Raw genomic sequence first — 72,089 nt, 5'->3', positions numbered from 1 at the left:
AATCAGTCTTATCCCTTATCCCACCCCGTTAACTCCCCTCTCCTCCCTACAGATTCCTTTTCATGTTTGGTTTGGTTTGTGACCCACTGAGTTTAACCAGGGCCATCTGGGTGACTATGGGTACGGAGCTAGGCAATGGACTAGAATTAACCAGTGGGTGCACATCTAAGGACACTGATGCCACCTCCCTTAGAATCTTTCAGCGGGGAGTACTATGATCCCATGAGCCCACCCCTACCCATGACTGGCTGTTGACAGGTCCAGTCTTGCACAGGTCCAGCACAAATACCCACAGCCACTGTGTTTTCATGATTGTAATTGCTACATAACACCCATAATATAGCCTTTTGACCCTTCTCTACATCTTCCAGATTTTACAATATTCCTGTCTCTTTTCCATTAGTATTCCCTGAGCCTTAAAGAGAGTGATATAAACATCCCACATAGGGCTGGCCACTCAGCTATCATTTTTTTCTCAGTATCTTGAATATTCTGTATTCATGACAGAAGTTTCTTTGATTAAAGCTGAAGGTGGCATTTGTCTATGAACATAAACAGAGATTTTAAAAAGCAGTTTGGCACTGTGTCACTTTAGCTCAAAGATAGTGGTAAGCTCTCTCCTAGGGCTATGACCTCCCCACTCATGGTTTTTTATTGGGTTTACAGTACCAGGCTTGAAATTCCACTGTAGCTAGAGTTTTCTTGCCTGGCCCACAGTCAGGACAAATCTCTGTCACTCGCCAGTCCCACAGCCGCTCAGACCCGACCAAGTAAACACAGAGACTTATATTGCTTACAAACTGTATGGCCATGGCAGGCTTCTTGCTAACTGTTCTTACAGCTTAAATTAATCCATTTCTATAAATCTATACCTTGCCACGTGGCTCGTGGCTTACTGGCATCTTCACATGCTGTTTGTCATCGTGGCAGCTGGCAGTGTCTCCGACTCAGCCTTCCACTTCCCAGCTTTATTCTCCTCCTTGTCCCGCCTACACTTCCTGCCTGGCCACTGGCCAATCAGTGATTTATTTATTGACCAATCAGCAGCACACTTGACATACAGACCATCCCACGGCAATTCCACCTATGGAATAGGCCTTGAATTCAATCCGAGAGTCGTTGGTTGCTCCCATAACAGTCACCATTTCACCCGTGGGCACATCTGGTGTGTCTGGCAGGTTGGTATTGTAGTTTGTAGAGTTCACAACTGAATTGCACCGCGGATGCTCTTTCACCCTCAGCAGCCTGCAGAGCCCCTTTTAGAATTATGAAAGCTCCCAGTTCAGTTACAGGTTGGCTTCTACATCTCGCAATGAAGGTTTGTGGTATCTTCAGCATAGTCTTTTGAATTTTTTCTTAGATTTATTTATTTTATGTGCATGAGTGTTTTGTCTACATGTATGTATGTGCACTGTGAATGTGCCTGGTGCCCATGGTCAGAAAAAGGTATGAGATTCCTGGAACTGGAGTCACATGATTGTAATCATCATATGGGTATGAAGAACTGAACCCAGATCCTCTGCAATAGCAACAAATGCTCTTAACCACTGAGCTGTCACCAGCCCAGCAACAGAGTCTTATTGTTTATTTCTAGTGGACAACCAAGAAGGATGGCAACAACTTGTGGTTTGTTCGGAAAGGTCTGGACCCCCCTGACCAACAAGGCGGTAGCCCACCCCTGACACTGACATTTTTGTTTAATAACCAGTGGCCTCTAGGAACTGCACTATCCAGCCAGGATAGCATCATTTGCTTTTTTTCCCTGTAGTTGAACAAAACTATGAATACAATTGTGAATATGTATAAATATGCAATATGAATACAAGAAAGACATAACTCCAATTTTTGGGGCCTTATTTGCTTAAGATCCTTTTGATTCCTGATCCTTCAAAGATTATAGCACTTTTAGAAAACCAGACCAAATGAAAAAGTGCATGGCGTCTTCAAATGACTACAACAAACCCCCCTATACTAACTTTTTCATCAGTACTCTAAAATATTCATGTAGAAGTATCCATCAATCCTCTGGTTTCAAGCTTTGTTTCTTGTGCTGGAATTGTGAAGAGAACCTGCAGTATGGGGAAGAGTAAGTTTAAGAAAACAAATCAATAATTTTTCTCTTCTTTGATAAAAATTTAGCAAATATTTCTTTGCTATGATTACATTCTGGTGATGACATTTAGTTTGGAGATCTCAAGGATACAAGGATGCTAGAGGTATCCAGACAGAGGGGAGAGCTCATGGACTAGGGACTCTAAGATTCAGACACTGCTTTACTCCATGGCCGGATAGGCGCTCTAATGGGTGGTCCAAATCCACTCCTCATTTCTATAGCAATTTCTGTGTCATCCTTCCACCTTAAATAAGCCTCTCACTTAACTTATATTGTTTTCATTCATTTACCTCTTGATTTTCCCAATAGACAGCAGGGCTCTTGTGAGCATGTGCTATATTTCCCTATGTCTTTATCAAATGAAGCTTAGTAAGATGAAAAGATATTGATTTAAAGTTGTCTGATGCTATAATCTGAATGTGCTTTGTTCCCTCCAAAACTTATGTTGAAATACAACTTATGATATAATGGTATTGAGAGGTAGTGGGGGCATCTACAAAGTGTCTATGTCGTAAGGGTTCTACCATGATGGAGGGACTAACATCACTCTCATGGAACTAGGTTGCTTCTCACAGGAGTAAGTTCTTACTCTCTCAGGACTGGATTAGGTACCAAAGAGGACTGGGTGTTATAAAAAAAAAGATGTTGCACTTGTAGAGGGTAAAAGGGCCAGCCAAAGAAACACACCCTGACCCTGAGACCAGAGTCAATTCATTGAACCTGAAACCAGAGCCAAAAGGTTAAAGGGGCCAGTGAAAAAACCATGCCCTGGTTCTGAAACCAGAGCCAAAGAAACACAATCCACCCCTGACCAACTCAGCACAAAAACCAAGCAATGCCTGAGCATGAAACAAACCAATCCCTGAGTGTGAAATCTAGCCAATCTCTGAGCTTATCCAAGCTCAGGGATTGAAATCCAATTCCCAAACTCCGCCCCTAAGAAGCCCTATATAAGCTGTGTACTTGTTCAGTTTGGAGCTGCCTTGTTCCACCCTGGCAGGGGCAGCCACCCTCCTGAATTCCTCCCTCCCAATAAATCTCTTGAATGAGGTTTGGGTGGTGATCATCTTTCCCTAGAGTGGAGCTGGGCATAAAAGTAACAATTTTTGCGAGAACAGGAGCAGAACTGCTACATTCCTTCAGGGGAAACTTGAGCAGAACAGGGCAGCGCTGTAAGGGCTCTCAGAGAGGAGCAGAGCTGCTACATTCCTTCAGGGGAAACTTGAGCAGAACAGGGCAGCGCTGTAAGGGCTCTCAGAGAGGAGCAGAGCTGCTACATTCCTTCAGGGGAAACTTGAGCAGAACAGGGCAGCGCTGTAAGGGCTCTCAGAGAGGAGCAGAGCTGCTACATTCCTTCAGGGGAAACTTGAGCAGAACAGGGCAGCGCTGTAAGGGCTCTCAGAGAGGAGCAGAACTGCTACATTCCTTCAGGGGAAACTTGAGCAGAACAGGGCAGCGCTGTAAGGGCTCTCAGAGAGGAGCAGAGCTGCTACATTCCTTCAGGGGAAACTTGAGCAGAACAGGGCAGCGCTGTAAGGGCTCTCAGAGAGGAGCAGAGCTGCTACATTCCTTCAGGGGAAACTTGAGCAGAACAGGGCAGCGCTGTAAGGGCTCTCAGAGAGGAGCAGAGCTGCTACATTCCTTCAGGGGAAACTTGAGCAGAACAGGGCAGCGCTGTAAGGGCTCTCAGAGAGGAGCAGAGCCGCTACATTCCTTCAGGGGAAACTTGAGCAGAACAGGGCAGCGCTGTAAGGGCTCTCAGAGAGGAGCAGAGCTGCTACATTCCTTCAGGGGAAACTTGAGCAGAACAGGGCAGCGCTGTAAGGGCTCTCAGAGAGGAGCAGAGCTGCTACATTCCTTCAGGGGAAACTTGAGCAGAACAGGGCAGCGCTGTAAGGGCTCTCAGAGAGGAGCAGAGCTGCTACATTCCTTCAGGGGAAACTTGAGCAGAACAGGGCAGCGCTGTAGGTATCATCTGGCTTCCCACAGCCAGGATACCTTTCCTCTCTCTCTCTCTCTCTCTCTCTCTCTCTCTCTCTCTCTCTCTCTCTCTCTCTCTCTCTCTTATTTTTCTTCCACATTGCAACATAGCATGAGGCCTTGATGAATTTAGCCACTGGATCTTGGACTTCCAGCTTTCAAAACTATGACTTTTATTCTTCATAAATTACCAAGTCCCAGGCATTTTGTTGTAACAACAGAAAAGAGAAAAAGATACACTTTGTCCTCCCTTTAGGAATATAACTACAATTAGATCTCTGTACATACAGAATGGGGGAAATGATAAGTTGTAAAAATTCAATGTCATATAAAATGCCTTTGTACCATGAATCTTAAAAAGTCTTATTAATAAAAATAAATCCGGAGCCAGGTATTGGGGTGAATGCCAGAAGATCAGAGAAGCAGAACAAGCCACAGCCACCTCACCTCGCCAATTCCTCAGCTGATCCTGTTTCCTCAGACTGGAAGCCTCTGAGTCCTCATCCGAATGGATCTCAGCTGAACTGCTGCTCAAAAGCCTAAAAGCTTAACCAGCTTCTAGTTCCTCATCCTCACACCTTAAATAACTTTCTGCTTTCTGCCATCACTTCCTGGGATTAAAGGCTCACTTCCTGGGATTAAAGGCATGAGTCACCATGCCGAGCAGTTTCCAGTGTGACTTTAAACTCACAGAGATCCTGATGGATCTCTGCCTCCCAAGTGATAGGATTAAAGGTGTGTGTGACACCATTTTCTGGCCTCTATATCTAGTGGCTGTTCTGTTCTCTGACCCCAGATAAGTTTATGAGGGTGCACAATATTTTGGGGAACACAATATTACCACATGCCTTTTATAAATTGAAAATCTCAAATCAAGATTCCAGGAAGCTTACTAACATTTTCTATAAATAATGAGAAATAACAGTTAAATTTGGTGTATGGTACAAGGAATTGTGCTAAATGCTTTATGTAACAATCCTGGAAGGTCAGTTCAGCAAACTAAGATATGGAGGTTGAATAAATTATCTAAGAAAGGCCATTCAATGGATAAGAGTTCCTTTTCTTTCATTTTTCCATGGTCCCTAGCAGAGTGTATTACACAACTCATATGATAAACACAGACTGTGTGGATAAGCCTATTTATAACACTTAGCATCAGGACTTAGGACTATCTTTCCCTTTATGGGCTCCCCAGTTGTGACAGGTGACTACTCCATGCTCAAGCTGACAGAGCAACACCTATGCAGGATTGTCACAGATCCCATGCAGTCTGCTCTGTGACAGGATGCTGCTGTATCTACAGTCTGCTCTGTGACAGGTGCTGCTGTATCTACAGTCTGCTCTGTGACAGGTGCTGCTGTATCTACAGTCTGCTCTGTGACAGGTGCTGCTGTATCTACAGTCTGCTCTGTGACAGGTGCTGCTGTATCTACAGTCTGCCCTGTGACAGGTGCTGCTGTATCTACAGTCTGCCCTGTGACAGGTGCTGCTGTATCTACAGTCTGTTCCCTGTGACAGGTGCTGCTGTATCTACAGTCTGCTCTGTGACAGGTGCTGCTGTATCTACAGTCTGTTCCCTGTGACAGGTGCTGCTGTATCTACAGTCTGTTCCCTGTGACAGGTGCTGCTGTATCTAGTCTTCCCTGTGACAGGTGCTGCTGTATCTACAGTCTGCCCTGTGACAGGTGCTGCTGTATCTACAGTCTGCCCTGTGACAGGTGCTGCTGTATCTACAGTCTGCCCTGTGGCAGGTGCTGCTGTATCTACAGTATGCCCTGTGACAGGTACTGCTGTATCTACAGTCTGCCCTGTGGCAGGTGCTGCTGTATCTACAGTCTGCTCTGTGACAGGTGCTGCTGTATCTACAGTCTGCTCTGTGACAGGTGCTGCTGTATCTACAGTCTGCCCTGTGACAGGTGCTGCTGTATCTACAGTCTGCCCTGTGACAGGTGCTGCTGTATCTACAGTCTGCCCTGTGACAGGTGCTGCTGTATCTACAGTCTGCCCTGTGACAGGTGCTGCTGTATCTACAGTCTGCTCTGTGACAGGTGCTGCTGTATCTACAATCTGCTCTGTGACAGGATGCTGCTGTATCTACAGTCTGCCCTGTGACAGGTGCTGCTGTATGTATAGTCTGCCCTGTGACAGGATGCTGCTGTATCTACAGTCTGTTCCCTGTGACAGGTGCTGCTGTATGTATAGTCTGCCCTGTGACAGGTGCTGCTGTATCTACAGTCTGCTCTGTGACAGGTGCTGCTGTATCTACAGTCTGCCCTGTGACAGGTGCTGCTGTATCTACAGTCTGCTCTGTGGCAGGATGCTGCTGTATCTACAGTCTGCCCTGTGACAGGTGCTGCTGTATCTACAGTCTGCTCTGTGACAGGTGCTGCTGTATCTACAGTCTGCCCTGTGACAGGTGCTGCTGTATCTACAGTCTGCCCTGTGACAGGTGCTGCTGTATCTACAGTCTGCCCTGTGACAGGTGCTGCTGTATCTACAGTCTGTTCCCTGTGACAGGTGCTGCTGTATGTATAGTCTGCCCTGTGACAGGTGCTGCTGTATCTACAGTCTGCTCTGTGACAGGTGCTGCTGTATCTAGTCTGCTCTGTGACAGGTGCTGCTGTATCTACAGTCTGCCATGTGACAGGTGCTGCTGTATCTACAGTCTGCTCTGTGACAGGTGCTGCTGTATCTACAGTCTGTTCCCTGTGACAGGTGCTGCTGTATCTACAGTCTGCCATGTGACAGGTGCTGCTGTATCTACAGTCTGCCATGTGACAGGTGCTGCTGTATCTACAGTCTGCCCTGTGATAGGTGCTGCTGTATCTACAGTCTGTTCCCTGTGACAGGTGCTGCTGTATCTACAATCTGCTCTGTGACAGGATGCTGCTGTATCTAGTCTGCCCTGTGACAGGTGCTGCTGTAATTTACAGGTGACATTAACTTCCTCTCTCCAGCTCTTCACTCTTTTCCACGGGCAGTGAATCATTCTCCAGCCTTATGACCAGCACTTGAAACCACTCATGTGCTTTTTCATCTCCCTGAATATAAGCTTGAGATCCTCGTGGCTGAACAGGCTTGCTCTGGATTTGCAGAGTGGTGTTGCTCGGATGCCCTGTGCCTCGTGGTGGGGGCCAGCTCCTGCAAGCTTGAGGAGCAGACACAGTGTTCATTAGGAGCATGGTTGCTTATGGGTGTTATCCCCCAGCCTCACTCTGGTTCAGACTCATGACTTCCATGTTTCCTGTTTACCACAGTCCTGAAAGATCATTTGTCTTGTGGAGCTGCAGGTGAAGTCTCTAGCTCAAAGCAGCCAAGGACAAACTGTGTTTCTTTGCAAGCTGGCGTGCAAAGTGAGTGCCGCCCCAGCCCGCGTTTGTCTCTGGTCCCCCACCCCTCCTCACACGGGTTGAAAACAATCTTAATAGCTGCGCTAAAATGATCCCTTCAAAAGCAGAATTTAAAAATTGACATGTTTTGGGGTGGATCCTCCAAAGAGGAGGATATTGATTTCTTTCCTCACTGCTTTGACCAAATTCCTCATAAGGAGCAGCTTAAGCTGGGGTGGGGTGGGGTGGGAGGGGAGTGGGTGGGTTGGCTTGTGGTTCGAAAAGCTACAGTCTGTTGTGGTGGGGAGGTCACTGCAGAGCTGTTGATGTTGAAGAAGAGAGTGGACAGGAAGTGGAGCCTGCCTCTAAGTCTTCAAGTCCCACCCCTGGTGAGCTACTTCCTTTTCCAAGGCTCCACCTCCTAAACAATCTACAACCTCCCAAAAAGCATTGTGAGCTGGGGTCCAAGTGCTGGAACTCATTAGCCTGCCAGGGACAGTTCACATTCAGACCACAGCAGGGACGCCTGCCTGTGATGGGGTTGTTGATCGCCTGAGCTCCCTTCACATCGTTCCTTCCTGCCCCTCCACTGAGTGCTTCTGCCTGGTGTTCCTAGTAGGTGTGCCCATCTCAAGCAGCTAGTGGAAGGGCCGGCCATAAGACTCAGCAGGAAAAGAGGCCTGCTGCCAAACTTGATGACTTGAGTTCGATCCCCACGTCCTACGTGGTGGAAGGAGAGAACCAATTCCAGCAGCTGTCCTCTGATCTCCAAACACATGCTGCAGCATAAATGTGTAAATAAGTGACTAAATGTAAAAAAAAAATAAAAGAATAAAATTCTTAAGGAAAAACAATTTAAAAGAGGGCTAGTTGAAGTAGAATTACTGCTCAATCCCATCCTAAACCCCACGACTGCATGCTCCCAAGAAGGAAATAAAGGGAGCTCCTGGAGCTTCTGGAGCTTCTCTACCTAATGAAAATGTAGTATCTCACCAAGTTCAAAGGTTAGAGTTCTCTGGGGGCTAATCAGACTCTGTGAGCAGTGAGGGGACTGGAAACAAGGACACAGAATAACCCCGTTTGTAACAAGCTGCCATGTTTTCTCTCTCACTGTGGACTACAGAGGCTTTCTTTTGTTTTTTGTTTGTTTTTCCTCTTCCCTTTCCAGTTCCCATCCTGGAAACATCACGGAGATGAAATGAAAGATGTTGCCAGCCTCATGCTGTGCTTGGTGATTCAAGGAGTCTGCAAGGACCTTTGGGTGTCTTTTTGGTTGACTACCCTATGAAGATAATTCCCTCACCCTCCACCCTTGAGGGAAGGCATTTGTTTACATCAAGTCCTTCTGCATCTACCCCTGGAGTGCAGTAAGAAGCAGGCTAAGCAACACAGCTAAGCCTGTATCACCCTGTTTCTCATTCATGTCGATAAGTCCTCAATTATTCCTGAAATGCCTCAGAACTTCCAATGTTGGAGCCCATGAGGCATCAAGGGAAACACGATTAGAAGCATCCACAACCAGGGACCCAGTGAAGAGTGTGTGGTTGGTGCCGATGTGTCTGACAGACTCTGATGTAGTCCACTAGACCTCACCTACTCAAAGCCCTGAATCCCATGGGTGTGTTGGAGTGAATCTGTGGAGCTTGCAGACTGTACTGACTCTGTTGTAAACGAGTTACAATATTTTCATGACAGGTGGCATGGTAAGAGATGATGTGTTTGGTCCATTCCTTGATAATATTCATCAAATGCTAAGAATCTGGGCACTGAACAAAACGGAAAGATGGCAATTGATGGAGGGATGGTAAGCAGGCATGTTATCTCTTTTTCCAGACTTGTGCCTCTGGCTCCCTAGCCATCCTCTCTGCTCTGCTCTATGGGTTTCTGTTTTAAATTAGCACTAAATGAAATGGAATTAAAATATGATGAAGTAGCCTTGGAGTTACCCTGCTTTGCATTTAAATCCTTGAAAAATACTGCATTTACACGTTATGAACACTTTTTGGTTCAAAGCATAATTTGAGTCCGAGGATAAGAGTGATTTTTATAGTTCCTTTTCAGTAGGGAAGAAAGGATTGCTAAATTTAGCCAGGAGGGATGTGAGGGGTGAAGAGAAAAGTTGACTGCCTGAGAAGAGCTGCTGGCCCTGGCCTCTGGAGCCACACATGGAAGGCAGGGGAGGAGGACAGTGGAGATGCCCTTTCTTGGAGGTTAAAGGTGGTAAATGATAAATTGGAGTCTTCAGTTAGAGTCTTTCTAGTACTTTCCAAGCCTGTGATATATGCCAAAATACTAATGCAAATGAGTTGCAAGTCCGGGAGTTCTTAGGTTTTGAGGAACATCTTGTCCATCCTCTTTATCCACCCTACCAACCAGCCTCAGTGATGCTCAGAAATGCCAAGACACTGTCCAAAACTGCACTGATGAACAATTGCTAACAGACGGCCACCACCCACTAAGCCCTGTTGTTCTCTCCATTGTCTCACATGGATGAATAAAATGCTCAAGGCCATAAGACCATGAGAACCCCAGGAACTACAGACTGCACCATACCACTGAGGAAAGATCATTGACTCCGCTCAAGACTGACCCTCTTGAGAGATTCACCATAAAGCCTCGAATTTAGAGAGCTTCTTAAGGGGATTGACCCTTCTGAAGATGCTGACTCCTTTGTACAGGTGGACAGGGAATAGTATCCTTCATACAGATTTACAGGGGCTACACACCTAAAGCCTGCACTCTACCTGTACCACTCTGAGACTGTGGTCTAGAGCAATGGTTGCAATACTCTTCCGATAGGACCGGCAGCCTGAAGAGAAATCGACAACTACTATAATCCCCTTGAAGTTACATCTGTGGAGGAAGTCAATCCCATTTGTCAACAGAGACCTGATCTGGGCCCTGAGAAAACAGCCCCTTTGGCATTGTCGCATTCACAAAAGCAGATAGCCTATGACATCTAGGCAGACATTATCACCCTGTGTAGGATGACTCCATTTTATAGACATGTATAGATGTATATATCAGGAAGCTTCTACAGTAGTAGATTTCCATATGGTTCTTTCCAAGGCTTTTAGGACTAGTTCTCCCTCCCCGTTCCCCCTCCTCTACCCTGCCCTCCAGTCTCCCACTCTACCCAAATATTAACCCTCTCTACCCAAATATTCCCTTTTCCCTTCATACAACCTATGCTATACTACCCCCTACCTTTAAGTCCCCCCCACTCCATGGCCTCTATTTACTTTCCTGGCTTTTATAGGTACTCTAGTTTAAACACAAATATCAAAGATTCAAAACTAGGGTCCATATATGACAGATGTGTTCTGTTTGTCTTTCTGGGTATGGATTATCACAGTCTGGTTATTTCCAGCTCCATCCATTTGTCTGCAAGTTTCATAGTTTCCTTTTTCTTTACAGCTGAGCAAGTTCCGTTGTGTGTCTGTACCACAGTTTCATTATCTATTCTCTAGTTTGCAGACATTTAGACTATCTCTATTTCTGGTTATTGTGAATAGAGCATCAATGAATATTGATGAGAAAGTGTCCCTATATAGAAAGACATAGGATCCTTTGGGCATGTGCCCAGGAGTTGTATAGCAGCATCCTATGATACATGTGGTTTGGGCTTTTGGGGATTTCTCAAAATTAATTGAGAAATCAATGGAAACTTTGATCTCCGTAGTGGCTGCCTGTTTGCGCTCTCATCAACAGTGAGTAAGTGTTCCCTTTCCCCACAGTCACACCAGCATTTGTTGGCACTTGTGGTTTTGATCTTAGCTATTCTGACGTGAGTAGTGTTCATTTGAATTTCCTGAAGGCACAAAAGGCCCAGCTCCGGGTGTAGGTTACTTCTCTTCAAGTTGTTGGTCAGTGTGGTTCCATAGACCCCAAAACCAATGCAGGCTACTGCCATTATGCATTGGTTTAAACACTTGAATGACGACCTCAGAGTACCCTAAATGCATCAGTGTCACATTAAGAAAAAGAAATTAGGACTGGAGAGATGGCTCAGAAGTTAAGAGCACTGACTGCTCTTCCAGAGGTCCTGAGTTCAATTCCCAGCAACCACATGGTGGCTCACAGCCATCTATAATGAGATCTGGTGCCCTCTTCTGTATATATAATAAATAAATAAATCTTTAAAGAAAAGAAAAAGAAATCCTCTCCTTCTCTTTCACTGTCTTCCATCACCTCCCACTGTCTGTTTAATGAATCTGAATCTGTGTCGCCTCAGTGTTGTTGTGTGAATATGCCTGTCCCTGTATGTGTCCCTAACAAAGGGCTTTTGCTCTGTATTGATTGAACAGAGCAGAACATGGGGAAGGGAGGGGGATACTTTACAGAAGCCATTAACAGAGCTTTACAAAGGATGAAACTTTATTAGCTCCAACTGACCCAGATAGCAAACAAATGCTATCAAGCAATATCAAGGTACTGTTTCCAGGGTTTATGGCAGGTATTTACTTTATAATGTTTCTTTCCAACATATTTGTTGCTTTCAACAAATGACTATTACACATACAAATGATCCATACAAAGACACGTGCATTGCTCTCTGAGTCAGGGTCATGAAGGAATATATTAACAAGATTGAAGCTATACATTAGTTTAGGTTATAAAAAATGTATTACATGGGAAATCCAGTGAAAGTAATATTAGTTGTGACACTGTTTTCTTTTTTTGTTTTTGTTTTTGTTTTTTTGAGACAGGGTTTCTCTGTGTAGTTTTGGTGCCTGTCCTGGAACTTGCTCTGTAGACCAGGCTGTCCTCTAACTCACAGAGATCTGCCTGCCTCTGCCTCCTGAGTGCTGGAGTGACATTGTTCTCTTAAAGGCATGTTAGACAAGCAGGCTGAGTACACAGCAGGATAGCAATCTTAGGGCTTATGTGATCTCAAGGAGTGTTATTAAACTCAGCTGTGGGATCAGCAGAATTTCCAGTCTCTTAGAATGTAAGAGATATTTTTATAGTAATGCATCATCACACTGTTGTTCTTGGTTGTCTTCTAGAAACTGATGGTAAGACTCTATTGCTGAGGACACTATGTGCTAGAATCATAAGCCATGCTGACAGAAAGCTGTTACTGACGTGGAAGTTTTATCCCTACTGTCTAGCTCTCATGATACCAGAAGGTGACAGGCACTTTACTGGGGAAGAGAAGTCACCAGCAGTCTCAGTCAGCTGTGAACTCTGAGTTACAATAACAGTTTGCCTGACAAGACGTGCCTACCTGTACAGTAGCAGCATGTATGCTATAGGAGAACCAATCTCCTTCTGGTTCACTTAAAACCCACTCCACAAGACAGAACTCGTGCCTGACACTGCCAACCGGGCAAAGGACCTGGGGCTGGGAAGGCTCTATGGCTTAGGGGGAAACCACTGCTGTCACTCAACAAAAGGGACATAATACTAAATGGTACCCTGAATATTGATATTTATACCCAAAGATTAGTGCAGCTCTCAACCTTCATTAGAGAAGCTTTTATTTTTCAGTAGATGGTGATAAATACAGAGACTCAAAGCTGGACAAAGCGCAGAGAATATGAGACTTGGGTGTGTTCAGCCCTAAATGGGTCATCTATAGTACACATCACCCTCCATGGCATAGGAATCATAGCAGAAGAGGATGCAGGAAGACTATAAGAGCCAGAGGCTCCAACAGTTTATCCTGTCATTACAGGGATATCACAGTCATGGATTCAGCAACTGCAACAACATGCACAAGACGCACACGTGATCAAGTCAGTCAACCTGCCAGTATGGATGGGGGAGGAACTCATGAAGTCCAAGCCCTAGCTGAGAAGCTGTTGGCCACTGATGGCTCCTGGGGGATGAAGAGTCTGTTTACTTCTGTAGTGGTCCCTGATGTCCCCGTGGATGGCGCTGCACCCATGCATACACCGGCAGCACTAGATGGACTGGGTGGGTTTGAGAAGGAAACATGGAGTTGAGAAGGAAAAGTGTTGAGGGGCATGCAAGGGGGTGGAGGAGAGACTGGGGACCACACTGGACCTTTTAAATGAACATTGTATTCTTGTATGAAATTATTAAACCATAATTTTTTAAAACAAGACATCTTGGACAATTCTGTAAAGAAGGAATGTTCAGAGTGACTAATGACAGTAGTGAAGCCAGGGACTTGCTACAAATGAAGTGTGACATTTTGAGTTCAGCTGGATAGTCAGACAACTGGGCATAGACAAAGAAACATGAGTAATGGACATTAGAGATGAACAGGAATAAAGAAACACAAATGGTGTGGTCTGAATGTCACATTGTCTGGTAATGGTAATGCCGTACAGAAAAAGATTTCAATTTTAAATCATCATTTTAGCTCACTCCTCTCTCTGGAATCTGGGTCTTCCTAAAACCAGTCTGTACAATAATTCAACTAAAACCTGAGGGAAAGATGGCTTGCAATGAGAACCCCAAAATACCACATGCCATGGGTGAACAGGACCATCGCCTTCATCAAGTCACCTAGGAACAATGAGCCAAAGACATTGGTCACAGCAGCTGCCGTGACAGGGACAACTTTGTCCTGACCTTCAAGAAGCAGTGCCCTACAACCCCACCAACACCTCCTCAGGCTCTCCTCGTACACCACGAGGCTCACCACAGCCCTCTTCAGGTCCGTATGTCATGAGGCTCACCATGACCTTAGCTCCAGAAGGAGGAGGATGTCGTTCTCAGGATGCTGTTCCCAACTACTTTGGGGAGAGGAGGCTATTTTTTTACATTCAAAGCTGCCAAGGTCATCCAAAATAAGGGAAGTCTAAGAAACCGTCGCAGCCAATAAGAGCCTAAGGAGACTTGCTTCTAAACATAACGGGGTGTCCTAGATGCGATTCTGGGGTGGGAAATGCACACCAGTGGGGAAATGACAATGAGCAGAACTAAGCACGAGTGTTAGGAAATAGCAGTGCATCAACACTGCCTCATTACTTCCAACAAGTGAGCCACGGAAATGTCCACGTGTCAGCAGTGATGGAAACTAGATGCAGGGGACGTGGATCTCTGTGCTGCCTTCCAGTAGTTCTAGAAATTGAAAACTGTTCTAAGACAAAATATGCTTTAGCAACAACGGCAAAGCACAGCTCTCAGGGAAAAGCAATGTCCACAAAGGGGGTTAACTCACATGTGATCCGCTGTCCAGGGAGAGCTCACATGTGATCCGCTGTCCAGGGCGGAACGAGCACAGCTCATAAAGGCAGCAAAATACTTTCCATGGCTGAATAAGGCTTTTTCTCTAGGGTTCTCACAGTGTGGATGGGGGCCGGTCATTAGGAACCCTACCCTTCCTTCCATCTACAAACATCTCAAGTAGCTTGAAAGTCAATTGTCCTCTTCAATGGCAATGCTCTGCTCCCCTCCCCCACACCCCTGGTGTTTATTAGTAATGTACCTGAACCTCTTCATTTTCCCTAATTATTTCAGCTCATCCAACAGTGAACCACTTCAGTCCCAATGGAGTATCTCTTAGATAGAAAATGGGACACGCTGATGTTTGTCTACACTCTGGTAAAGGGTTCTAGCCACTACCTACTAATAATATCCTCTGGTGTCTCCCTCCATTTCCTTCCAGAACCTCACTTATGTCCGCTTCCCAACTCTATGTCCTCTTTTTCTTTATAAGCCTACTAATTCATATATGCCTGGGTGCAGGGCTATCCCCCCGGGCATGGCTGGTCAACCTACCAAGGACCACACCCCTAAAAGAAACTGATTCTCCAGCTCTTAGAAGCTATCACTTGTAGACAAATTTCTAAAGTCTATTAAATAAGAAACACAGAGCCAAGAGAGCTGTAGATATCAGAGAAATAGTGAGAGTCACCAGCTAACCTTAGCTCACCACGCCACTGTAGCTTCCCAAGAGAACCAGCTTCTTCCTGTCTAACCTGTGCCTTTATTGCCTTGCTGTTCTGCCTTCTCATTGGCTCTTAGCCCAGCCACATCACTTCCTCATCACTGTCTGTCTATACAGACCTCCAGGTCTCTATGGTTGGTACTGGTATTAAAGGTGTATGTCACTATGCTTGGCTGTGTCCTTGAACACACAGAGACTCTGCCTGCCATGTGATCAGATTAAGGGCGTGTAAGACTACCACTTTTGTTTATGGCTGGTTATCTATGACCTCTGATCTTCAGGCAAACTTTATTTATTAACATACAAATAAAATATCACCACATTTCAGCACAAATAAAATATCACCACAATCACCTGTCGTTAGCTTCTCAGCTAGGGTAAGGGGCCACGTGCCCCTCCTCCACTCATACTGGAACGACTGCTTTGACTACTGTGACTACAGCTGCTATGAGTTCACGAGTGCCACGGTCCCTTCACATCCAGAAGATATTGTTCTCTTCATCTTCTGCCAATATCACTTCATGCTGGTGTCCAGAGGTGGTGTGTGCCCAGATGCTGACTCTGTACTTTTGAAATGTTTGGGTAGGTCTCCTCAGTAGAAACTGTCTACTGACTACTACCTGCCTCCATTCCTGTGACACAAGCCCCGTGATATCCAATTATCCTTAGCTCCCAGTTATGAGGATCCTTCATGATTCTCTCTTATTAGAACTACCTGGCCCTGTTGAGCAGATCTCTAGAGGTGGGCCCCTTCAAGATTGTTGCATGTAACTACTCTCCAGGGGGTTACTCTAGAGACAGAGTCTGGGAAGCTCCACTGTGCACATGTCCACCTCTACTTCATCCTTCTATCCTTATTTGGCCATCCAGATAGCTTTGATCACAGGAGATTCTGCCCTTTGCACCAATTCTCCCTCCTCTGGGCCTAAAGACGTCAGCAAGAAGGTGCAGAGGAAGTAGAGATAATGAGGTACTTTAGTCTTTTCAGAAGCCTGTGCCGGAGAACCCTGCACTGAAGGCTGCAGTTCACCCTGTCTGGATAGCTCTCTAAGTTTGATGCAAAACGGAGGACTCTCTTTCTCAGCAGGACTCCCCTTCTCTGCCCGACCTTATTTGGAGGACAGCTCTGCAGAGAGCTCCCTGCATGACTCAGCACATGTATCCTGCTCTTTCCTCCTGCCCAGATGATAATTCGGTGCTGTGGCATGACCAATCAGTCATTCTTGTCCGTAACCCTAAGAATCCTTATATACCTTTGTAGCACAAATTGTTAGAAGGTCTTATTAATAAAAACAAACCTGAAGCCGGGTATTGGGGTGAATGCTGGAAGATCAGAGAAGCAGAACAAGCCACAGCCACCTCACCTTGCCAATTCCTCAGCTGATCCTGCTTCCTCAGACTGGAGGCCTCTGAGTCCTCATCCAGAATGAATCTCAGCTGAACTGCTGCTCAAAAGTCTAAAAGCTTAACCAGGCTCTAGTTCCTCGTCCTCACACCTTATATACCCTTCTGCTTCCTGCCATCACTTCCTGGGATTAAAGGCGTGAGTCACCATGCCTGGCTGTTTCCAGTGTGGCCTTGAACTCACAGAGATCCAGACGGATCTCTGCCTCTGGAATGCTAGAATTAAAGGCGTGTGTACCACCACTGTCTGGCCTCTATAGTTAGTGGCTGTTCTGTTCTCTGACCCCAGATAAGTTTATTAGGGTGCACAATATTTTGGGGAACACAATATCACCACATACCTTACCGCTGGAACAAGAGAATGAGCTGTCTCTCTGAAGCTGACTCCTGGAAGTTCTTTCCTTCATGCTCACGTCGGAATCCTACCGGCCACTTTTGTTCCCTTTGCCCTCGTGGACCAGTGGCCAATGGCTCCTGAGTAGAGGAAACCCACAATGCTGTAACAGACTACTATAAGTTGGGAGGTTTATATGCAGTACAAATGTATTGCTCACAGTTCTGGAGGCTAGAAAGTTCAAAGTCAAGGCACAGTTGGGGTCAGGGTCTGGTGAAGTCTTACTTGACACATGGACGGCACTTTATCCAAGCATCTTCATATGAAGAAAGAGACAAGGGCTCTCTCTCAGGTAGTCTCAACAGGAGAGCCACCCAGACACTTTAGAAGTACAGAAATCAGCCTCTGAGTACACAAAACTCCCAGACATCAGCACAAGGCAACATTGACACAAGATGCGTAAGAGCTTATCTGCTGTTGCCTGCCTTCTCTTCCAACACTGTGAGAAGTGAGCAGCAAATGTGGAAAACTATGATGGGGAAATACCAAAGGCCAAACCTTTACCTCTTACAGTGGTGCAGGCCTCTTTTCTGCGAGTCCTAATTATGTTCATGAGGACAAAGGCCTTGTAACAAACCTCCCAAAGGCCTGACTCATAATACCATCACCTTGCCAGTCAAGATTTCAACACACACATTTGAGGGAGACTCAGAATACAAACCACAGCAAGAAATAAATGACCCAAATATGCCCTTACTTCTGTTTTCCTAATAATAGGTTTCCAGTGTGTGTCAAAATCAAGTTGAGTTTGAATATGTAAACTGATTAAACTCAACATTTCTTTTGAGACGGGGGTCTCACTATATAACCCTGGCTGTCCTGGAACTCACAGAGATCCTTTTGCCTCTGTCTCCTGAGTGTTGGAATTAAAGGCATGCACCACCACATTCAGCCAAGATTAACAATTTTAATAAGTAAAACAGAACTAGAGTCTTTAATATGTGCAAACATAGCCTAAAAATGACCAGAAAAACACTGAGACTAGCTTAAAGTATGGCTGAGAGATGGGAGAGGGAGGCTGAACACATCAGTGTTGAAATACAGAAGCAGGAAGGAAAAAATAAAGTCTTTTCACAAATAACTCCCACTATGGACAAAGTGTTCAGGAACAAACCTTATATACCAATTTATCCTTATAACTGTTTTATGAAGTGATATACTAAAATAAATTCTCTGAAGAAATGAACTATTCTTAAGTGAGACATTTTGATCATTCATCAAAACAAGCCAATTCCCACTTATCTTCTGCGTGGAACTTTTGAGAAGACAACTCCAGGCTGTTTGCTGAGGGAAAATTCAAAATGGAAGAATTCTAATAATGAAGGTAATTGAAGAGAATGTGGGAGGCAGAGACAAGTAGATCCTTGAGGCTTGCTGGCCATCCTGTCTACCCTGATTAGAAAGCCCCACGTCTAAGAGAGAGAACACCTCACAAAAGAAGTGAACAAAAGGTAGAATACCCAAGGGCACCTCTGGCTTCTGCATGTACACCTACAGACACACATACACACCTACAGATGCACATACACATCTACAGATACACATACACACCTACAGATGCACATACACACCTACAGACGCACATACACACCTACAGATGCACATACACATCTACAGACGCACATACACATCTACAGATGCACATACACATCTACAGATGCACATACACACCTACAGATGCACATACACACCTACAGATGCACATACACATCTACAGATGCACATACACACCTACAGACACACAGACACACCTACAGACACACATACACACCTACAGATACACATACACACCTACAGACACACATACACACACACACGTACTCACACACACCTACAGTCACACACATACACCTACAGACACATACACATACCTATAGATGCACACACATGAAAACACACACACACACATACCTACAGATAAGCACACCTACAAATACACTCGCACACACACAGATGCACATGCACACAAACCTACATACAAACACCTACAAATGCACACACAACGCACACCAGGTGCACTTTCCAGTCTTCACCCCTTATGCCTTGTAAAGTACCCATGAGTGTGTAGTAGTTTTCCATTTCCATGGTCTCAAGTGCTGAGACTACCCTGCCTCTTCCTTATCAAGTTATGTCACTGAGTTCATTGGACACAACCACTGGAGGAGAGAGAGTGAGAGCATGCACAGACACATTCTTAAGCAGACATGAAGACAGAGATGGTGGGCACTTCTTTGTTCACTCATTTGCTTTGCATCTGTTCTCAAGGCACGCAGGGACATCTTCGAGTGAGATAAACACGAATATCAACTGCAGAGTTATTTTAATGACGTGTAAATATGGCATACCTGTTTTTTAGCAAAATGGTTTTTCTCCTTTGAAGAGTGAGGAAAAGAGAAACTCCTGAAAATTTTGCATACCAGAATTCTAGGTAAGAGCCAGAACGTATTAGGATAAAACATTCCTATAGCAGTTTTCTCTTTTTTTCAGTACAAAAAAGCAAGCTTTAATAAGATATCCTTAACTAAAGAAATTATTGCTTCCACACAGTTATATTTCTACATTCCAAATGAGTCAATCTTATTTCCCCCTAACAATAGTTTAATCAAATGGGTAATTCTTCATGAAAATCTATCCTTTCATTAAAAGTTACCACAAATGTCTCAGTTAATCAGCTAGCCTTCGTGGATAATTTAACATTCATGGTTTAAACTTGTGAGGGCTAGAGAGGTTGATTAAGCAAGGCAAAGCAGAACCCATTCACACCAAACTGCCTTCAGTTTAGTTCAATATCATAGAAGTCCTTCCATGCATTATTAGCTTCCTGTTACATTTTAAATCCATAAGACGAGTAAATATTTAGTTTTTTTTTCTTTTATTAAAAAGTAGATTTTTTCATATAATATATTTTGATTCGGTTCGCCCTCTCCCTACCTGTCCCAGTTCCTCCCCACCTCCCCTCCCATCTGGATCCACACCCTTTCAATAATACGGCTAAGGACATTTAAAAAATTTGTAGGAGGCATGTCATGCACAGTTTGATATGGCCTGGAAGTTCTTGTTCTGTTTAAAAACTCATGTATAATAGTTATTTTGATGTCCTTTTTCTCTGAGTAAGGTTGAAATATTGGTCATTATGCTGCCTTCTAGTGTAAGGATGATGGTTTTAAGGAAGTTTCCTCTGTGCTGACTGGCTCCATGGTCCTGAAAGGTGCTATGCAGGCTGTTGAGCAGTAGAGGAGACATCAGCAGTCTTATGCAGATGTGAACCCTGTGAACTACAATGTGACTGGCCCAGCAACACCCAGGGGTGCAGTAGTGGCTTGAATGTTATGGGGGTGACCAACTGCTTTCTGAATGAATTTAAGGACTGCTCCATGAGAGAAAGATATCTGGTAAATGTGAAGAAAGAACTCATGGTTGGGGAGCTAGCAGGCCCCATGGGAGAACCCGCTGCTATTATTCTGCTAATGACATAATAACAAAATGTCCTCTAAACTTGCATCTCTCCACCATTGCATCTCTCCACCATTGCATCTCTCCAACATTGCATCTCTCCACCATTGCATCTCTCCAACATTGCATCTCTCCACCATCGCTCTTCACCATTGCATCTCTGCACCATCACTCTTCACCATTGCATCTCTCCACCATTGCATCTCTCCACCATCGCTCTTCACCATTGCATCTCTCCACCATCGCTCTCCACCATTGCATCTCTCCACCATTGCATCATCTCTCCACCATAGCTCTCTATCATTGCATCTCTCCACCATTGCATCTCTCCACCATTGCATCTCTCCACCATTGCATCTCTCCACCATAGCTCTCTATCATTGTATCTCTCCATCATACATCAGTGCAAACAATGGTTAGCACAGAAACTCACAACTGGTCAAAGTATATCGATGAGAGCATGCAGGAGTACTCAGGCACAAATGGGACATCTGTATTCCTGCCCAACCCCTACTGAGGCTTGAGAACTGTCTGAGAAGAGGACTAGAAATAGTGCAAGAGCCAGAGGTCAGGGCAGAAGATCAAGCCAGTCAACGGTCTAGCACGGAGGTGGCAGAAGCTCATGACTCTCCCCACAACTGGTGAGATGTGAAGAGTTGGTGGCTTTGGGGAGAGGGAGAGTCAGTTTTCTTCAAGGGTGTGGTCCCTGGTAGGTCAACCACACTTCAGTGGATGGTCCCACACCCAGAGTACATATTAGAGACAATGAGATAAAAGAGGGGGAAGCCGGGCGGTGGTGGCGCACGCCTTTAATCCCAGCACTCGGGAGGCAGAGGCAGGCGGATCTCTGTGAGTTCGAGGCCAGCCTGGGCTACCAAGTGAGTCCCAGGAAAAGGCGCAAAGCTACGCAGAGAAACCCTGTCTCGAAAAACCAAAAAAAAAAAAAAAAAAAAAAAAAAAAAAAGAGGGGGAAGTAATATGATGTTGGGAGGGTAGAAAGGCGGGGTGGATATGGGGAGGAGTTAGGGGTAGTGGGAGGGTGAATATGATCAAAGTATATTGTGTGAAATTCTCAATATTATTAAAAATATTTCTTTGAAAGGGGTTATGGTTTTAAAGTCAGAATATCTTCCTTGAGAATTGTTTGAAGACCAGAAGAAGACAAATTTTTTAATGAAAACTTAACTTTTTTGTGAAATCAGTTAGGAGAAAGCCCACACAACCGAGCAGATGGAAAGTCCAACAAAAGCAGAGAGTAAGTGGGACTATCTGTGGTAGAGAGGGGAGTAGGCAACGCTGTGGCCTTGGGTCCTGAGATTTCTTGGTGGTAAGAAACACCACAGTGTGCAAAGTGAATTTGCTTATTTATGACAATGGAAAAAAGGGCACAAAGTTGCACTAAAAGCTAATGTTAAGCATGGGAAACCACACATATCAGTGTATTTACAGCTTGTTGCTGTAGCAACCAGGAAACAAAAGATTCTACTCTGTAAGCTCCCCATGGACAATCTCCATGAACTGGGAAGAGGCGAGGGTTGATGGGCCTGCCACTAAGAATCAAGGGTCATCTGGAAAGTTCCAGCCCTACATTCTTCCCAACAAAAACTTGTGAAGATTGCTGATCTCAGAAAAGTGCACTCCCCTCAAACATAAGTCATCAGAAGGCACCATCTCAGGAACTAGTCACAGTACTACGTGGTGGGAAGACTGAGAGAAGAAAATAAACAGCTAGCCATCCAGAAGCAGATGAAAACAGGGGAGGAAATAAAGGACAGCCAACTCATCTCAGGGAAAGGTAGGCACGAAAGCAAGTCACCACAGATGCACAGTAGGAATGAAAAGTGCCTGCGGTCCAAGAGACGCTGGCTAGAGTGCTGAAGGCAGAAATGGGAAAGGGGGAAAACGGACATAAAAGTTGGAGACATCGGAAAGATATCAAAAAAACAGCAAATGGAAAAAACAAAGCTAACAATTTCCAAAAAATAAAAGACGTGTTGAATTTACATAAAAATGCACATCCTATCCCAGGAAAAACTGACCTACTATGTTCGATATCGTTGCATACTCCAAGTTACTGAATTTCAAAAATAAGGAAATAGTACTTAGAAGGCCAGGTAAATAAATTATTACCAAGGGAAAATATCCAACTAATCTTGGACATCTCCATAGCAACAATTAATCCAGAGAAATGCTAGAACTTCAAAACACTTAGAAAAGGGAATATGTACAAATAGTTTTATAGACTGACAAACTGAAAGACAGTAGTCCAAAGTCTATGATAGATGGAGAATTTCGGGAATATTGCTACCGTAACCAGTGTTCTCAGGGTGCCGCATCTGTGACGGGGTGCGGGTGAGAGGGTCTGGAGTAGGGGTGGAGGTGGGCTTTAACAACGATGATGGCTAAGCAGCCAAAGATGTGAGAGCATAGGGAACAGCGATCAGGGAAAACACGGCAGAGTAAACGCAGAGTGGTAGATAGTCCGACAACACGAAAGTTGAAAGAGAGGAAAGAAAAGGAGGCGAGAGGCAGCACAAGTTCATAGACTTGGAACTAAACACAGTCGTGGTAGATACTGATTCTGACGGCCTTACAATATCTAATAAATATCCAGAAGGCCTGCAAGTGTGTGGATGTCAACACAGACATAAATAATCCATGGGACAAAGACAAACTTACAAGAGAAAGAGCACATTTGATTGGGCAAAAGCTAAACCCTGGGCTGGGGATATTACAGCTCAGTTAGTGAATGAACACTCACCTAGTGGGCATGAGGACCCAGGTGCAGGTTCACAAACCTGGCTTCATTCCCTGTAGCACAAAATACTTTATTTATTAATTATTTATTGATTTACTTATTTAAATTTAAAAATTGAACCACAATACATTCAAAGTTTGTAAGATGGGCCTAAACTAGTAGTATTGAAACCAAATATTTCTGTCATACTAAAACATGTGGATGGGACAATTCACCTTTTATTGAAAACAAAGAAGTTTGACATTGGAATGCAAAATGAAACTCAACTCAAACACACTAGGACAAAGTGACTCAGAAAGTCTGAAAACTAGAAGGTTAACAAAAGGAGTTCGGAGATTTAATTCAAGAAGGAAATGAGGCCGTGATTTCAATTTTGTGCCAGATTGATATTGGACAAAAAGTACAAGCTGTGAAAAAAATAAAAGACACAATGATTTTAATATTTATAAGCCAAATCATGAAAAAATACGTCAAAGAATAAGCCAAAATCCAAGGCTCTCAAAAGCTCCACCGGTTTTCTAGATAGTCAATCCCTGTTGTGATGGGAGTCATGCCCACAGTTCTTTTTGAAATATGATTTCTATTTAGAATTAACTATATGTACTGGGAAAGAAGATCAAAGCCTCTACCCATAAATAGTAAGGGCCATTACATGCAGATGAAAAGATCTAGTTGAAATCATTTGTGGAATAAAGATAGATGGATACTATCTCAACATGATAAAATAAGCTCATCTCAATCCAAACCCAACCTCATGTTTAACTAAGAAACAGAGTCAGGAGCACTTCTAGAATGTCCGCTATAGATGTCTAGTTTTCATTCCTACAAATGGGGTATGATAAAATCCTCATGTACTTATCATCACGGTGTGAGCATGAGCTGCATCTAGATACATACATACCCAACAGTGCCGTCTTTTTATTCAGAATTAGTGACACTTTAATTACATAAAATGAAGAGAGACAGGGGAAAGACACCTGCCACCAACCCTGACAATCTGAGCTTGATCTTAAAGACTCACATGGTGGAATGAGGGAACCAACTCCCAGAAGCCGCCCCTTTACTACCACACGAACGCTGTGGCACATACACACCCACCCACCCATCAACCCCTACATATGCACACACACACACACACACACACACACACACACACACACACACACACACACACTTAATTAATAATATAAACAGATGACAAGCAGCATTCTGGGGATGTTGCAATTAATGACACATTCCTAAGTAATTCACGAAGTCCTGCTGACCCACATTCTCACATGCATTCAATATCAATAAATTTGAGGGCTTGTATTTTAGGCTGAAGTTATTCTAGTCCAAAAAAATTAAGAACACACTGTTTGCCAGGGGATTTTAATTGTGTTTTCTCATTTTAACCCTAGGCAGATGGCTCCTGAAGTATGATAGTTGGGTTTTGGACACTTCAACCTTATAGTGGTACAAAAGGGAATTCAGTAGAGGCTGCCTCCACACTTTGAGTCTCAACATAGCTATACAGCTACAACTTGAGCTCATTCATTGTTTGCTTGCTTCTGGTGTGATCCTGGGGATTGAATACATGCTAGGTAAGCACTCTCGCTCTCAGCTTTATCCCCAGACCTGCAACTAAGTGAGTGATCCAAGTCATTTCCCTGTTCAGACCCTTTACATGGAGCTCAAATGCCCTGAACAAGGAATGTCTAGCCTAGCATTCCAGATGCTCTGAAATCTGACCCTAGGGACAAATGCAATGCTTTCTTCTCTCCTTTCCAAGAGCAGCCATGGTGTCCCTCGAATGAACCAGGCACTAGCTAGTTAGTGGAGACCCATTAGTAATGTAGAAGACACAGAACTGACCTCAACAAAATGCTGAGGGGTAGGACATGCCAAATACTACACATCTATGCCAATGATAAACACTACTAAGAAAGGTGGGGTGTCTCATGCAGGTGTGTAATGAGGCTCTCAAGCTAGTTAGGAGACACAACACAATGTGGTCCCACTCTGGCAACATCCACACAGAACTGTGACTGTAAAGCCTGACCTAGATATGCAAATGAGGCCTGAGTAAGAGACACTTGCTGCTCATGCCAAAGGATACCTCGGGTTGTCCAGGCCAAATGGAAGGGCCATTCATTCTAGAACCAGAGACTGGTGTGCTTGAGACATTGAGGCAGGGAGGAACTTGGCATGCCCATGGAACTGAAAGAATAGTACTGTAGAGCAGAAGGCAGAGCATGTGGCCCTCGAGTTCCACCCATCCTGGTCATTTGCCCAGACCAGGATCATGCTGGCAGCCACGAGCCTCAGTACCTTCCTCTCAGTTGCTTCCTCCTTCTTCATTGGAATTTAATTCACAACTCAAAAGGAACCACAGCCCAGACTTTGAGGCTTTGAGTTAGCCAAAGTTTATATACTAGATTTATATGTGTATATTGGATGTATGTGTGCACTCATGCATGCATTCAAGTGCCACAGAGAGTGCAAGCAGTGGCCAGAGGACAACCCTTGGGAGTCTGCACTTTCCTTCCATCATGTGGGTCCCTGGAGTATTTTGAGATATGATACCAAAAGCATGATATAGCAGATTTTAAAACTTTATGAACTAGATTTCACCAACCCTAAATATTTTTGTTCTTCAAAAGATACTTAAAAAGAATCCAGATCTAAGCTAAACATGGAGAGAACATGGACAAACTGCATACGTGACACAGCTCTTGATCCCAGAACACATAAAATCTCAAAGTCAACACTGGAGCAGATGCACGCCAGTAATCCCAGCACTCGGGAGTAGATGCATGAGGATCAGGAGTTCAAGGTCATCTGCTGCACAGTTCAAGGACAACCTGTGCACATGAAACACTGTCTAGCTCAGTAGTAAAGTGCTTTCTTAGCAAGCATGAGGTCCTAAGTTCTCCCCCATCACCACAAAGCAAACACCAAAGTCAACAGTAAAAGAAAGCACAAAACGTGATTAAAAGGCAGGAAAAATATCTGATTAGATACTTCATTTATAAAAACATATTTGGGGGGCTAAAGATATAGCTCAGTAGTTAAGAGCACTAGCTGCTCTTGCAGAGAACCCAGGTTTGATTCCTAGCACCCACATGGTGGCTCACAACCATCCGTAGCGAGTTCCAGGGCATCTGATGCCCTCTTAGGGCTTCCACAGGTACTAGTCATGCACATGGTGCATAGATACATGCAAAGAAACACATAAAATAATTTTTAAAAAATACATACTTGGATTATAATTAATTAAACAAAACAAGTAATGTCCCACATAGTTAATCTTTAAAGAAATATAAATTAAAACCATATAAAAATCCATTGCACACTTATTTGAAAGACTAAATGAAAAGTGGCCCAGCAGTGGTGTTGGTGCAGGATTTTAATCCCAGCACTTGAGAGGCAGATGCAGGCAGATCTCTGTGAGTTCGAGGCCAGCCGGGGCTACAGAGTGAGTTCCAGGACAGCCAGGGCCACATAGAGAGACCTTGAAGAAAGAAAGAAAGAAAGAAAGAAAGAAAGAAAGAAAGAAAGAAAGAAAGAAAGAAAGAAAGAAAGAAAGAAAGAAGAAGGAAGGAAGGAAGGAAGGAAGGAAGGAAGGAAGGAAGGAAGGAAGGGAAAATATGGAGGGAGAGAGGGAGAGAGAGAGAGAGAGAGAGAGAGAGAGAGAGAGAGAGAGAGAGAGAGAGAGAGAGAGTCCTCCCCTACCAAGTATGGATGTAGAATTCTCATACATTAAGGTCTAAAAACAGTAAAAATATCTCAAGTGTAAGTTGTGTAGATTCTTAGACATGAATCATAAGCCCCAGCTGTTAAACTACTGTTCATCAACCAAAAACAAACAAACAAACAAAACAAAACAAAAAACAGAAGTATATGTCCATCGACAAATTGTCGTGAATAACTATTGCACCTCTATCTACAATAGCCCCAAACTGAAAACCGTCAACCAACCACCCGGTAAAGAGTGCTGACAGTCTTGATACATCCATGTAAATGCTTACTGCTCAACAATTTAAGAACAATGAGCTATCAATATAGTGTCTTAGTTAGGGTTTCTATTGCTGTGAAGAAACACCATGACCACAGCAACTCTTATAAAGGAAAACATTCAATTAGGGCTGGCTTATAGTTCAGAGGTTTAGTCCATTATCATCATGGCGGGAAGCAAGGCAGCACACAGACAGACATGGTGATAGAGAAGGAGCTGAGAGTTCTTACATCATGACTCACAGGCAACAGGAAGTGGTCTGTCTCACTGGGTGGTATCTTGAGCATCTAAAGCCCACCTCCACAGTGACACACTTCCTCCAACAAGGCCACACTTCCTAATAATGCCATTCCCTTTGGGGGCCATTTTCTTTCAAACCACCACATACAGGTAATAACTTGGAGGAACTTCAAAAAAAAAATGTCCCATGTAAAAGACACCAGGGAAAAATGTCTAGCAAGTGCAAAGGAAAGTGACCAAGGGGGAACAGGTGACTCCTTACAGGCAGAAGAGACCACTACAAACAGGATGAAGACACTGTCCGGGTGATGAGAATACTTACTGCTCTGATCTTACCGATAATTTAATGGTATATACATATTGAAGTTTACACTTCCAATAAGTATTTTTAGCTGGTACAAGTTTTAACTCAATAAAGCTGCTAACATAGAAAGGGTACTTTTAAAATGCCCTTCCTACGTCACCAGTGTCTGATGGCACGCTCTGACCACCTCCACCAACACTGTTCTCATCTCCCCTGAGACCCGTGGGTACTTCCTGCCTCTCTGACTCATCTGACTTCTCGAACTCACCACCTCCCTCATGCCAGTTATCATTTTCTGGGCATGATCTTGAATTACTCCCTCACAAACAGAGCCAGCATCTCTGGTCCTCCCTCGGCCCATGATGAATTCCTTCCACGTCGCAGACCTCCTCAAACACTGTGTTGAAAGATTCATCTCCAGAGAAACATAGCTTGTGATATTTTTCAGGAGACAAATTATAGGACTTCCTCCAACCCTTGATCAAGCTGATAGAAACAAATTTCTAATTTAAACTTAAGCAGCACATTGCCAAACACAGCAATTTCCAATGTGGGAGATATTAAAGAGAGCAAACACTCCAATAAATCATGTGTGACAAAAATCAGTGCTTTGGGGCCAAGAATTAGAGGAATTCACATCAAAACCCATACAATTAACCAGCTTGGCCAAAGTAAATGTCTCAGGAGGAGCTGGTTTGTAAACGTCTCATTTGTTCTCCATCTGGTTGTTCATGGGCAACCACCCCAAGATGTGGGAACAAAATAAGCAAACTAACCCCCCAAAAGTCAGGGGCTCCAAAATAAGTTGGCATCTCAGCTCCAGAAAATCTAGTGTTCGTGCCAAAGTATTGATTCCGTCCTTTAATATTACCAAGGCATTTTTATTACACAAGACCCCATCTTAAGAAAGGTGGAATTGGAAGCAAATCTACATTTATAGTTGAGACCCACTTATGCCTGCACAAATTCCCTCCACAACACCTGAATAAATGGCTATGGAGACTCACTCACAACTGAAAACTCATGTCACCACAGCTACCCATGTCCTGAGGATCTCTTACAGGTGAACAGGTGAAGAAAGTCCTGTTAGGAGACTTCTGGACCTCTCTCTCATGCTGTCCAGCCTCAGATGCAGCTCTCAGTTAATCTTCAACACAGTTAGTTGTCTCTCTGGTAAAGTATTTGTGAACTTATGTTGGGTTTTTCATGAAGCTGAGGCAGAGCCAGCATAACACTATGGGACTGTGGGCAGCTTCAGATGGACACTTGTCCAACCATGCCTGTGTCAAGAGACCACTTGGCTACCAGGGATCCTCCTTCACTGGCCACACAGGCTATTTGGAGCCCAACACTCTATTCTCAATGGCTTCTCATACCGTCTCGTGCCTGCCATCATGCTTCCCCAATTCTCTTTGAAGTCCCAGTTCTCTTTCCTCTGCTCTGCACAGCATTTCCTTTCCTGTTTTGACCGTGGAAAGTCTCCCACACAGGTTCACGTGTTTGAACACTCAAGCCCCAGCTGGTGGCACTATTTGAGAAGGTTGTGGAACCTTTTAGGGGTGCATCCTTGCTGGAGGCTGGGTCACTGGGACCGGTCTTGAGGTTTTTGTAGCTCATATGTACTTCCTGTTTACTCTGTTTCCTGATTGCTGAAGCAGAGTGACCAGTCAGCCTCACTCCTGCCTCTGTGCCTTCAGATTCCCTCAAACCATAAGCCAGAATAAACCTTTCTTTCTTCAATTGCTTCTCGGTAATTCTTCTCAACAGCAAATCTCTCCGCCCCCATTCCCAGCTGCTGCTTCATGTCTGGCCATGTCCACAGTCCCCATAAAAGATGAACCTTAATTTCTAGTTTCCATCCTACTTGACAAGCTTTGATTTTAATCCAAAGTTTAACTAATTACATTGGAACCATTCTAATGGACCATGAAATAGTTTTTAAAAGAAAACAACCTTTAGAAGCTGAGCCTTGTCACTGTCCGACTGTGTTGGAGATGGAGCCAGGGCTTCTCTGCCCCTGAGCTTCAGCCCTAACCGACCTCACTAGGTGACTCAGGCTGGCCTTGAACTTATGCTGTAGTCCAGATAGCATTGAAAACACAATCCCCCTGCCTCAGCCACTGAGGGTGGCTGGTAACTGGGATAACAGGCTTGCTGATTGATGCCTCCAGGCCCACTTCATATGCCATCTTAACTCTGTTTTCCCTGGAAAGGTGTCCTTGGATGCCTCGGTCATTAGTTGTCCCTTCTGCTATCTCAAGATTCACCTTGTCAAGGCACCTCTGCGGTTGTCTCTTCCACTAGCCTCTGCAGCCACAACCAATTTCCACAATGTGATATGAACAAAATATTCAATATTTGTCTGTCCAAGTTTTTTATGCCAATTATATGTGGTTAAAGTCAGACAGCAAGAAACTGGTCCCAAACAACAGATATGCAAACCCTACAGAAGTGAAGCTGTAAAGACTACAGTTAGAAATGGTCCTTCGCCCCCACACAGGCAACCAAATCAAACTCTGCAGTGCACCAGGGCACACTGTGTGCTCTGCTCAACCAGCCTCCTCTGGAGGCAGGCTTCCTTCCAACCTGGACTTTCTACCCCCATAAATTTGTTCTGGCAGTACTGCCTCTGGAATTCACGGGGCCCACTTCACCAGACATGACTCATGCTGGCCGTGCAGCAGTTTCTTTCCACTTGCATATCATTCAGAGGCACTAAACAGGAAGATTATGCACACATCCAACAGCAACAACAGTAAAAAAAAAAAAAAGGTCTCTCAGTTAGGGTCACCCACCTGCACCCCTCAGTCAGCACCCCTTCCAAAGAATAACTGTGAAGCAAAACTCTAAGCTCACTAAAATTGCATCTAAGTTTCCTTTACTTAACAACTTCAATTAGCTTGGACTGGTAAGTAATCTACACATCTAAACTGCATGGGGATAACCATGGACTTGATTTAGCACAGCCTTAACTCTGAGAAGACATGCGTATTTGTGAGTTATGTGTTAAGCTATGTACATATGTATGTATATATTCACACAGATACATAGAGGTCTTCATTATAAGTGATAATGAGTAGCTGTGCTTGATTACCACCATGCAGACACTACACTGTGCCATATGTCATTCACTCATTTAATCATCTGTGACGCTGCAACAAATCAGGCATCATCCCCAAGACTAGATCTTCCCCAAGACAAGACTTCCTTTTTTACAGTTGTCTGACTTTTCTCTCTGCAGAAGGAGGTAAGGAGCAGTCTCTCCTGCTGGCCGCATCACTGTTGGAGAAAATGTTTGGTGCATTAAAGAGTAGAATAAACCCTGTGCAGGCTCCAGCATCAAAGAAGCACCAGGTAGGTACTGGGAGACTGAAGGAGCATCAAGTCTGCATACTTAAGAAGAACCAGTTAGGCAGCTCATCCTGAACTGAGAACGTAAGCAGCCGGGTAGTATAACATGCGTAGAATTTAACTCATCAGACAGGAAGCAAGCACTGCATCTATGTGCCGAGGGTTAACTGCCATGCCCAGTGGACAGTAACTGACATGTATTGGATGGAGGTGTGTCACAGCAAGACATAAGCCTGTGGTGTTTGAGTACAAGAAAGCCTTAAACAGAAGAGTTGTGCCCAAATTGGTCTTCCCATCCAATGCTTCCAAGTTTTGAGTCAGTATTCACAGAAAACCATGGTGCTCATAAGCCCCCTGGGTCCAGGAAGGAGGATGCTTAGGGCAGAAGGTTACTGGCTCAAGACCCCACTGAACTCCTTGGAGGCTGAGGGAATGTGTCTTGAGACACAGTTGGGAAGGCCTACTGAGGCCAGTCTCCTCACTCTAACAGTATTGGTGAAATTATTAAGGCCACTCCACATAGTTAAAAGGAAGATTTATTTAGTGGGTAACTTACAAATGAAGGGATAGGTAGGTGGCAGGTCCTGGAAAAGATGCAGCACAGTCCAGCGGTGTTCTCTGGAGAACTCCCCTTGATCTACCTCTATCGTCCAGGTCCAGGAAACAAGAGAGTGCCACTCGTCCCGATCTTGGGTCTTCAGGGCCCTCCCTTGGCCCCGCCTTGTAGGCGTGATAGTTACCGAAGCCTCAATGGGGGTTGGAACTTCCAGATCAAAGCTGGAATGGCTACCCACTACATCTCCCCATTTTTGTCTAAATAAGAAGGTTCTAACTTAATACAAGACTATATACAAAGGAATGGTTATCAAATATTGTCCAGGAGTAATGAGGGATAATGACCTAGATAAGATGGAAGTACAACCAATGCAAACAATATCAAGCAAGAAACACATACTAAAGTCCAGAGAAGTGTAGAGCATAGGTAAATGGTATGTTACAAAGATCATTCCAAAAGGTGTCCTATACTAAAGAACCTGAATCTAATACTTAGTATGTTCTATCTAAGAGATTTTATATATATATACTAAGTTGTAACTATAACTGCTAGTCTTCAACCTCATCAAAGACCTGAGAAGGAATATAATGGTACCTGAGAAATCGCTCTGTATAAATAAACACTGATTGGCCAGTAGCCACACAGGAAGTATAGGCAGGACTAACAGAGAGGAGAATTGAGGGAACAGGAAGGCGGAGCAGGAGACTGCCTGGAGCTGCTGCCAAGACAAGCAAGATGTAAGGTACCAGTAAGCCACAAGCCACATGGCTAAGTATAGATTAATAGAAATGGGCTAAATATAAGAGTAAGAGCTAGACAATGATAGGCCTGAGCTAATGGCCAAGCAGTTTAAATAATGTAAGCGTTTGTGTGTTTATTTTATAAGTGGGCTCCAGGACTGGCGAGACTTGGTGGGACCCGGAGAGAAAAGCTCTCCAGCTACAAACAGAGTGAACTGAGTCTCTTGAAAGCAACAAATTAGGAGGAAAATGAGTTGCTGGTTGCTAAGCAACATCAGTGTGAGGTTATTTCTTTACCATCAAGACCATTCTCTCCATCTTCATGAACAAAAGTCAAAGAGACCTTAGCAACAGGCATATATTTAGTTGTGACATCAGTAGACACCAAGTGAATTTTTCCTGGAAATAACAAATAGCAAAGCACCAAGCACTCTGGGTTTCCAAGTAGTCATGCTGAATGCACAGGTCGACAATTTCTGTTCTAAAAACAGTACTGTCTCTCTGTACAAACAAGAGGAGGCCCGGGGCTCTTTCATCAGTAACTTGAATAGATGTGGAAGTTTTGCAAAGTCAGGCAAACTTTGTTCTTGTCCAAGGTCAGGAGGGGCTTAGCTGAGAACCCTCCAGTATGAGTTCATTCTTTGCCTGAATACCAAGAAGCTTAAGCTAAAGGGGAACCCTCTCCTTCCCTGTCTCTCCTTAAGAAATGGATGCTCTGTCTCTATGGTGGCTTTCCCCAGCAAAGCTAACTGTAAACACAGACAAAGATCACATACTGGAACAGTCCTCTCTACTATCCACGAACTCCCTGAGTTGCACAGCTTCATGCTTTAAACAGTCCCTTCCTCCTTCCTCTGACAGCCTGGCTTCACATTCTGACTGAGTATCCACCTCTGTATCCCTTACCCAACAGCTATTGTAGCCCTGACTCCCTGATCAAGATCACTAACTTCCTTGAGCCTCATTTATTGCCATTTCCTTCATCTCTAAGCAACAGAGCAACTGACCTGATGATGAACAAGCATACACTAGTTAGCATGCCCCAGGGACGGTGCCCATGGACACCACTTGCCTTGGCTAGAATGAGGATGTAGGATGATCTTTCCGTCAGGAATCCAGAAAGCATCTCAATCTCAAGTTCCTGAATTACCTACTATGTGTAAAACACTGCTCAGAATTGTAAAGAATATTTGAAAAGAAGTACTGTGGTTCTTGAGGAAATACAGCTAACACAAAAGAAGGTAGATCAGGTCATTCATTTCATTCAATGTTGTCCATATGGAAATATTATGAGAGTGAAGCCAGGGGAAAGGGGCAGGGGATAATTTTAGACAAGGTACTGGGCCACTTGGTGCTATGAAAGTTGTCAGATGCAAAAAGGCCAAGACCCAATCAAAATAATAGCCATAGTTAGGAGGGCTGGAAGAATGGGGACAGCAAGACCTCAACATAAAATCCCAAGCAGTATGCATCACAAGTGTGAAGATATGTGACAAGCGCAGATATTGCTGCTCTTGCCTTCTGTCCCTTGGTGATGACACCCAAGGCTCTACAGAAACCCACGTCACATCCCAGCCCTCCCCACAATGTCCTGGGAGCTATATCAAATCCCACACAGAAGTAAAGCCAGAGCTCAGTGAAGAGCTGCATTCCAACCCAGCAGTGTCCACACTTGGATGCCCTGAGGCCACTTCTTTTCCATTTCCTGATGAATGTTCTCATAAGCACAGACCTACAATCTTTGCACAGTTTGGGCAGATTATAAACTTGGCTTCCTCTCTATCGATCAGCCTTGCCATAATGTCCCTGAAAAATTAAATTGGTCTGCCAAGACATATACTTTATGAGGTTTCACATTATTGCCCTGGAATCTGTCCTCACAAGGCCTTCAGAAATGTAGACTTGCTCAGCATTTCTCCAGGCAGAACAGCATCCACCAGGATCCCCATCCCTGCTAAAATCCTCTAGAAACAAAAATTCTACTTTGGTTTTATGGAACACTGTTGCTAGAGTTTTCCTGCCTGGCCCACAGTCAGGACAAATCTCTGACACCCGCCAGTCCCAAGCCGCTCAAACCCAATCAAATAAACACAGAGACTTATATTGGTTTCAAACTGTATGGCCGTGGCAGGCTTCTTGCTAACTGTTCTTACAGCTTAAATTAATCCATTTCTATTAATCTATACCTTGCCACGTGGCTTGTGGCTTACCGGTACTTTACATCGTCCTTGTCCTGATGGCGGCTGGCAGTGTCTCCTTTTTCCAGCTTCCTGTTCTCTCTCTAGTCTCCTCTCTGTTAGTCCCACCTATACTTCCTGCCTGGCCACTGCCAATCAGTGATTTATTCATTGACCAATCAGCAACACATTTGACATACAGACCATCCCACAGCACTTCCCGTTTTCTTTTCTTAAAAAGGAAGGTTTTAACCTTTACACATCTCCAAAGTCAGCTTGGTATATTTGGGAATTTGGGCGTAGCTTCTCTTACTACTTCCTGCTGGAGGGGGGCGCTGTATCTTCTGGGGAAACAAAGAAAATTTTAGGATCATGGAGTAGTCCGTGAGGCTGTATCATCTGAGCCAGTTGTCTTGAAACGGTTCTGGATGTTGGATCATCTGGGCCATGGTGTCATCGGAGACCTTTCAGGGGGTCTTGGCTGGTCAAACCTGATGTATCTTACTCTGGAACAAATCCATAGCCTCTTGCTTTCTGTGGAAACAAAAGAGACTCTTTTCCAAAGCAACATATCCTTACATCCAAATTTTGAAGTCAAAGTATCTTTAAAATATACGTACTGGTTTAACTCAGCTTCCTTTACAATCAAATATCTCTCTGTAGTTAAGAATCCCAAAGACAACACAATCCAGACTCTCTGTGTAATAGTCATCTCTACGTGGCTTATTTTTTATATTAATTTTACTGTCTCTTTAAAGACTTTATTTTTTAAAACCATGTATTTGTTTCTATACTGTATATATCACCTTTTTTTGTCTCTTTTAAGCCTACGTATATTTTACACACATTTTAAACTATTACATCTGAATCTGTCTTATTATGAATCTGTTGCTTTAAGCTGTAGCAGCTGTGGCTGCTGGCTCCGCCCACCTCAGCTTCCCAACATGGCGGCAGTATGCTTACCGCCAGCTCTGGGAGCCATCGTGGGTCTATGCTTTTATCCAAGCAGCATGTAGCCCAGAAACCTCTTTTTTTGTTTTGTACTAGCAAAGGCTAAATCCACAATGCAGCTTAATGTGCCACTTGCAGAGGCTTCATTCCCGCCATACGGGGGCAGGTCGAGCGCACACGCTAGGAACCCGCCAGTAGCTCAAACCGGCAGCTGCCGCTCATTTGAGACAGACAATTAGGAAGCTGTTTCTAGCTCCGTTTTAGAATCTTTTTTTTCAGGTTTTAGGTGGAAACTCTTGCCACCACGTTGGACGCCATTTGTTGCTTGAGTTTTCCTGCCTGGCCCACAGTCAGGACAAATCTCTGACACCCGCCAGTCCCAAGCCGCTCAAACCCAATCAAATAAACACAGAGACTTATATTGGTTTCAAACTGTATGGCCATGGCAGGCTTCTTGCTAACTGTTCTTACAGCTTAAATTAATCCATTTCTATTAATCTATACCTTGCCACGTGGCTTGTGGCTTACCGGTACTTTACATCGTCCTTGTCCTGATGGCGGCTGGCAGTGTCTCCTTTTTCCAGCTTCCTGTTCTCTCTCTAGTCTCCTCTCTGTTAGTCCCGCCTATACTTCCTGCCTGGCCACTGCCAATCAGTGATTTATTCATTGACCAATCAGCAACACATTTGACATACAGACCATCCCACAGCAGAACACATTCATGCACGGACTCCTTGTGAAGGCTGTGATACCTGGCATTTGTTCTTACACACTGTAAAGTTGTGTTATTGTAGAATCTGAGCTTCTGGAAGGTAGGTAAGAAGGAAATGCAGTGTTTTCTCTATTTGGATCCCAATTCTGAGGAAGGAATCTCTTCAGCACTCCAGTGGACAGCTTAACGATCCCACAAGCTCATCCTGTTACAGAGCCCGCAAAGATATTAGTGTTATCTGAAGGACAGGAAGCAATGATCCCGGGGTCTTGGAGTCCTAGCACCGGTTTAGACTCTCTCCACCAGTGTTCTTTCTTAGAACTTCCAAGTTCAGACATCGCCATGGGAGCACCTGGGGCAGAAGGAAACCATTTCTTGAGTGGCTCAATTTTCAGTTGATATCAAACACAAATTCCTGTTGATGGTAATGTGGGCTTTGTTTCCTGTTTAGTTTCTAGACTCATCCACTGAAAAGATAAAAACTCCTAGCCAAGTTCAAGGATATTTTTTTTAAATAATTCGGCAATCCTAGAATTCTAATGTTTTCTTGATTCTGGCTTTCCTTTTACACTTGAGTTTTTCCCACATTAAAATGTGTTAATCTAAGCAGGATCAATCAAGTATTTGCAGAGAACTGAACTGGTAGTGTGAGACAAAGTAATTATAGGGAAAATACAAATATATTAATATGATATAATACAGTTTGGTATGAACAAAATAAGAAAAAAGGAGATTATCTCTATCCTTAATAATATTACTGTTTACTTGTGAAATAATACCAGCAAATGAATTATTTTTAGAACAGTTAAACTGTTCAGCCCTGTCACAGATATAGCAAAAGACCAAATGAATAATACTGAATGCCAAACAAGACTTGTATGGACCATTAACTTTTTTTCATTTTAGGACTTTACTTTTCAATTCTTCAAACAGTGTGTCAGTTAGGATTTTTATTGCTTCAGTGAAACATCATAACCAAAAAGCAAGTTGGGAGGAAAGAGTTTATTTGGCTTACGCTACCACATTGCTGTTCATCACCAAAGGAAGTCAGGACTCACACAGGACAGGAACCTAGAGGCAGGAGCTGATGCAGAGGCCGTGGAGGGGTGCTGCTTACTGGCTTTCTCCTCATGGCTTGCTCAGTTCACCTTCTTATAGAACCCAAGACCACCAGCCCAGGGATGGCACCACCCACCATGGACTGGGTCCTCCCCCTTGGATCACTAACCGAGAAAATGCCTTACAGCTAGATCTTGTGAAGGCATTTATCAATTGAGGCCCCTTCCTCTCAGATGACTTTAGCTTGTGTCAAGTTGACATAAAACCAGCCAGGACACAGAGCAACCACGCTGGTGCAATGGTAGCACATGGCTTGTGGGAGAGACCAACCAGTATCTGATTTGACCACACCTGACAGTGCTTGGGTGAGCAAGACACTGAGACCAGATAGCCCAGGAACCTATGGTAAAGCCAAATATGACTATTACATAAGAAAATTAAAAATGAAAATAAATTATAGCAGCCAGGCGGTGGTGGCACACACCTTTAATCCTAGCACTTGGGAGGCAGAGCCAGGTGGATCTCTGTGAGTTCAAGGTCAGCCTGGTCTACAGAGGGAGGTCCAGGAGAGGCACCAAAACTACGCAGAGAAACCCTGTCTCAAAAAACCAAAAATAAATAAATAAATTATGGCAATAAAATGACTCTTATAGTGAATTCAGTGCCTTGCTCAGCTATCATCAGAGAATCTTCTTCCTCAGGAAGATGGGAACAGATAAAGAAACCCATAGCCAGACATTATTCAGAGAATGAGAAACCTTGAAACATTCTGCCTTAAACAGGATGTCTCCATCAAATCCCTCCCTTCAGATCTCAGAGAACCCTGGGGAAGAGGAGACAGAAAGAATCTAAGAGCCAGAGGGGATGGAGGACACCAAGAAATCAAGGCCCTCTAAATCAGCATGAGCAAAGCTCGTGTGAGCTCACAAAAACAAAGGCAGCATGTGCAGGGCCTACAGGGGTCAGCACCAAGTCCTTTGTGTGTTTATGATGGCTTCCAGTTTAGTGTGTTGGTGGGATTTCTGCATGTGTAAAAGAGTGGACCACTGGGCCAGGCCGTGGAGGCGCACACCTTTAATCCCAGCACTCAGGAGGCAGAGTCAGGCGAATCTCTGTGAGTTCAAGGCCAGCCTGGTCTACAGAGTGAGTTCCAGGACAGGCACCAAAACTACACAGAGAAGCCCTGTCTTGAAGAAAAAAAAAAAAAAGAGTGGACCTCTGTTTCTTGTGCCCTCTCTTGGGCTCTTCTCCTCCTGTTCATTTTGTTCAGTTCTGATGTGCTGGTTTTTATCTTGTCATATTTTATTTTATGATTTTTAAAGGGAGAATAATACCTTTTCAATCCTCAATTTTCTCATTGTTAAGTGAGCTTACTTACATTTATTTCATAAATTATTTCTGAAGAATAAATGAGAATATGAAAGTAAATTGAGAAATGGTAAAACAAATAATTCTGGGCATTGATTATATATCTGTGTGTACCATGTTAAGCTTACTGTGTGAATTATCTGACTTCCTATATTTTGTTGCTATTATTACCCATCTTATTCTCTCTTATGAGTTTGTCTTTGTTTTGTTTTTAATCTTCCCATTTAGTTTTTGGTAAGGTTTCAGAATGGAAAAAATATGATGTTTGTGTCCAATCAGCTCCTGTGGCTGGCAAGCATCCAGTGTTTGTTTAAACAAAGGCATTTTAGTGGAACGGTCAAAAGAGCCAGCTCTGATGTCAGACTGCCAGAGTTTCAATTCATGTTCCAAAAATTATTAGCTGTGATATTTCCACATACCACTCAGAGAGAAAAGGAAACTTAAGGCGGCTTTTGTCTCCTTGGAGAGGTAAGAAAGGTTTGTGTCTAAAAACAATGACAGGATGCTACTTTTTTTAAAAAGGAGATTCAAGAAAGAAATGAAAATGATTCTTAGAAATTTATAAACATTATCACTCAAATTAAGTGTTGGGAGAAAAGACTGACAAACTCTAGCATGGTGTAGAGATCATGAAAGGAAGTTAAGGAATGTTGGCAGGCCAGTGTAATGGTTTAATCTTAAATAAAAAGAAATTTCAAACTGGGTAAAACGGACAAAAAGGAAAATATCAATGGAATATTGAAAGGAAATAACTGGTTGCCAACTTTGAGGACAGCTTGAGACACAGAACGCCTCATCTTAAAAAGAAAGAAAAGAAAAAAATCAGAGCTGAAGACAGGCGTTTTCAAGTTGCAGGGACTCACCACTTTCTCATAACAATTGATTAAAATGGAGCTGCCAAAGGTCACATCAGCAAGAAACTTCAGAGCATGAGAACAACATTCTCAAAGCCTGCACAAAAAAGTCACATGCAGTCAGGGATCAGATGGCTCAGGAGTCAAAAAGACAAGGGAGCAACGCCTTCCAACAGAAGAGGAACTTATGATTACAGTTTCTAACTTAGAAGCCTCTACCAGCTCAATGTCAGTTAAATTCGGGAGTGAAATAGATTTTCATAAACACAATGTCTCCAAATCTTACCCAGCCACCCCCATGCACCCTTTCCAGGAGGCTCCAGATGATGTGTTCCGTTAACCTGAGGAAATAAACCCAGAGAAGGGAAATCTGGAGGTGAGGGGTCCCCGATGGATTACTGGGGGACCCTGATAACAATTAAGCACTAGTCACTGAGTAGCCCAGGTTGGGGCGCTGGGACCCAAGAGTGAGACCACTTGGTCAAGTAGTCACCAGCAAGATACCACTGCTCTTTGCCGTAAGCCAGAGGCTCCACGTGAGCACAGCAAGACTGACTGCTCACATATGTGTGTGTGTGTGCGCGCACGCACACACACACACACACACACCTATGCAGGATGTTGTATATGTGAAATAATGCCCCTGGTCCTTAGCAAATACTAATATATTCTCTTAGGAACTTACAAAGTAAGTATTAGTGTTGCTTTATTTTTACGGTTAAGGAGGCTCAGAAAGGTCAAACAGTCCGCAGTCACATTTCAAGTCGAGGAAAACTGGCTTAGAATCCAAGCTCTGTTGTTGTACATATCTATGGGGTACTATGTGTCAATTATTCCTGAATACATGTATGCAAATCAGGATAATTTAGTTTTCCATTTGCTTATTATTCCTGTGGGTTGCAGCCATTGAGTTCCTTTCTTCAAGTCATTCATAAAATACACACTAGGCTATCGTGAGACTCAGTCATCCCCACTGCTGAAGAACACTAGGCCGTCTCTCCTATGTAACTGCATTTTTGTACCCATAATTTATCCCTCAACCTTCCCAGCCTCTAGCCATCACTCTTTTACACTAAAATTCACTTTATTTTATCTTTCACCTATAACAGTGAACATATAATATATATCTTTCCGCCTCTAATTCACTGGCCATGATATTCTCAAGTCCTACCCATTTTGCTGTTAGTGATGTAATAGCACAAATTTCACAGTCTTAACCATAGAATCTCACTGTGGACTTGGATTGACAGGAATGCTTTTTTTCCTGGGAAGAGTACAGCTTTGGCATCCTTTTGACAGGTCAAGATCAACCTTCATGAGCCCAGAAGTAGGAAATTTGGGGCAGCTAATGACTCTGAGCCTTTCTCTGCCAAAGACCCAATGTCTGGTCCCCATAAATGCCCTGATATACACCCCATCTGTCCCAAGGTCGGAATACACGATTTACTTTTTCTTATGAGATTCTAGTTCCCCAATAGCCAATAGAAACCTCTTCAGAGAGAGGAAATGGGCCTGAATATTTGGAAGTGTTTTGTATGCTGCAAAGTGATTTGTGAGCAGCAGTAACGACGATTACTGTAACAGCCTCTCCGCTGAGGATGTCTCTAAACTGGGTGAGCCATTCCAAGGTCACAGTGTCACATTCCCTGTGTGATTCCCAGATGTTGTTACCAGGATCTTTGCTATTCTTGGGTTCCCTTTGATTATATCACAAATATTTGTTCTCCCCTGGGAAGAACTGGACGAGAAGGGATTGTTGCCATCAGCTACTCTTTCTAGAAGAAAGGCACAAAAATGACAACCCTAATCATATGGCATCATAATCATGACCTTAGTTCTACATCAATCATCATGGAAAGAATCTTTATAAAATTCTTCAATCAAAGGACTTGAGAGCGGGTCAACTATATCCAGAGAGCAGCATGCTTGAATGTCAGCTCTCAGAAGAACCCAGAGTGTCATTAAGACTGGGAGATAGCTGTGGAGCCAAGCTGTGTGTTCGATTCATCTGCTGGAAAAGCTTTTAATCCATACATCATATTCAAGGCAAACATCTGTTTCACAAAGAGAAAAACTTGAGTTACCCCTGGCAACATTCCCCCTAATGAGGCCTGAGGAGAGAGGTTAATAAATCTGTTCCCCTTTTCAGACCAATCTCCCTGTGAAAGACATGTGTACCCCAGACTGAAGTTCATTGTCACCGTCATCGACCACAGAACTCCACTAGATTCCGTTGATTCTACATTATAACAGCCTGTATCATATCTTATCTTTTTGGCATTTATTTACAAACATGAACAAGCTAAGATAGCATTAATTCCGTGGGACTAACAAAAAGGCCAGTTCCAGTAACCCTAGAGTTTATAATATGGGTTATTTCACCATAGCCAGGTCATTACTGTCATCTGGTTTGTGCCGACAGAAAGATAGAGAGAAGGATTGCGTAGGAGGTTGCTTTGACTTGAATCATGTCCCCACACCCCAAATTCATATGTTGAAATGCACGTGACCTTGTTTGAAAATATAAGCAATCTTAACTGCAGTTGGTTAAGATGAGGCCATGGGTCTGGGCCCTAATTCAGTAAGTCAGATTGTCCATATGGGAGATTTCCCTGAGCAAGTGTTGGTGCAAGGTGTTTCTACATCCAAAAGCAAGGAACCATGTGACCCACAGCAGATGACGTGAAAACCTAAGGAGGAGACCCATGTGTGAGCCAGAAGAAGGAATGGTAACCACATAAAAACCAAAGAGAGATCTGGAACAGGTCCTGGCCTCGCAGCTCTCTGAGGGAAACAGCTGTAGCCAGCTGACAAATGTCTCCATACATCCATGTGGAACAGGATCACCTCCATGCTGAGTTTTCTACATTTTCCTTTCTATTTGGCTTCCAACATCTTAGCAACCTCCAGAACTGGAAGTTCAGGTGTGAGCTCTAACAGGAGAGAAGGGTGGACATCTGTTCCAGTTTGGATGCAAAATGTCCCCCTACGGGCTTCTGTGTTTGTGTATTTGGCCCCCAGCTGGAGGCGCTATTGGGGGAGGTTGTGGAACCTTTAGGAGGTGGGACGCAGATGGAGGAAGTGGTCACTGGGGGGGAGGGGGCTGAAGGCCTATAGCCGAGTTCCACTTCAGCCCTTGTCTCTCTCGGCCTCCTGTGAGCAAGCCACCACATGCTCCTGCTGCTGAGGAGCCACCAACCACCAGACCTTCCCCCTGCCCATATGAACTACACACCTCAAACTGTAAGCAAAGTCATCCTTCCTCCATAAGTTGCTTTTTGCCAAGTATTTGATCCGAGTAATGAAAAGATTGACTAATACGTACACGAAGCATCCTAACACTTCCATTCTTATGTAGTTAGAAAACTGAGCCAGTCCGACAGCATAGGCCCTGCTCCGCGCCAAAGACTTAGGATAGGAACTAAAGAGCCAGACTCCTGGAGTCTGCCTCTTCATCACTGGTGGACACTGGTTCTGTGACCACAGGCAGTTTAAGTCTTTCTGACCCGGGCCTCCAGGACACTAGCAGTAGGTACATGGCTCTGTCCCAACATCGGGCCTCCACACACTTACCACTTCACTCAGTCTAGAAACCCCCACTCCTCCAGACCTGCCCTTTCTACTCCCTCTGACTCTCTTCTTCCCTCACACAGCTCTTGTCTCTGTCCTTCTTGTTTACCAAAATAAACCTAACATCCCCAGCTGGCACTTGAAACATGAGCAGATTGGAGGAGCTATGTCCCTAAACTTGTTGGATTTTAAGAGAGTAGGAAGACATGATTGGGAACTGAGCTGAATCAGCAGCCGTCCCATCCAGCTGGAACTGGACAATGTCAAGAGCATCCACGAGGACAGTGGCAGCTATGCAGGGGCCACTGAGCCCTCCCTCAGAAAAACCTATCAGAGCCAGACATGCCAGCACATGCTTGCAATCCCAGGACTCCGGAGACTGAAGCAGAAGGATTGTGAGTTCCAGGCTAGCCTGAACTACACGGTGATACTATGGCGAAAGAAAAGGAGAGAAAGGTAGGCAGAATTGGGATGGAGTGTGCTCAGCATACAATAGATACTTGTATGAAAATGTCCTTATGTCATACATTACAGTCTCATGTATAATTAATAAATTACCGCAGCGCTCTCGTGGCCCCAGACCACTGCCACTGCTTTAAATTCTACCTGGTGTTGGTGTTTGTTCTGAGGCCAGACTAGGGTGACCAACTCATCTTTGCTCAGATGCCCCCAGCACAATGGCGTCCACACTGCACAGCTGCCAGGTGTGCTGAGCGCCAAGGAAAGCAGTACTGGCTCCTTGTTGGACAGGGACACCACCCCCATCCCCACCCCCACCCCGACCCTCCCACCCGACTCTGCCCGGCAGCTTCTGACCAACTGAAGATCCCTCCTTCTCTTCCGCTTTCCTTTCACTCCCAGGGACAGACCTGGCAATGTCCTGAAGGCCTTCCCTGCCCACCCTCTCTCCTCCTCCTGTCACAGATATGTCCCCAGTCAGCTGCCTGCTTGACAGTCCTGCTTGGCCATCTGGTTACAGATCCCTCCAGAGACCTGTTTGTCAGCCATTTTCTTTTTCAGTCTCCCTAACCAGTTGTGTTGGGAACCACCGTCCAGTGCGCAAACCACCACCATGTCTACCAGTGGCCTCCTGGGGAGAATGGTACGCAAAATCATCCTTTCAGCACGACACAGGAAGTGAAGCGGTGGTACAAGCTGAGTGTTGCAGATGCACCACGGAAGGAGGAAGGGCTGAGCTGCTGGTGAAGGGAAGACGAAGTCAACAGCTGCGCCTCTGAGGTTAGCCACAGGGAGCTCTCACCATTTCCCTCTTTCATATCCTAGCACCACGACAAAACTCCCACGTGCTTTGGGCAGAAATTCACAAAATTCAGACGTGCTTTCCAGGGAGTTCTATCGAGATCAACAGGAAAACCAGTGGCATTCTCTAACACCAACAAGAGAAGCTGTGCCAACAAGTGTGTGTGTGTGTGTGTGTGTGTGTGTGTGTGTGTGTGTGTGTGTGTGTGTGTGTGTGTGTTTTCAGTGCTATATGTAGGGCTCAGTCTGTCATGTTAGCAACACACATATTGTAGAAATGTAGAGATTTTTACATCACTGTCTCCAATAATTTCTGGTTTCCCTTTTAAAGACACATCACTAATTATAGGATAGTTATCCCAGCTGGAAGTCTTTTATCTTTGCTAGATACAACCATTTCCCAGTAAGGCTAAAACCAGATAAATGCTCTGTGTGGCATTTCAAAAGCTAAATATTATACAAGGTCACCTGTGAATCACTTTTTTTCTTAAATTAACACATTATTTTGATTTCCAAGAAGAATATTCTAGTACCTATTTCCTTTTAGCTTTAGTTATGAAACAATTCCAAACAGAGCCCTACACTATGTTGTGCTGGACAGCCAGTCTCTGAACCGGAAGATTCACACAGGCTCACCTGGACACTGTCCAAGAATGTGATAGAGAGAGCAAGAAAATGGAAGCACAAATTCAGGAGATCCTGGTCCCCTAATGGCCTCCTAATGACCCTATTTTTAAATATAGTCCTTCAATATATGAGGCAAGGATGTTAATACCACTGCAGTGGCCATTGAAGTCCAACGTGCACTTTGTAGGGTACCCACTGTAACCAGTGCCCAATGTATGGTGGTACTGGAATGCCATGTCCCAAGCAAGGGCTGATCCTTGACTGTTCCCACACTCACAGCTAGAGACACTTATCTGTGGGTTGCTACCCAGGGGTCTCCCTGGCCCACCCTTCTGTCTCCATTCCTCTCCTCCTCCACTCAGTCCAGGCTCAGTGTCCCCTCCCTCGGCCACTGTGCTCAGCTTCCCCTCCCAAGTTTCCCGCTTCAGTGCCTCCAGGACAGCGCCCAGACTGGCAGAACGTGGCAGGAATGATCATCTGAAGATAAGACGTTTCATGCAAAACCTTTCCCCGCATGGTCTCATTGCTAGCCACTGTCCCCAGGCTTCAGGTCTGCTCATCCTGAGATTCTGGCTACTCCAGCATTTGCTGCCCACTTTCACACCTCCTGTCTTCCCCCAGCCAAGATTCTTCTTCCGGAATGTGCCTTCCTTCCTTCTTCACGTGTTGAGTTACTTCCCATTCCTTAAGTTGAATACAAGCTCCAAGAAGCATTTCTCAGCCCTGAGTGCTTGGCTATGACGCATACCCCTGTCATACCCTTTGCTACATTTTTACCTGTCTCCACCATCATGGGTCTTAATGAACAGTGACTGACTTTTAATTCAAGAATATTGCTATAACAAAAAATCTGAGGCTGGGTAAGCTATAAAGAGCACAAATTTATATCCCATAGTTCCAGAAACAAAGAGGTACAAGATCAAGACGGCAGCAGCTTTAGGGACAGGTAAGGGCCCGCTGCTTTCTCACACAGAAAAGAAGGTGGACAGAAAGAAATGGTAATGAGTCCCTGCAGCTCTGTTGTAATTAGGGACCCACCCGTGAGCATGACGCTCTTATGACTTAACCACTTCAGGGAGGGTCCCTCTCTCAATACAGTGGAGATTCAGTTTCAGCATGAACTTTCAGATCCCTTTGGTCTGAGTGCTTAAGTTCCATCCCAACAGGTCTCCCGTGAGTGTAAATGGCAGATCCACACTACAAGACTCTCAGTCACAAAGGAAAACAATCAAGATTTTCAGTTACATCCTGTGGTCCATTTAATTCCTCTAAATTCTGTTTCAAACTTTAAGAATGAGTGCATTCCTCATCTCTGTACAATATCACAACTTTCTTGTGTGTGGGAGCCATGTGCATCTGGAGGAGTGCACACACATATGCACACAGAGAAGCCAGAGGAAGCGGTCAGATGTCCTGTCTATCGCTGTCTACTAAACCCACACCCAGCAAGCCCTAGGATCCTGCTGTCTCTGCCCCTACAGTGCTGGGTCTGTAAGACCCCGTTCAGCCAGGCCCAGCTTGCTTGTTTGTTTGTTTGTTTGTTTGTTTGTTTTTACATGCATGCTGGAGATCTAACTTCAGGTCCTTATCTTACCCACTGAACCATCTCCCCATCCCTGTAACATAACTTCCACAGATACATATATATATATATATATATATATATATATATATATATATATATATATATATATATATATATATATATATATCCCTCACAAGCAGGCTATCTGATGCACCATTTAAACATGATTTTTAACTGAATTATATGAAAGCAACAGCCTTTCTATTTTAGTTTTACCCAGTTACAGTAAATTTAACTTTAAATAAGCCTAAAGGAAAGAGGTTATAGCTATTCTTCAATTTAAAGATGTTCTGGGGTGACTGGCCTGCCCTCTGCTCCACACACACACACACACACCGGAATTTTTGAAGACTGTGCAAAAAGTGCACTGACCTCAAAACCAAAGTCCCCCTAATGAGGCAGAACAGGCTGTGGGCGTTTCTAGCCGCCACCCTAGGGCAGCACCCTGTTTCACTGGAGTGCTCGGAAATGTCAGCCGGAGGTGGGACATGCGGTACAAAAGCAAGCTGAGTGTTGTGAGGACAGTGCAGGGGCCATCACTCGACCCTTACAGAGCGATCGTTGCCCTTTGAGCCAGGCTTTCAGAAGGAGTGGCTGGAGAAGAAGTCCTTTGGTTAGCAGTGTTCCTAAGGTACAAGGAAGTCCTTTTTAATATAACACTTTGGACTTCGTTGGTTTGAATAAGAACGGCTCCCGTAGGCTCCCATATTTGAGTGCTTAGTCATCGGTGAGTGGACTATTTGAGGAGGTGTAGGAGTTGAAGAAGATGTGTTGGAGGACATGAGTTACTGGGGGTGAGCTTACAAGAGGCCCAGTCTCTCTCTCTCTCTCTCTCTCTCTCTCTCTCTCTCTCTCTCTCTCTCTCTCTCTCTCTGCCTGTGGATCAGGATTTATCTCTCTACTACTTTTCTAGCACCGTGCCTGGGCTGCCTGCACGCTGCCATGCTTCCCACTATGATGATACAGACTAATCCTCCGAAACTGTAAGCAAGCCCCCATTTAAATGCTTATATGAGTGCCTTGGTCATGGTGTCTCTCTTCACATTAATAGAACAGTGACTGAGACATGGACTCAGACAAAAATCACGTATTCTCTCTCATACACAGATGCCAGCTTACAATGTCTACGTGTTATATGTATGAGTGGGGGTACAGACATGGAACTAAGGAGACCGTGACAGGGGAAAGAGGCAGGCATTGCAGAGGTGGGTGAGGACGATGGGGCGTGTGTGATGGATGCAGAGAAGAACCATGATGGGTTAAATACTACAAAGGAGGGAACAGATGGCAGAGACGTGGGAAGAAAGGAAAAATGAAACCTAATACTGTGGATCTTCGTTATTTTCTCATTGCTCTGATAAATACCCTGGCAAAAGCAGCCTGAGGGAGAACGGGCTTATTTGGGCTTACAGTTCCAGAGGCAAGGAAGGCATGGTGTCAGGAACAGGAGGCTGGCTGGTCGTGCTGCATCTCCCAGAGCAGAGAGTAAACACAAAGTGTGGCCATAAGCCTCAGGACCTGCTCCTCCAGCAAAGCTCCACCCCTTACATGTGTGCTGTGCACATATACCACCACCTCTGTGTGGAGCTCAGGTGACAATGTGCAGGAAATGATTCTCCCCCTCCTCCTTGTGAGTCCCAGATAACTCAGGTGTCAGGTGTGGTGGCAAATGCCTTCACCCCATGAGCCGTCTCACCAGTTCTTAACTTTTGAAAAAGAAAAGACCCAGCATGTTACAGCAATAAGAAGTCTTGTTTATGCTTCTGCCTCCAACTGTGAGCTCTCCTCTGACAGCTCATACCGTGTTTCCAGTAACTTTTTAAAAGTGGATGAGCTTGGATCCGGTCACAGCCTGCCCAGAGTGCCAGCGTTAGCCAGAATGAGCACAGTCTTTCCAAAGAGATGCTTTTCTTTTGTTTGACCTTTACCAAAGTGTGAACATGGTCACCATAAAATCCCATGTGGAGGCTTAATGCCAATGACGGGAAGTGGGGCGGGCCCAGTGGGGTGTGTTTAGGTCATGGGACTCCGCTCCCCTGAATGGACTCTTAGAAGAAGGGGCTGGAGAGACAGCTCTATTGAGGAGCACTTGCTGCTCTAGTGGAGGACCTGAGTTCAATCCCCGGCACCCACATGGTGGCTCCCAACTGCCTGCAACTCCAGGGAAATCTAACATCTTCTTCTGGCCTCCATGAGCCCCATGCACAAATGCAGTGTACATACAGGAAGGCACTCACACCAAAATATATATAAAGACAGGTTAACAATTGAGGCCTTTTGGCTCAATTTTCTCTTTCAACCATGAATTGAATCCATATGAAATCTTTACCACACAACTGAGCAGTTGCTAGCAGCATTCTCCTGGACTTCCCAGCCTCTGGAACTGTAAGCTGATACAAATCTTTTCCATCCCAAATTACTCGATCCCCAGCACCCTGTTACAGCAAGAGAAAACAGACCATGGCTGTCTTGGACCACCACAATTTAAACTCAGATGGGCTGGGATTTGAGAAGACTGTGTCTGAGTCCAGGAGGCGGTTGTCATGACCCACAGGTGGACAGGATAGTTGATCTGGTGGAGAGAAAGCAGACTATGGATTCCCTGGAGGTGAGAAAGCCCCATCACAGATGAGCCCAGCACCCCCTCCTACACCCCGGCCACTGGACCTGCTGATTCACATTCCAGCTCCTGAGGGAGAGTCATGAGAGAACTGAGAGTTGGAGGGAGTGGACATGTCAGAGCACGAAGAGAAGAGAATGCCAGGCCACAAAGGGGAGGCCATGAGGGAAGAAATGCTTCAGCGGCCACTAGGCCTCTTTGACTCCCTCTCCCCAGAAACACTCACTCATCTGTACCCTGAACCCACAAATCACCTTTCAGAATAGCCTGTAAGAGTTGTTTTCACCAACTCTTCAAACACAGTCGCCCCAGACCCTCAGTACGCCTGCCCTGTGAGGGTCGCTCTATCCCTTTCCAGTGTGTGTGCTTAACCTTAGTAAGCCCGTCTGCTGTTCCAGAAAACAAGAATTGTTTTTTACAAAAAAGTCTGAAACACTGAGCCCATGAACTAGGCTGCATCATGTATCTGTACACATTAATGTTTTTACATGTCAGTAGCTCAAGCCCCAAGACAATGCCCTGTGCATGCCTTCAGAAACTCACTGACATCTTCTGCCTTTCTAACATGACTGCACGCTGCCAGAAAGTTGCTGAGTATTTATCTGGGCATCTGGCTATGCAAGCTCCTGAGTACCTGTGGTGGAAACAAAGGATTCTGGGGTATGAGGAAGCTGACAGGCTCAAATATCTCTGCTGAACTCTAAGTCTCACAGGAGGAGTTTCAAAAAGCCTTCCTGAGTAACTGTCTTTGAGGTGACCCTTACACAGGAGAAGGGAGAGGAATGGAAGGGTAGGGTGGGAGAAGAAAGGATGAAAGAGGGGGTAGGAAGATCTTGAAAAGAGGCTGATGGCGACATTGCAGATGAGGATGACGCATAGCCAGCTATGGCTTTGACATCCATCAATAGATTGTCGTTGGCCAGCTGGGGACAGCTGCTCTATTCACATGCCACGCACTTCCCACACAGGGCCAGTGTAGTGTTCTGAATGGCAGCTTATTAACTGAGCTCCCTCTGGCACCGTGCTCAATGGGACACTGTCCAACTCTCTCAGAGTCCACTCTCCAAAGAGAAGAAAAATGGACATTGATACCACCCTAGCAGAATACATGGCTCTATTGAACACAAAAACGTAACTTCATACACACAAGAACATTCTTCTTTTTTTCTGTCCCATTCCTCACCTCTTGATACTGAACAACACTGGAGAATTAGAAAGACTGTCATCCCTCAAAGAAGACAATGCCTTGAAAAACAAGGGATCCACATAACTGTTCTGGTGGCCCTGCTTACTACAATCACTCCACATATCTGGAACCCTGGGAAGGACTGGGGTTCATAGAGGCTTCTAAAGAAGGCTATATGTGCACAGATACTCACCATGGGGGAGGGGGAAGAGGGAGGGTAGAACTCGGCACCCTTTGCATTTTCCTTTAAAATACAAAATAGAAGCTTCCCATGTTAAAGAATTTTAGTTATAAGAGGCTAGTTATCTGTGTTCACTCACAAACGTTCCTGGTTAATCCAATAACAAAGTTCTCCAGCCCTCATAGAGAGAAGCTGTTCTGTTGGGTTTCATCTCCTAAGTCAAGAACTTAGCATTTCTAGAGAAGCAAAAACAAGTCATCTCATGCAGATAACTTTTATCCGACAAAATGCATTATGGAGCTTGGGAGTAATTGAAAAGAAAGATAAACAGTTACGGGGTCTGATGGGTAAGCGGTTGTGGCAGGATAGTTTATTGAAGGCTTTTTGCAGAGTCTGAGAAGGTGGAAAGACACTGCAGAAAGATGGTTATGTTTGGAGTTATTGATAGATTGAATCCATATCAAAGAGGCCCAGCAACACTCACGGAAAAGCTCCAGGTATAGATAACAGAAAGATCAGGCCCTGACTTGGGAGTGGGGATCAAGGGACAAAATTTCCCAGAGATGCCTTAAGGAACGAGGTGCGGGTGTTTCTATGAATGGCAGAGAGTCATTTACCAAATGCTTCTAGGATATCAAAAGAAATACAGAAGCCTTGTAATCTGGGGAGAGTGGTCCCCAAGCTTCCTTAAGCATCATCAGATGAGCCTCCCAGGTCATGAGTAACTGAGGCTGCTGGCACATTCCTGATGCTACCTGAGTCATGAGTACTCTAAACTTGCACAAGTTCTGTTCAACAACCTTGGGTGAAATTACAAACATTGGCTACAGATTCTTCGTATTTTTCCCCTAAGGAGATAGCATCTATGACCCTCTCTTCCTTGGGTTTGGCCTCAGCTGCATGAGTAGCTTTAGCCCACTGCCCACATTCTTGCTTGTTTGGGCTCGTCCTCTCTTGCTGCCTCTGGAACCTGGTCCAGACAGCCAAGGAGAGCCAACTCGAAGCTGAACAAACATACACCAACTGCCTACCTTATGAGAATCAACCACAATCCAGGCAAGTGAGGCCATCTAAGACAACCAGTCTCCTCCCACCCAAAAATCTGTGTGTTAAAATCTAGTCCCCAGTGTAAGAGGTGAAGCCAGGGAGACAGAAGCATCAACCAAAGCTAAGGATGTAGGAAAAGCCATATTGGAGCCCACTATTTTTAAAGCAAACTAAAAAAAAATGGCTTATTTAAGGAACTTAGAGATATGGTGTGTATGTAGAAACACTGCTTCCGGTTGTCACAGGTTATTAAATCAAAATCCCAGCCCCGGGTCGGGGGTGGCAGGGTGGCTCTCTATGAACTATTAGCCAGGGAGCCCCCAGGGATCCCAAGACAACACAGGCTATTACCACCACTCTTGGCTTCCCACCAGAACTGTATGGTAAGACACTGTTGCCGAAGACAACATACATAGATAAGGACACAAAGAAATCAAGCTGGACCTGAGCTGGGAGCCTCCCTGCTGACCAGCACTCAGTTCCAGAAGGTGTCATGCAGGCTACTGGGGGTAAAAACCTATCAACAACCTAGCCCAGCTGGGAACCTGGGGTGCTGCAATACAGACCTGCCAGATGAGAAATGTGCCCACTGACGCAACAGTGGCATGCCATCCTAGGAAAGACCAACCAGGTCCTGACTGGATCTGAGACCAGCTCCGTGGAAGAGAACATGTGCCTAGTACTATAAATATGGCACCAGGTGCCCAGGAAAGCCCCTGAAGAAAGGAAACGGTGCCCAGGGCTCAGTTAGCTCTTACAAGAGTAAGTACCAGATGAGTGTGAATAGAAACGGAGATTTCATGTGTAGCTATCTAAAGGTTCCATTACCATTTTGAAAAGACAATTTTTCCCCACAAAACCAACTTTCTACTTGGATTACAAACAACTGTCCATATATGTATATATCTGCTTCTGTGCTATTCTCTTCCCTGATAGATCTGTCTGTATACCAACTCCACACAGTTTTTATTGATGTCACGTTACAGCTCTTGGGTCCCCCGGGACTGGGTTACAGTTGTTACCTGCCATGTGGGTGCTGGGACTTGAACCTGGTTCCTTTAGAGGAGCAGCCAGTACTCTTAACCACTGTGTCACCTCTGCAGCCCTTGGTTTGGTTTTGGGTTTTGAGTTTTTTTATTTATTTTTATGTGCATGTTTGTTTTGCCTGGATGTACATTTGTGCACCTTGTGTGCAGTCCCCACAGAGGCCGGAGGAGGGCACTGGATACCCTGGAACTGGAATGTTATGACCTCTTGAGTCAGGCAGTGCCACAGCTTGCAGGTGTTTGTGAGGGGGCTTTAGAAATTGATTGGGTTTAGACAGAATTGCTAGCATGGAACCCCTGTGATTGAATGCTGATAGAAGAAAAGAGAAGGAAGTAAACATTCAGACACATACACATTTCCTGTCTCTTGTCATGTGGTGGCCTTTGTGGTCTTGGGACTCCGCCAGAAACAAAATCATCACCAAAGACCAAATCAAGGTGCTCACTTCAGTCTTGGACTCTGACTCCCACAAACCATGAACCAAGTGAAACCTCCTTTATTTATAATGTTAGCCTGCCTCAGGAATTTCCTTATAGCAATGATAGAGTAATTCAGGTAATACTGTCTCTCACTTTTATTCCTTGTCAGTTGCTCTGTGAGTTGCTTGAGCATCCATAGCAGTCTTAGATTTGGCCTGTATATTTCTACAAAACAACACTGTGGTTTCTTTGGGATTGTGCTGAACCTATGGATCAATTTGGGAAGAACTGACATCTAAGTAATATTGAGTCTTCTTGCCTAGCAACACATGTATTTAGGTCTTCAGTTTTTCTCAGGAATATATAGTTCTCATATGCTTTTTCAGATATTTAACATTTGACATGTCAATGTCAAGATGCTTTATATTTCATTTGTATTTATACTTTGTATGGCTAATTGGTTATGAAAATATAACTAATTTTCTTTCCTTTTTTGAGACAGGGTCTCTCTCTGTAGTACTGGTTGTCCTGAGGCTCTCTGTAGACCAGGCTGGACTAGTACTCACAGAGATCCTCCTGCCTCTGCCTCCCCAGTGCTAGAATTAAAGGTGTGTGCCATCACACTTGGCCTTATAACTAATTTTCATGTATTGACCCTATGTTGTGTAATATACCTAAACTTACTTCCAGTGGCTTTTTGTAGATTCCTCCAGATCTTCTACAGAAGCAATTATGTCATTTTCAAATGTTTCTTCTTTTACCGTCTAAGGACCCCACCACCACCACCACTTATTACATTATCTAAGCCTCTAGTCTAAGGTTGAATTGAATTTATTGATATAGACATTTACTTTTTCTAGATCTTAAGGAGATATACTGAGTCTTTCATAATCAAGAACATTAACTATAAGTTTTTCACAGATGAAAAATCTTGTTGAGAAAATGTCATTTTTACTTCCAGTTTTCTGAGAGCTTGGATCAGGAATGGCTCCTGAATTTCACTAATGTTTTTCTGCCCTTTTTGAGATGATCAGATGACTTGTCAACGTTGGAAAGGGAGTCTCCTGGTGTGGAGGTCTTTTGACTCCTGTTTGACTGCTAACACTGGGTCTTGAACCTGGAACACATCTTTAGTAAAACAAGGAATCCTCAGAGGCTGTGCCCAGTTGCTGCCCTGTATAGTGCAGCTGTCCCTGTTTCAGCCTCAATGTGTACCCTTTTGTTCTGCATATCTATGAGCATCATATGGTACTTGATAGTCTCGTTATTATAGATCTGGCCTGAGTGGGGAGAGGATGGGCTTCATCTGCTTCAGTACAAGAGTGGGTGCAAGCCAACTGTCCTGTGTAGCTGAAGCCATTTAGACCCAAGTAAACACAGAGGCTTATATAAATTATAACTGATTGGCCTAATGGCTCAGGCTTCTTGATAGCTAGATCTTACACTTAAATTAACCCATTAAATCTATACCTTGTCACGTGGCTTGTGGCTTACGGGTATCTTTATATCTTGTTTTTCATGGCAGCGGCGGCTGGCAACATCTCCTGACTCAGCCTTTCACTTTTTAACATTTTCCTCTCTGCTTAACCCATCTATACTATACTTCCTGCTTGGCTACTGGCCAATCAGCATTTTATTTATCAATCAATCAAAACAACACATTCACAGCATACAAAAAAACATCCCCAACAGCCCTGCTACCAGGAGAGATGCGCTGGCCATGGAAACTGATACCAGCTATCAGAATTCACCTTTCTTTGCCTTTTCCCTGAGTGAGCAAACTACTGTTCTACTTAGTGCCTGGCTGTGTTGTTTTCCTTGGTAACCCTAATGCCAAGGTACAAAGGGGGCAGACACACTCAGAATTCTACTCTGATGACCACTGCTTTCATCATTATCATCATCACCATCACCACCACCACCACCATCATCATCATATAATCATCATCATCATTATCATCATTACTTTGTTAATACTGTGAATTATATTGCTGTATTTTCAAATGTTAAATCAATATGGCATTCCTGGTATAAACCCCACTTGGATAAATAAATTGTGGGTATTGGCAAATTTTATTTGCTGAAATTTTATCAGAATTTTCTTGCAGCTATATTCATGAATACTATTAATCTATAATATTCTATAATATTCTTTTCTTACAATTTTTTTTACATTGGTTGTGATATGAGAGTTACACAATCCACAAAAAGTCAGTTGTAAATTGTTAGATCCTTTCAATTTTCCAGGAACAACCTTTTTAAAGCTGTTATTATTTTGCTTTTATGAACTCATCAGTGAATTCTGGCATCAGATTTTCTTTTAAGGCTTTTCATTACAAATTTATTTTATGTAACTGACATAGAATAACTCAGGATACATATTTCACACTGACTGTGTCTAGGTAATTATGTCTTTAAATAAATTTGTCTATTCCTCTGCGTTGTCAAACAGATGGCTGTGAAGTTACTTGTGATCTCTTATTATCTCCATGCCTGCAGTGTCTGTAGTGATGTCTCCTCTTTCCTCCATGTCAGTCATCTCCTGTGGCCTCTACTGCCCAAGCAGTCGTCTCCAGGACCATCAATGCTACAGATGTCCTCCGAGAACGTTTGCTTTATTCTCAGTTGTTTGCTCCATTTATTTCCTCTTTTCTGCTTCCTTTGAATTAAATTTACATTTTTCCTAGTTTCTTAATGTGGGAACTGAGATATCAGTTTGAATCTTTTCTCTTTTTTTGAGTATTAAATTTTTCCCTCAAAGAACTGTTTTATCAGCCTGCCACAAATATTGAGGTGTGAAGTCAAACATTTTTCAGGATAGGTTAAGACATCATAGTCCACTACTAATATTTTGAAACAAGTAACTGTATTTTGAAGATTTTTAAATTTTAATTATTACATATTTACCTAGTTTGTTACCATGAGTCCCATCTTTCTACCTGGTAGTATTTGCTTTCTAGTTAAAGTGATTCAGTTAACCTTTCTACGGTGTGGGACTGGCTGTTGATGATATCCATCAGCCTTTGGGATCTCAGACATTGTGAAACACATCTATAACCCCAACATACTGGAGATGGAGCAAGAAGGATCAGATATTCAAGGCTATCTCAGCTACATGGTAACTGTGAAGCCAGACTGGACTACATAAAATATAATCCCCAAAAAGTGTTTCTCCTTTATGTATGAAGAAATATTTACTGGTTATAGGAATCTAGTTTAAGAGATTTTTAAGCATGAAGTTCTATTCTTTCCTGCATGATTTATTTTTAAAGAAATGGGCCATTATTCTTACCTTTGCCCTCTGTTAATAAAATATCCTTCCTCTAGAAATTTTATGATTTTTCCCTCAATTCACTTATTTTTGTATATCTTATAAATGATGTGCCAATAATTTTTTTCCTGTTTCTTATGCTTGAAATTTGTTGAGCATCTTGGATATATGCTTTTATAATTTTCATCTAATTCAGGAATGTTTCATCCATTTATGCTTAAAATACTTTGCACACACCTCTCTTATACACCCCTGTTCTTCCTTCCAGCAGGGACCCCACTTACATGTTGTGTTAGTTAGGGCTTCTATTGCTGTGGTAAACGACTAAACACAACTTGGAGAAGAAAGAGTTTACAGCTCTCGGAGACAGCACATCACTGACGGAAGTCAGGGCAGTTGTGTGAGGCAGGAACTAAAGCAAAGACCACGGAGGAGCTCTGCTTACTCACTTGCTCAATTTTCAGGACCATCTGCCCAGGGTGGCACCACCCACTGTGAGCTGGGCACTCCTATATTAGCCATTAATCAAGAAAATGTCCCCATAGATTTGCTACAGACCAATGTAGTGGAGGCATTTTCTCAACTGAGGTTCCCTCTTCCCAGGTGACCACAGTTTGTTCCAAGTTGACAAATAGAAAACTAACCAGTGCACATGTAGACGTTCACCCCAAGTTGCCCCATAGCTCATCAATGCTCTATTTTGCTTTTTTCTCAGAGTTTTTATCTTCATAAATCTTATAGACTAAGTTCTATTACTATGTCTTCAAAATATGTTTTTGCAATGTGTTGTCTGACGTTAGATTCATCCAGTCCATATTTTACCTCACAGGTCATATAATTCTATTTCTAGTTGCTCAGTTTGGGCCTTTCTCTGTTTTGTGTCTCTGTTTAATATAGCCAGTCTTCCCTTTGGCTTCTTAAACATGCAGGATGCAATTCCAACTGTTTGAATGTCCTTGACTGCTAATGTTGGCACCTGTGTCAGTTCTGGATTCATTTCAATTAATTTTTTTCTTCATTATTCTTCTTCATATTTTCTTGCTTCTTTAATTTTGGATTTAAAATTTAATCAGCTCTTTATCAAAGGATAGTCACCTCATTGTTATTTTAATAGAGAAATTGGAAATGACTCCTGTATCAATCAGTAATGGACTAGATAAGTTGGAAACAGACACAAATATGATTAAGCAGGCAGATGAAGAAGAGTGAGGTCACCCCTGTTTACAGACCTGGAGATCTTGCCTAACTATAGATTGCAAAACAACTTTCATAACGGTAAGAAATAAATGTGTGAAGGGTTTGAATGCATGTGTGCACATTATGCTGTGTGTGCATTTTTTCTGCTTAGATGCAAAAAGAAATTACTCTTAAAAAGTGGAAGTGAGCCACTGAGATGGTTCAACAGGAAACTGAGCTTCCTATGGAGGCTGAGGATGGGAGTTCGATCCCAGGAATCCAAAAGGTGGAAGAGTATCAACTCCCACAAGCTGTTCCCTGACCTCTGGGACTGATGCCGAAACAATTGGGAGGACCTTCTGCAAATATGAAAATGCCATAATTCATCAAGTTTGGAACAAACAAACAACATCAAAAAACCCACGACCACATGAAGCGTTGTGCACTCGGGGAGCAGGGGGTAAAGTTTTTTTTTAATATCACTTTCCTAATGAGTGAACATCTATAGAAGCCATGTCTAATGGAAGACAGGTATGGCCTGAGATCCTGGAAAGACAAAATTTAGAAAGAGGGCTCAGGAAATAAGAGGGCAGGAGAGTTGGAAGTACATCTACAGAATGCTTTCCAACAGAGGCTGTGTCCTGGGGGCTTCATGCTTATATCATTCATTTTCACAACATCCTCTGAGTGCTGATAACTGATCATTGCTCCACTGTGTACCCTAGGACCTCAAAGCTCAGTTCATCCTCCTGCCCTATGCTGTAATACAGGGAGTGTCGTCATCATCAACATTATGTCTGTTGTTCCCATTTTACTGTGAGGACATGAATCACAGAGGAATTGCAAATAGCCCACATTGGTAGGGAGGTGGAATGGAATGGTGCTGTGGGATGTTCTGTATGGCAAATGTGTTGCTAATTAGTCAATAAATAAAACACTGATTGGCCATTGGCTAGGCAGGAAGTGTAGGCAGGATAAGGAGGAGAATAAAGCTGGGAAGTGGAAGGCTGAGTCAGAGAGACACTGCCAGCCGCCATGATGAGAAACAGCATGTGAAGATGCCGGTAAGCCACGAGCCATGTGGCAAGGTATAGATTAATGGAAATGGATTAATTTAAGCTGTAAGAACAGTTAGCAAGAAGCCTGCCACGGCCATACAGTTTGTAACCAATATAAGTCTCCGTGTTTACTTGGTTGGGTCTGAGGGGCTGTGGGCCTGGCAGGTGATAGAAATTTGTCCTGACTGTGGGCCAGGCAGGAAAACTCAAGCTACAAATGGCGTCCAATGTGGTGGCAAGAGTTTCCACCTAAAAACTGAGAAAAAAGATTCTAAAACGGAGCTAAAAACAGCTTCCTAATTGTCTCTCTCAAATGAGCAGCAGCTGCTGATTTGAGCTACTGGTGGATTCCTATCATGCACGCTCGACCTGCCGCTGTATGGTGGGAATGAGGCCTCTGCAAGTGGCACATTAAGCTGCATGGTGGGTTTAGCCTTTGCTAGTACAAAACAAAAAAGAGGTTTCTGGACTACACGCTGCTTGGATAAAAGCATAGACCCACGATAGCTCCCAGAGCTGGCGAACGCCATGTTGGGAAGCTGAGGTGGGCAGAGCCAGCAGCCACAGCTGCTGCAGTTTAAGGCAATAGATTCACAATAAGACAGATTCAGATGTAATAGTTTACAATGTGTGTAAAATATACGTAGGCTTAAAAGAGACAAAAAGGTGATATATACAGTTATAGAAACAAATACATAGTTTTAAAAAATAAAGTCTTTAAAGAGACAGTAAAATTAATGTAAAAAAATAAGCCACGTGAAGATGAATATTACACAGAGAATCTGGATTGTGTTGTCTTTGGGATTTTTAACTGCAGAAAAACATTTGATTGTAAAAGCTGTTGAGTTATGCCAATATGTATATTTTAAAGGTACCTTGACTTCAAAATTTGGATATAAGGATATGTTGCTTTGGAAAAGAGACTCTGCTTTTGTTCCCACAGAAAGCCAGAGGCTATGGATTTGTTCCAGATTAAAACACATCAGGTTTGACCAGCCAAGACCACCTGAAAGGTCTCCGATGACACCATGGCCCAGATGATCCAACATCCAGAACCGTTTCAAGGCAACTGGCTCAGATGATACAGCCTCACGGACTACTCCATGATCCTAAAATTTTCTTTGTTTCCCCAGAAGATACAGCGTCCCCCTCCAGCAGGAAGTAGTAAGAGAAGCTACGCCCAAATTCCCAAATTATATGTAATTTTACTTTGTTAAGGTTAAAACCTTCCTTTTTGAGAAAAAAAAGGGGGAAGTGCTGTGGGATGTTCTGTATGGCAAATGTGTTGCTAATTAGTCAATAAATAAAACACTGATTGGCCATTGGCTAGGCAGGAAATGTAGGCGGGACAAGGAGGAGAACAGAGCTGGGAAGTGGAAGGCTGAGTCAGAGAGACACTGCCAGCCGCCATGATGAGAAACAGCATGTGAAGATGCCGGTAAGCCACGAGCCATGTGGCAAGGTATAGATTAATGGAAATGGATTAATTTAAGCTGTAAGAACAGTTAGCAAGAAGCCTGCTACGGCCATACAGTTTGTAACCAATATAAGTCTCCGTGTTTACTTGGTTGGGTCTGAGGGGCTGTGGGACTGGCAGGTGATAGAGATTTGCCCTGACTGTGGGCCAGGCAGGAAAACTCTAGCAACAGAATGGGGCCTCCTTGGCAGCCTGGTCTCAGAGCCTTCAACCCCATACCACTGCTACATCATCTCCACAAGACGCTGCTTTGCTCTCCTGGAACCAAATTGTACCTGTTGCAGAAAAAGCAGGTTCAATCTGATATAAGAAAAAGGCTTCTAAGAAAGTACCAAACCCAACATAAAAGAGGTTCCTCAATGAGTCAGTGAATTCCCTGACACAGCACCTTTCACAAATATTATGCAACCTTGTCCATGAAGACCTACTTCAACTGGCAACTCCCATATCAAACCTTACAGCCTCTGGTTTCCTCTCCTGTTTCACTGTTTACATGCCCATCCCCCTTCAGACACATCAGTCTACACATGCTTGTTCTGCTATCCACATTTCTCTAGCAGAATGCAACCTGCATGAAAGCTGGACATTTCATGATCGTTCACTGCATATAATCTAATATGTAACAGACAATAATTATTAGTTGAATAAATCAGCCAGGCAAGTAGGAGGCTGAACTCTGACCTCTAGAGTCTAAGCCAGAACTCTGATAGGTAAGGGTGGCATTACAGACTTCTTTCTCCCTCTTCCTCCTCCATTTCTCCAACCCTACCCAAGAAAATCACTTACCCAGTTTCCCATAAGCCTTGGGAGTGAATGTGTGTCCCTGGTCACACACTTGAGAAACTAATAGCACAGCTTGGGAAGATGGGAGCTGGCCTCACTCGGCCTGCCTGCTGTCTGCTGGCGAGTTACCTAGCCATAACTGGTTATTAGATCTTAATCACAGCCTTCTCCCACAATCAGAAGCTTTGATTAGCTCTACTCACAAGCCTGTAAGGTCAGAAATGATGAGGCAGAGGGAGCAGAGAAATCAGAGGGGACCAGTCATTGAGAGCATCATGACTTATCCAGAGTGATCAGAGTGTGTGTCCTCAGCCCACAAGGGACTGCACACTGTGCCTCTCACTCTTCTACTGCCGGACTTCCCTCTCTGCCAGGAGCCACTGCTGGTCCCTGCTTCCAAAGGGAAGCCTTTGTCAACAGAGGGTCTGGTACAAAAAAGTCAAGCCAAGCGGGAGGTAACCCCCTAGTATTTTGTCAGAGGGGCAACCTAGGGCAAACCTAGGACTGGTGCCCTGTATGCATGGACACATCCCCCGTACAAAGCACTGCTCCATGATCCTAAGCAGAACCTGGCCCTCTGGGAGGCCTCTGTGTGCTTGTATGGCAATGAGTAGACTGTGCTTGAAGTTCTGTTCAGCCCTCCGCAGTTGAACCCAGCACCGCCTGGCACAGCATTTGCTTTGCATCCGTGACTGAGAAAACTAGCCCTGGAAGAATACACACGTCACAGTATATAAGACCCTAGTTGGTTCCCATCCAGTTCAATAACAGCCACTAAGACTCAGAGTTGTGTTTAATCCCAGCGCTCTGGAGGCAGAGCAGGTCGATCTCTGTGAATTTGAGGCCAGCCTGGTCTCCAAAGCGAGTTCCAGGAAAGGCGCAAAGCTACACAGAGAAACCCTGTCTCGAAAAACCACAACCAAAAAAAAAAAAAAAAAAAAAGACTCAGAGTTGTAGTGAAAGCAGAGAAGCCCCTTATCCAAAGAGGATGGGCCTCCAAGATACCCCAATGGATGTGAAAAGTCACAGGTGGTTCTGAGCCCCAAATATATATGACTTAAACCTATAATGAAGTTTAATTTGTAAATTCAGAATAATAAAAGATTAACAACTTAAGGTGAAATGGAAAAATCATAACATTATACTATAACAAAGTATATATATATATTTTATATATATACATATATACATATACATATATAAATTTCAAAAATAAAGAAGTTAAATGTAAAACTCATGAGTTTTTGGAACTTCTGGCAACTTCCATTTATTATTTTTGGACCAAATTAGAGAACTCAAGCTGTGGAGGAGGAAACCATGAATACAGGGAATAATTGTATAATTTTTAAGTGGGTTCACATGCAAACTGGTAATTCGGCCACAAGGCAAAGTAATGACTTACACAAGGTCCCCCAAAGGGTCAAGAGACTGAGGAGCCCCTAAACACTTATCTGGAGGGATTTCAGAAAGTTCGAGAGGAAAGTAGCTTGGGAAATGAGCTTAGAAGAAGGAAGAACTGGGAAGATGGGCCAGGTGTCTGGTGTTCGAGGATCTGAGTGTGGATCCTCAACACCCACGTAAAAAGTCAGACATAAGAGCACTTCCTGTAGTCACAGCACTGGGAGACAGACCGGAGGGTCCTGGGGGACCACGGGCCAGCAGCATACCAGTCAGTGAGCTCCAGGCTCATTGAGACATCCTGTCTCAAAACAATAAAGTAGAAAGTGACAGAGGAAAATGCCCAACGTCAACCTCTGGCCTCCACAAACATACACACAAATGCATATAACACACATATACTCACTAAAAAAATAAGGAGGAAAATGTCAACAAGAAGATGAGCAATGAGTCTAAAATGTTCCTCTAAACTTCCCGAACATTCATTCACACCATTCAGTTTCCCACTCAGATGTGTGGGACATAGTGAACTCAGTTTCAGCCCTTCATCTGCCTCTTCATTTCCCACAGTGGTCACAGTGGGGCTGGAGCAATGAGATCCACTTCACTCGATGGTTGGTGAAGGTATGCATGGTACCCTTGAGTAGAGGGCAATGCTGACATGCTTAGTACCAAACTCCACTTCTGTGTTTAAGGTCTCTCATTCAGTGTGTTGATTCAAGTTCTCTCTGTGAAACAACAGCCAATGGTCAAGAGGAGCCAAGCTTCAGGAGTGGACCTCATGCTTGCCTCCCTGCAGGAAGGATGCTGATCTTTGGCCTCAGACAGTAACCCCTGCCATGAGGTGTTCTTACAGCTGTAACAGGACCACTGGGGCAGGACACCCTTAGGCCTAGGTTAATCCAGACACCAGCTACGAGAGGCTCACTGTGCCCAAGAACAGGTCACACTGAGCTCCGGGCTTCAGTCAAGTCTTCCTTGTGTCCAGTGGCCAGCTACAGGCCAAAGAAGTGCCTGTCTTTGAGCTTTGCTGCCTGCTGCCTTCAGTCCATCACTTTCTGCAGGGTGGACCTTTAATCTGAATGACTCTAGAAAAGGCAAAGAAGCCCATGCCCACATGCGTGTTAACTAGCTCTTCAATTACAACACTGTCCTCTCCGACTGAACAAATGTGAAGAACCCTTCTTGTTCCATTTGAAGTCAAGGTAATGATTACTCAGATAGTGCACGGCCCTGTCTAGAATGAACTACCAGAGCATTAGACAAGGTTCCTCTCGTGGTACCCCAAGAACACCCAAGGATTTACGAACCTGTCCTCAGGAAGCTGCAGAGGCTCTATTGTTTTCCAACGTGTTTCCAGGTCATTGCTTATATTAATGTAAATTACACCCTCTGATGATCTCCTCGGGATCAACAGTCTCTCCAGATCTCATCGCTCATGTTTGCATTTATGTCTATAGTTATGCTGGAGGCAAGAACTATCAGTTCATGGGAGAAGGGAGACTCGCCCACAAATGAAGCAACTGTTACTAAATGAAAACAACGTACTGTTAAACTGACTCTGTACAAATGCAGGTTTGTCACAGTTTACACAGAGTAAAGTGGTGAGAAAAATGGGTTAGCCACGCAGCCCCTGGGCATATAGGCGCAGAAACATTATTATTAAACTCAGGTGGTGAATCGCAGCTTAGTGCCAGCAAAGTAATGTTACCCTCCGCAACCAAGTGGTGCCAGCCATTCATTGTTTAAGTTGCTGTTTGTGTGAACTTTACGGATCTTATTGTAACGAATCATGTTGTAAGAGGGATAAATATAAGAACGTTATCTCTAGCTTTATATCTATGCACATTTGAGTAAAAAAATAAAAGTTTTAAACTGTCTTAAGTAAAAAAAAATATGAAAAACGGTGTCTTGTCCTTTTGCTCAAATTTGACAAACAGTGAAGCCTAATCTTTGCCATCTCTCTAAAGTGGGGTGAGCTATGTCAATAAGCCAGGGCCTGCACTTCCACGCCTGCTAACCCAGAGAGAAGAGGTTCTGTTGCCTGAAAAACAAATGTGGTACCCTCAGGCATTTGGATTCTATCTGCGCCAATTGCAGGTTAACAGTACTTGGAGGGGTTTGGGGCGCTTTCCCTTCCTGAGCTTGGTCTCTCATGGCCTACGAAATAAGAAGGTCTTAGTGGAAGGGGTTTCAGGTTCCCTTCAGCTCAGGGCTATAATGGTTCTCCAGCCCTTTATTCTGAAGTTAATAGGTAGGCTCTGACTATCAGAAGACTGCCCCCTGCTGGCCACAGCCTAGCTGTGCTCACGACATCTGTGACTATGAAGAGCCTTGCTCAGCCAAGCACATGAGGCATGAAGACAGATGTGATCCATGGTCTCTGCAGCTCCTAACTGACTCCCTAACTGGGTAGGCTGGGAAGGGAGGGCTGTTAGACAATCTGAATGTTGCTAATTACAATTGTTCACCAAGATTGTTCCAGATAAATGAACTACCTGGTGTGTATGGGCACTTACAGACTGGAACAACAGGGAAGGCGTTTCAGCTAAGGTTCCGGGAAGCCGTTCTCAACTGTAGCTGCTGTGGAGAGACGAGATGGATGCCCACTCAGCACTGGGTTGAATGTCAAAGTTGATGATGCTGTGACTGTGCCGAGAGAGTGTGGGAAGGGTCATTGTGCAGGCCCTAATGCCTTCTGGGGAGAACAGGATAGCTCACAAATGTATCTTAGAATAACTTAAGGAGTCAGGAAAACGAGACCATTGTTTCACTGCAGCTGGGTGGATCTGGGATGAGGGCTAACATGTGCTGGCTTAACCTTGTGTCGGTGCTAAAGGAGGCCAGGTTGGACTTTCCAATCAACTTCCTTAGATGTACAGTAGCAAATTATCAATCAGATTGTTGTCAGTCGGTAGCAATACAGTCATATTACAATTTTTAATAATTTTGTATTTATCTGCTGAGAGGCATGTCATATGTCTTCGTATTCTGTTGCTGTGAAGAGACACCATGACCATGGCAATTCTTATGAAGGAAAGCATTTAATTGGGGCTGGCTTACATTTTCAGAGGTTTAGTCCATTGTCATCATGGTGGGAAGCATGGCGGCATGCAGGCTGATATGGTTTTGGAGAGGTTGGTGAGAGTTCTAAACAAGGCAACTTTGTTAGATGTTCATAAAAGCATTTTCAGTTGAAATAATAAATAAGTGTACTGTTTGCATTAGATAGCACAATGCCTTGCTTCTAGATTTTCAGTTGTTGACCGCGGCATGAATACATCAAAACGACAAAACGGATAGACTTGAGCTGGTTGAGAAACGTTTGTTTGGGGACATGAAGAGGCGGGTCTGGAGAGATGGCTCAGAGTTTGGATCCCAATACCCATGTAAAAAGCTGGAGGTGATTGTGTGCTCCCGTGACAATGCACCGTGGGGAGCAGAAACAGCATGGCGGGGGCTTGCTGGCTACCAGTGAGAAATAAGCACATCCAGTTCCATAGGTGGTCACATGGCCGTTTTCAACCAGGTGAATGAGGAGGTGAAATTTCAGCATATACCTAAAGAAGCATGGGAATTAAGGCAAGCAGTGGCCTGAGAATAGAACCCTACCCAGGGGAACTACTAGTGACAGCACTCGAGCTAGAGCAAGCCTGGTGTGCGCAAACAACATCTGTGTTAGAGTGAAGTCAGCCCCAAGATAAGGGAGTTAATGTTCCAAAGCATTTGGTGAGGGAGTCAGCAGTTACCCTCGTGGCCCTCGGTGGTGATGTCTCATGACTGGCCATCCTGTGTCACCAAGCTACACACCCTGACCTGGCTCTGGGCTCCATTAGATGGCATCCTATAACAAACTCTGACTCAGGCCTGACCCCATTGTCTGAGTTGCTTTCTATTGCTGTGATAAACACCATAACCAAAATCAGCTTGGGGATGAAAGGGTTTGTTTGGCTTACTGGTTACAGTCCATCATCAGAGAAGCTGAGGCAGGAACTTGGAGTCAGGACCTGAAGCAGAGGCCACAGAGGGGGCTGCTTACTGGCGTGCTCCTTGTGGCTTGCTCAGTTTGCTTTCTTGCGTATCCCAGAACCAACTACCTGCCAGGGACATCCCCACTCACAGGGGACTGAACACTTCCACATCAATCAGCAATCAAATAAATACCCTCCAGGCTGCCTGCAGGCCAGTCTGATGAGGACACTTTCTCCATTGAGGTTCCCCTTCCCAAACGACTCTAGCTTGTGACAAGTCGACAAGACCCTAACCAACACACCCACGGTTTAGACCCACCCACTCCACGTCTGTCTGTCATCTGCAGCTGGTATCCATTCCAGGTTGAACAACAGTTATGAGTCATGAGGAAGGAATCCAAGAAGAGGGCCCTGCTTCAAAATCTAATTCTTAGGAAAGCAGAAGCAAAATGTGCACCATGGAGAACCCATCTCCCTGCCCTGAAAAGAAAAAAACTCTTGATTTTTTTTTCAATACTCAAAGCATAACTTATCCAAATAACTGGATTGGGCAGAGAGCACCACAGTTGTGACGGGTTTATTAATGATGTCACATAATCTGAAGCAATTCACATTTTAAATAATGGTGATACATCCAGAGATGGAAGAGCATTCCCGCAATAAGGCAGTCTTTTGTGCATGAATATGTCTCGATTTCCTTAAAGTCAGACTCACAAAGTACTTAACTCAAAAAGTACTTGAACTGCACTGTTCTGGATGCCTCATTCTTCAGCAAATTGACCACCCAGTCTCCCCCTGGGACTCAGCAGATATTAAACAATGATGATGCTTGTTTGGAGGTCCTAATCCTACTTAGGAAGATTCTCTTGGAAGTTAATATGGTCGTTGTATTTTTTCCTCTAAAGATACCAGTAAATAATTTTTTCAGCCACTGGACCAAAAGAATATTAGAGCCCCATCTGGTGGATTTGATGCTTATTTGGTAGGCAAAATCCTATTTCACCACAGCATTATTGTACGGCATGCTATTATTACTTTCAGATTATAACAGTAAATCTCTGGGTTTGGTGGTTAGTTCCTCCTGCCTGAATTGTTGGATTCTTCTGCCAGCATCTACCCACAGCCTCTTCTCTTCCTCCAGAAAGAAAAATTAATCTAGAGAGTGAATAGCACTGTCATGTTTAATGCATAGAAAATAACATTTATAACATTTTTAAATGTATGTGTTAACACCACCAGGTGTGGTGGTGTGGTACATGGCTGTAATTCTAGCACCTACGAGTTAGCGACAGAAGGATCAAGAGTTCAAGTTCATCCTCAGCTATTTTAAGACCAGCCTGATATACAGGAGACCTTATCTCCAAAGGTTTGGGACTAGCTGCCTGGCCAGGGGACTCGGTGGGGGAAGGCGCTTACTGCCAGGCCTAAAACCTGAGTTCCATTTCTGGGACCCACATAGTGGAAGGAAAGAACAGATTCCAACAAGTTGTCCTCTGACCTCCACATGCACACCAAGACAGTCCCCATCCCCCAGAATAAATTTAATTTAAAAAATGAGTTTTAAAAAGAATATGTTATCAACGTAGACAGATTATATAAACTACTCTCATATCAAAGTCTGTTAAACCCATGTAGACAATGAAACTTTAAGTATACCTTACTTCAGACTTCAACTTTAAATGTATCCTCAGTGACGCTGGATGGGCCAGACAGACATGGAAAAGAACAGACTGCTAAGGCTGACGCCATTTCAGAGAGTAATATCACATGACTGTTCAAACAATAACCAAGCAAGACTGCCCCGGACTAAGTAGGACCAATATAGCTGACCAGACGGTGCTAACTGACCTTGCTTCATTACTGTGACATGTCTATATCATAGAACTTGCACAGTTGCCTGATCCCATGCACCTGATGCCATGACACATTAGGACAGCCTTGCCTCCAGTCCACCCACTTTTTGTCATCAATAACCCCTTCCCTACCAAAGTTTGCTCATAAAATGAACCATCCAAGTCCCCAGTTATGTGGTGCTGTCTTGAGAAGCCCAACTGCACCACTGGGGATGTATTAATATACTTTCTTTAATACACTTTCTTTACTTAATAAACCCTAACTTTGCCTTGTTTCCTCTTATCCTGGAATTTTTTTCTGTGGCACAAGTCAGGATCCCATCTTCCCTGAGCAGGGGTCTCTAGAAAGAGATAGTCAGGCTACTGGTTGTCAGTATCTCCTGCTGATGGTCACAAGACCAATGCGTATCCTAAATCTGAAAGGATGGGTCTGACATGGAAATACAATAGATGGAAGAGACTTGTGACTGGCATATCATGATGTGATGTGAGCTAACAGACACTTGTCATCGCTAATAAGAAATAATGGAAAAAGGAAGTCACCAATGGCCTTCCCAACATCTATTCCCCATCCTCATTCCTTCTAACCCAAGTCCAGCGTTATTCAGTGTGGCCACCTGCTCAGTCAATGAGATGCGGACTGAAATACCTGAGGCAGGCTTCCAGGATGAAAAAGTAGCACTTATGAGAGGGTTCTGCCCCTGCTGGTCACCTTATCCTTCTTCCTTCCTGGTACCGAGACACAATGTCCACAGGCACTTAGAGGAGACATCTTTCAGTCACAAAGATGAAAGGCAAATGGAACAGAAGTCAGACAAGGGAAAAGACTCCGGCTTCATGGTGAGAACTCAGAGGCTGGCTCTAGGTTTGTAATAAGGGGAAAGGCATTGTGCTTACTAATAGTGAGGGTAATCTAATCAGAACTAATGAAATGTCTATCATTGTAACAAGAGTCAATTCAAGTGGGCATTCCGAGGGAAAAACAGAAACAGAAAAAAAAAAAGACTTTGAAAGACTTTAAAAGACCTGCTGAGACAGGAAAATGGAGAAGGAAATCTCCATGTTGGAATCATTCACAATCTAGTGAAAAAGACAGACTCAAGGATGATTTCAACCTGTGTTTAATATTTCAAAAAAGAAAGCAAATTCCATGAACACTTTCTTAGCTTCTGCTCTATTGCTATGAAGAGACACCATGATCAAGATAACTCCTATAAAAGAGAGATTTAATTGGGGAGATTGCTTACAGTTTCAGAGGATTAGTCCTTGGCCACCATGGTAGGAAGCAGACAGGCACGGTGCCAGAGCAGTAGCTGAGAGATTAATATCCTGATCAACAGGCAACAGGCAGAGAGAGAAAGAGAGACATAGTGTGGGTTTTTGAAACCTCAAAGCCCACACTCCCAGTGACACTCCCGCTCCAACAAGGCCACACTTATTAATCCTTCTCAAATAGTGTCACTCCTTGGCAACTAAGCACTCAAATATATGAGCCTACGGGGGCCATTATCCTTCAAACCACCACAAACACCAAGATGAAACAGACAGAGATAATGAATAAAAGAAAGATACTGCCTAAAGGCATGCCCATGCCTAATTTGAGAAGAAGTGATCTGATTTTTAAGACAAAATATGTCCACTTGATGTGGCAGCCAACTGGCTTTTTTGTAGCCTTGGTGAAAGCAGTGTTAGTAGCCAGGGGCATGGCTGTCAGTTGTAGTAGGTGATGGAGTAGGGGCTGGAGTTGGTACAACACTCTTCCAATATGAACAAGGGCCTAGGTTCGGTCCCCAGTGTGGAGGCATAGTTGGGGGGTGGGAATCTACTTTATCAATAGCTCAAGAAATAATCCAAACTTGACAAATGGGATTCCATGAAATTAAAAAGCTACTTCACAGCAAATGATCAATCAGTAGAAGGAGGAGGGCCTGCGGCATGGGAGAAAGGTCTTCGCCAGCTATGTGGTGGGTAGGGAGACAGGTGGCTATGTAGAGAACCCCAAACATTAAACACCAAAACCCCAAATCCTGCTATCAGTAAAGGGGAGAGAGCTCTTAAAAGAAAAATACATGTGGCCAACAAATACTTCAAAAAGCGTTCAACGTTCTTAGCCATCAAGGAAATGTAAATTAAAACTCCTCCATCTCACCCACATTAGAATGGCAATCACCAAGAAAACAAAGGACAAGGAAAGTTGGCCGGGGTGTGGGGAAAGAAAACTCCTACTCAGTGCAGAGTGTGTAAACTTGTGCAGTCGCTATTAAAATCAGTGTGGGCTCTCCATCCTATGACCCAGCTCTACCACTCTTGTGTGTGTACCCAAGGACTCCCAGTTAACACACCACAGAGATTCTTGGACATCCAGGTTTGTTGCTGCTCCATTTAAATCAGCCGGGAAGGGGAGCCATCTTAGATGTCCATCAATAGAATGGATAAAGAAAATGATAGAGAAAATATCTGATTGGCTGCCAGATCAACAGGATGTATTTTGTTCGAAAAACTCAGATCATCTTTCTTATTGGGCACAATGGAATTTTGTGAAGCCAGGAGAAAAATGAAATCATAGCATTTGCAGGGAACCAAATACTGCTAGAAATCATTATTTTAAGCAAAATAAGCCAGTCTCAAAAGATAAACGCTGCATGTTTCCTCTCATAAACAAAGCCTACATTTAAGATTATGCATGTGTGTGGGTTTGAGTCACAAAACCAGAAGGGGAGTCATGAGACAGGAGGAAGAGATCTTCCAGGAAGGAGGAAACAGAGCAAAGAGAATGTTGAAATGCAGATAACAGGACAGCAGAAGCCAGGACTTATGGGAAGGGACCAGCTAGAGGGATAAGAACAAAGGATAATGACACCTGTATCTAAAGATTCCAGAAGACACCCATCGCTTTGAATGCTAACCTGCTGTGTAGACTAATTAACAGAGTACTGGGGTGGATGGAAGGCGCACACACTCCTTTAGAAGCTGGTCGGAGTGGGGAATTTGGAGAGTCCTACTGCAATCTGGTAGGGTGAGGAGAAAAATGCAGAAGCAGAGTGAACTTCTCTCTACAAGAATGCCAAGGCCATGGAACTCCTCAGCTGGGAGTTCCAGAGGTGTGCCTGCCTCTGACTGATTTCATCTTTAGACAGCATGCTCCGAGACAAATGTGCATATCATAATGCCCATGCCTGAGGAAAAAGGACTATTTTATTACATTCTTTTTATTTATTTATTTTATGTCTGTAAGTGTTTTATCTACATGTATATATGTGCAGCATATGTGTGCCTGATGCATAAAGAGGTCAGAAGCAGCTTAAGCCTTATAAATGGAGTGACATATGGTTATGAGCCACTACATGGGTGCTGAGAACTGAACCCAGGTCCTCTGGAAGAGCAACAAGTGCTCTAAACCATTGAGCCATCTCTCCACCCTGGGACTATTTTTAAAAGTGGGATCATGCTGCTGCTGCTGCTGCTGCTGCTGCTGCTGCTGCTGCTGCTGCTGCTGCTGCTGCTGCTGCTGCTATTTAAAACAGGGTCTCACTAGGCAGTCTGGGCATATCAGAAACTCATGATATAGCTCAGGCTGGCCTCCATCCTGCAATCCTCCTGCCTCAGCCTGAAATTAAAGGCCTGTACCACCATGCCTGGCTCAAATGTGCACAATTTTACTGAGGCTATACCATGCATAAACAACAGACACAGGGCCCATGTGCTCTGCACGGGTAGTTAACATTAATAAATGTTGGAATATTTTATTTATCGAACAGGTGACTAAGTGGTACAGACAGACCTTCAACAGGTAGAGAGGGAATCAAGGGTATTGTCGAACAGCCCTTGAAGAATATTCCAGCATTCTAAACTTACGTTTCTCTTCTCCCACTACAGAAGCAGCATGAGTTAGACAGAAACTAGAAAGAAAGGCGTCCCACAGTGAGCTGGTCCAGCCTCCCCAGCAGCTCATG

The sequence above is a fragment of the Peromyscus californicus genome, unplaced genomic scaffold (genome assembly GCF_007827085.1).
Source record: "Peromyscus californicus insignis strain IS unplaced genomic scaffold, ASM782708v3 Scaffold_12__1_contigs__length_115047231, whole genome shotgun sequence".
Classification (NCBI taxonomy): domain Eukaryota; kingdom Metazoa; phylum Chordata; class Mammalia; order Rodentia; family Cricetidae; genus Peromyscus; species Peromyscus californicus.
Note: the sequence above shows the minus strand (reverse complement) of the source record.